We start from the raw sequence: 72,089 nt of genomic DNA, 5'->3' as shown, positions 1-72,089 counted from the left end.
GCTGCAATGAAGTCTTCCCTGGAGCCTTCTCCAGGCTGAGCAACCCCAACTCTCTCAGCCTTTCTTCACAGGGAAGGTGTTCCAGCACTCTGACCATTTTTGTGGCCCATTTTACATCCCCCAGTCTGTACTGATACTGGGGATTGCCTGGACCCGAGTGCAGGACCTTGCACTTGGTCTTGGCGAATCTCACAGAATCACAGAATCACTAAGGTTGGAAAAGACCTGTAAGATCATCAAGTCCAACCATCAACCAACACCACCGTGCCCACTCATGAGGTTCACATGGGCCTGCTCCTCAGGCCTGTCAAGGTCCCTCTGAATGGCATCCCTTCCCTCTAGCGAATGAACTGCTCAGCTTGGTGTCATCTGCAAACTTGCTGAGGGTGCACTCAATCCCACTGTCTGTGTTGTTAATGAAGACACTAAATAATATTGGTGCCAGCACAGACCCTTGAGGGACCCCACTCGTTACTGGTTTCCACTTGGACATTGAGCTATTGACTATAACTCTTTGGACGTGGCCATCCAGCCAATTCCTTATCCATTGAACAGTCCATACATCAAGCCCATCTCTCTCAAATTTAGAGATAAGAATGTTGTGGAGGATCGTATCAAAGGCCTTACAGAAGTCCAGGTATATGACATCTGTAGCTCTTCCCTTGTCCACTCGTGCAGTCACTCCATCACAGAAGGTCACTAGATGAGTCAGGCATGATTTGCCCTTGGTGAACCCATGTTGGCTGTTTCTAATCACCTGCCTGTCTTCCATATGTCTTGACATATCTTCCAGGAGCATCTGTTAGGTGATCTTACTGGGCATGGAGGTGGACTGCATCTGTTTATAGAAATCTACGTAAAAAAACATTTGGGTACTTGCACTGTTAACTTGTGTTGTGGAAAAATAAGGCTATAAAGTGAAGGATGTTTCTTATACATACTTGGTGCTTTCTAATTTGGGGATATGCTTTCTAATTTGGGGATAGTGTTGCATCTTGATGAATGTGTGTGAAGTATGCTTACTAAGTACGTGTATACAGCTGTAGAGCTATGAAATGGGACCTGAAAATCACAATACACTTAAATGAATGTAGGTCATAATGCAAAACCTTTGTGTGCTTTGCTGTCTGAACTGTTGTACTGATCTGACCTGGAGTACTCCCCTCCAGTGTCCTCTCTCTTAAGCCCCTGTCCAGTGGCCACTGTCAGAAGAAATTGGCAGAAATGGTAATTGGCAGAAGTTCCATCTGCGACAGAGTGCGCCTGACAGCCCTTTTGGGGCTAGAAAGGCCCGGCAAGAGCAACTTCTTGTCTGGGTCTCACCCGCAAATGTTTCTGCCTTAGTAAGGCTGCGTGGAAGTACATTCCACAGCTTCATTATGCACTTGTGTCAGAAACACTTTGATGACCCAGGCAGCAGCTGTGAAGCAGTGGATATCTTCTGGAACTTCCTGTTGCAGGAGAAATGGCAAATTGTCCCTCGCTAGTTACCATTTAGGTAATTTCTTTTTGTAATAGATGGTTGTCATAGCCTTTCTTTCCTATTGTGCCCTCCCCTTCATGTTTCCTCTTGCTGGATGGAAGCCATTCTGTACTGGCGAGCATCCTGCTGCCCCTCTCTCTCCTCTTGCCTTCTGAGACTGACTGAAGGAGCCCTCCATACAGACACTCTGTTGTTGTGAAGGATGACAAAATGCTGGGTTTTCCTTCTTTCCATAGTCCTGAAACCGTATTTGCCTTTTTGGTCAATACCGAGTATTAAGCTGACATTTACCAAGTTTCTTCTGCAGTGTTTTCCACACAATCCTGATGGTGAGTTGTAAACAAGCTGTGCACATACAGGGTTTCCCCACCTGGTGTGTTATTTTGCATTTGTTAATACTGAGTTTCATCTGCTCGTTTACCTGGTCACTTAGTCCTGAGGGCCTCCTGCAGCTCTTCAGTCACTTCTAGACTTGAATGTTCCTGAGTAGCTTCATAGGTAACACAAACGTCATCATTCTTTTGTTGGCTTGCTTTTCCAGATCTTGGAGCAACTTCAGTTGTAGTCAGATGCAGCAAATCTCTTTCTGCTGTTAAAATTTATTGTTTCTTCCACTTTTTTTCCCCTCAGTCATTTATTAAACCATGACTAGCAAGTCAAGCACTGAGAACTTCTACATGTTAGTACACTCTGTTGAGTAGATGAGTCATGTTCTTGTGTGTGTGAGCCCAGTAGTCAAACAGACCCGGGAGGCAGGATTCTCTCTGCAGTAGCTGTGACTTCTCCCATTGTATAATCACCATTTGTCTGTTCATCTACCAAACTTAGTATTGGCTTAAAGCTATAGATGATAGGGTTGAACGTTCTCATTTGTTGTTCCCAGACCAAATCTCTTTCCACAGACAAATATATAATTTTTGATTCCTCAGCTTCAGAAACCGGTCTAAATTAAGGGTTTATGTCATGGTTAGCACGCCACAGTTCCACATTTGGATTCTTTAGAAGCATCTGGACCAATACCACCAGGCTTTGGCCTTTCATTCTTTCATGGAAATACTCATAAACTGAACACTATCTTAGATATGACGACAGTCTCTCAGACTCATTTATTTTAAAAAGATTAAATTTTACTGGTTTGACAATATAGAAGTAAAAAATTAAAGATTTAGGGTTTTTTTTTCTGCTATAGCTTTATCTTACATTACTTTAAGATGTGCTCTGCTATGCAATTACTTATTCTCCTGGACAGAGACTGACGCCACTTTAAACATTTACCTACCTTTTGATATGTCTGTTTGTATCTATCTCATTCTGAGTTTAAAAATTGATTTGGCTTTTGGTGTCACCTGAATACTTAGGATGCATTCATTACAGTACTCTATGGTGCTTAGTCCAGCTTATTAAATAAAAACACACACTGTCAGAGGCACTGACAACACACTGTCAGATTTTTTCCGCTACGATGGAAGTGTCACCTTTCAGAAATACAGTTCAACAGTACTTGCCTATCCAGATACTTATTTTTCCAGAACAAGTTTCTTCCTACGAAACAGCACTTTACAATGTAGACTAAGCTAAGAATGGTGTGGTATTGTGTGGATCTTTGTGCAATATAGCTGTTTGGTGACTACTGTGTGATTTGCAAAGCTTCATGCAGGTGTGAATCATGTAGACACTTTTTAGATGTCTAAAGCTTGAACAAAAAGGCCTTGTTTAAACACATTCTGACATTAAAAAGGCAAATTAGGAAAATATGTCAGGAGACAAATTGGCTACTCCATCTAGTGAATTGGCTAAATTACAACGGCCTTTGCAATCTTCCCTATTGGCTTTAGAAACTAACCAGTGGCTGTTGTCAAACATATTACCAAAATGGGAAAAGGTCAATGTGGAAGACCATGAATTTCGTTGTAGATGCACTCGGTGTGGCCCAAGATAACCTGTCTTTGGTTCTCAGTTGTATCCAGGCTCAACTGTGGGCGCAATCAGTGGCCGCTTCAATCATAAGAGAGGGTGAAGAAGGCAATCTCCCCACCGAGATTCGGAAAATAATTTGAGATAGTGCCACTGATTTAGAGAAAAAACTCCAGTCCTGGTGGAATTTGGTAAACTTTACCCATGATCCCATCACAAGTACAGCCACAACTTTTGTATTAACTAGACATAATGCTTCAATATATTCCATCTACCCTGTTATTGCATTAGGATTGAATCACAATGGAACCATACTCTATCCATTTGAGCATAGAGTATGGGCCCAAGAAGTGGGACAGAAATGGCAAACTGTGGATTTGGATTCTTGTATTGTACGAGAACAACAAGGGTTCATCTGTGAAGGTAATGCAATCAGAGGTCAGGATATCTGTTTAGATACTGAACAAAATCATTTTGAGTCATTTTGAAACTCGCCCTGACGAAAACCCTGAAACACTGCTTATATAGATGTATGGGTAAGGGCTGTGTATGTTTGAGAACAGCTTGTGATTTTATATCCGTAGATGATGTAGTTATACATACTAGGAATCACTCCAATTTTTGTGTTTGTAATTTCACTGAAATCACGGGATGTGATTTTTCTTACTTGGCTCCAGTCACATCTCACCAGCTCTTGCAATCGAATTATACATGAACTCAGGAACTGTTGCCTGCACCCATTGGAATGAATCTCACTTTAGTGAAACAATTGCTACAACAACCAGGATTTAATCAAAATTTTGAAAAAGGTCAGGGAAACAGACACAGAACTTTAATAACTGTTCATCACAATGTGGAAGAAATACACTGTGTTTTAGAGAGGGTGGAAAAGGTGCAGAACATAAATGGTGGGACACTCTTTTCGGATGGTCACCTACTGCTACAGGCATCCTAAATAAGTTATGCCACCCCATCGTTATTCTCCTGATACTGATTTTGATCAGTCTTGTTTTCTCAGTAATACTACATATCATAAATTGGAGGATGATGACTCGATTAACTCGTTTGGCATCTATACTTGATGCACATAATCAGCTTAACTGATTAAAATGAAAGTATTGAAATAATTTTCAAAACTTTCACAGGGGGGAACTTTTGTAAATACTCTGATTTTTAAAAAAAATAATCAAGAATTAATCATATAGAAAGGTTAAATTTGATTAATCAATAAAATAATAAAATACAAATGCATATGTTAGGATTGTTCCGTTAGAAACAATAACCATAGGAACCTCACCAGGGAGTCGCTGTTCCATACTAAGGAACTAACAGTAATGAGATGGAACGATGAAGAACTGAATAGAAAAGTCTGGTTTGAGTCCCGTGACAATGTGACCTGATATGCACCAATGATGCTGCTTGGAAAATTCCTTACCTTTCCCATCTTGATTCAAATATCAAGAATGCCAATCAATAGATATTAATAGAAGTAACCATTGATTATTTTAAGGATGGATATTGATAGAATAGTATAATCCAGAGAGCGATCAATAAAAATTAAATTTTATATATTCTGTATGAAGGTAACGAGGTATGACTTATCTGTGATTTCATCATAAACTAACTGCTGAACAATGTAGCACTGTGAATAGGCAGGATTTGCTTGTCAAGAGAATGATAAGTTGTAGACCTGGTCAGGAAACCGAGGAAAACTTAAGAAGATTCCAAGAATGGAATTTTGCAACCAACCTGAGCAAAGATGGCGTTCAACTGAAGGACACCATGAGGAAGACTATGGACGACCACCAGAGGACCTTAGACGACCACCTGTGTACCTGAAGGCCCATGCCTCACGAGCTTTTACATATATTAACGAGTTCTCGGAAATCGTATGAATATGTTAATTGTTTCCTGGAAATATGATGAATATGTATACTTTGATTGTATATAACTTTTGTAGCAGAGAAACTAGGCACGCACACGTGGTGGAGTGATCCCCTGTGCGTCCAGCGCTGCAATAAAGAAGTGCCTGCTCACCCACATGCAGTGTATACATGAGTTTTTATATTACAGATTTGTAACAAACTGGTATTATTTTTCAGCTCACTATGAAAGGGAAGAAAGATTTTTTGCCACAATACTTCCTTGCAGATAAGGATAACCTGAATGAAAATATTTTTATTTGCTCAACATGACCTTTTGTTTTGAATCAGAACAACAATAAGCTCTGTTGCTCAGAAATGGGGCTTCTGGGGCTAGAAGCCAAATTCTCGTACAGATTCCCCTGGGCTGACCCCACCACTGCTGAGTACAACACGTCACCTCTGGGAGGTGGATGCACTTACACATACAGCAACAGCTCTGCAGAAGCTGGGTTTAAGAGCCCTTACTCCCGCCTTCTCTCTACCCCACGCACCTCCCTCCACCACACTGACACAGCCATTGCAACGCCACACAGGGAACCCGAACGGGGAACCGACCTGGTGGAAACAAGAACCTGAAAGAAGCTGCACGTTCTTCCTCAGCATGTCACGTACTTGAGACTGCTTCTGAACATAGGCTTAATTACAGCAAAAACATTTCAACTGACAGAAATTGGGTCCTACCACACCAGCTCAGGTAGGTTCCCGAGACTGTCATCGTGGTGGCTGCCGCAATACAAGATGAACACTCATACATGTCGTTAGCCATTGGATTTTCAGGTGCTTCTCCCAGGATCAATAGCATAAAACTCAAAAATTGTTCCAGAGCAAAGGTGCACATATTTTTTGAGAAGATTACTTTGATCTAAACCATTTACTGAGCTCACTGCAAATGCAATGCTCAGCGCTCCCACTTATTTGAGTCTGTATCCAAACAAATGCTTTTAAAGTACACAGAAAGATAGGGAAAAATATGGGAGAAGCATTTGTTTGAGGTCTACCCTACGTGAAGTCTAATGTGCAAGGAAGGTAAGACTGTTTTTGTTTTTTTTTTTTAAAGACCGGCATACCTCTGCTGCTCCTGAGGCAAAGGAGATTGTCAGAAAACAGCTGCCAAAACACAGTGCAATGACCGGAATAGGAACAGGAGGAACTCAAAATGACAGGAAGCAGAATGTGCAAGACAATCTGAAACGGCGGAAGGTGCCCAAGTTAGTAAGTTCCTCAGAAACTTGTTGTCTAGGTGCAGAAAAACTAAAAAAGATCTATCCTGAGAAAGAGATATGTAGAGATATGAATCAAAGGGGTATATTTGTAGAAGATCAAAGAGGAGTACTATCTTGTTCTTGTCTGTTTGCCATTTGCATGAAGGGATACTGGGGTTTGGACACGGAATTTTCCCTGCAAACAAGACCTTGACTGAATTTCTCCGTCCTTCTGGCAGATCCAGGTAGCTGTTTCAGGAGCACAGCGGCAGAGGGAGGGGGAAGAGGAAAAGGAGAGGAATGCTTTTTAAGGGTAACCACATCGTAGCTGTCAAGTTTTTAAAAGGTAATGTGCATGGTGACTGCATAAACTGCCATATGATCCATCCAGCTGTGCCAAATGCGAGGTAATAGGTAAAAAAACTCTCACGCACTCCCCAGATTTGCTGCCAACCTTGACCAACCTTGACTGTATACCTTTTATGACTCATGATGCCCCAAATATGTCTCAATTTCTGATGATTTTTTGGGGGCAGGATCTTAGAGACACGATGCTGAGCAAAAGAGTTGCTGCTCATAAGGTATTTTATAAACCCAGTAGAATAGCATGGGAAAGACCCCAACAGTAGTAGGTGATATATTATGCTTCTGAAAAAGTAGTTTTTTCCTCTTGATGATGTTTGAAAAATCCACATATCACTTTTCTCACTGAACGTAGCCGAAGCCAATACTGTCAGAGCAGGAGCGGGGAGTGGGGGAAGGACAGAGACAGAGAGAGAAAGTCTGATCAGTGTGTGCTGGTCCACAACAGAAGAAGGAACCAACTACTAAATAGTTCTCCTAGTTTCAAGAAGGATTAGGTCTTACTGGAAAAACCTCACAAATGGGTGAAGCATTGCCACCAAACCAGAATTCTCCTCTTTGATTCACAATGAGCACAGGAGGTTGTGAAGAAAGCAGTGAAACACAGAAAGTGCTGTCGATTGACTTTAAAAACCCTCCCACGAATGGGACAATAATAGTACTTTATAAGCTTGGTCATAGTAATAATTTTTGAAGAGGGTACTGAACAGCATGGGGCAAAAGAAGGATGGGAAAGGACAGTCCAGTTAGGAGACATGTTCTCAGCTGTCTCTCAGACCCCCAGATAGATACGAGGCTAGCAAGACATGCGACAAACACTGAAAGTATCCTGAAAAAGGCAGGTTTTAAAAAGCGTTAAACTGAAAAGATGAAACCAAAAGAAAACCAAACCGAAAAACCAAAACCACACTCCCCAAACCAGAGCAATTGCACACGATGGAGGTGCTCCCACCGCATACAGAGAAATCTAAGCTACTCATCTCAACACAATTTATGAAACATTCTCATAATCAAGCAATACAGGAAATTCTTTCCACGAACGGGGAAGACAGTCTAAGCTCTCAGTAACTATGGTATTGGCAGATTCACGTCCCACCAAGCCAACTCATGCCAAAACAAACAAACAAATCCAAAACAAAAAACACCACATGGAAAACAAACCAAGACATTCCCAAGCACCCCAGTCTTCCATGTTCCCCTCACTGCACTTCTATGAAACATCTCACAAATCAAAGAAAGTTAGCAGAATAATGCTCTTCATCTAGTACAGAATATTTCTTTAACTTTTTTAACAGTATATGAAGATGTCCAAGACTTAAAAGCATTACATTTTGAACTACACAGTGCCTAAAGAGCACAGAAATAAGAAAACTCTCTTTCTAGAGTAATTTCTACGCTGCAAAGCTAGGAACCAATTTTTTTAGCAGTGCAGTAAATGTCGAGAATGTATCAGACTGTAAACGTTGCCAAATGCCACTGAAAACACTTAGGACACCACTTTCTGTTATTGCTATTCAGTGTATATTCATTCTGTCACATAATTACCATCTGGAGAATTCAGAGACTTACATTTATATAATTTCATAGTCTTTCATGCGACTATTTAAAGGAACCACCAGACAAAAATACAAAGAGACTGTCTCTTCTATTTTTAATCACTTTCAAAAAAATTAACAAGTTATGCTTTGCAAGGCAGTTAAATAAAGAAATTAGAATGAGTGCCTAATACTGAGCCCCTTCTATACAAATGATTCAACTAAACATGAGTACGGGTGAAATGCTTTCAGTACTGCACATACTAAGAATTCCTTCCTACATTACAGAAACACACATCTAGACTCATCCTTACACTGAATGGCTTTTACACAGATGAAAACACCAGTACAACAACAGGGCACAACATGAGCTTTGAAAAAGGAAAACAAAGACAAAACTAACACTGACAAAGAAAGGTATAAGATGAAAAATACCAGGTTAGATCTTGCAGTGTAGTATTTTTCTTCTGAATTGTCCAAAAATCACTCCTGCCAGGCTGTTTGTTAGACAGAGATCAAGACACTCAAGTTATTTACATTGTGACTGAAAGCCACGTAGACACAAAGGGAAAGTTTCTTGCTAAAACAAAAGTTGTTAGTTGAAACTCAAACCATGTTAAGCCAGTTCTGGGGATGGAGGTAAAACACAGCGAAGGGTACGGTCACATTACCAGACACTACCGAGTCACACCAAAAGAATGGATTATTGTTCACCACCTGAGCTGTGGCAATGAGCGACAAACTGCCTCAGTTAGAGGCAAGTATGTGCCAGTTCCACATCTCCAGGCACCACCACCAGTAACTCCTCATGCTGCAGCGGTCCACTCCTTTGGCTTATAAACATCAAATTTAAGCATGCTTTAGGGAGACAGAAGCAAAAGGGTCAGAAGAACTGCTGTAAGGAAAAGGGATCCACACTGTTAGTGCTGGAGGAACAGACAGGCACCTCTTGCTCCCGCTTGCATTTAAAAGAGCGTGTAGGTTGTTACAAACTTCTCCCTCAGCCTGCTTTGTGCTAAGGCTCTTTGCTGGAGCAGCCATTCTGTGAACAGAGCTCTAGTTCGCATTTGACATGCCACTTTAAATTGTCCATCGGTTCTATATCTAATGACAAAATACAGTTTTTCTTTGGTCTCTAGACCCAACATCATCATTTTCAAAATCATTGCTCTGTTTTATCTGGAAAGGACAGATCAGGACTGCATGCTTCATTCTGATAGGAGCAGTGGACCAGTTAATTGCCCTCTTCAGAAAGATCCAAACAAGCAATCAGGGATCTTCCCTACAGGCAGGGAGATGAGGCAAGTTCTTTGGACAGGTTTCAAATACCCAAACTCCAACAGGAGCAGACCATACTAAGAGATTTCCTTATCAGCAGAATTAATCTGGATCCTTCAAGTCCCTTCTTCGAGCAGCAAGGGCTTCTGCCATTCCAAAGTGCAAAGGCCCTGATTGCTAACCCACAAGGTAGGAAAAGGCTCTTCCTCCCTCCCAACAACACCGGACAAAGAAGTGCTCTCCAAAGTGGTGCTTTAGTCCCTGCAGAAAATCCCTCTCCCCGGTTTAGCAACTCAGGTTCCTAAGGTGCAAGGAAAACACGTCTCTGCCCCATGAAGCTGTCCGCTAACTGGTTTGGTTTGGTCAGTAACTGATAAAGCAAGAAAGAAACAGAAAAAGTATTTTTAAAACTTCAGCTTCTTCCTTAACATCTCTTTGCAATTATGATTCTGTGTCTGTAGAAATAAATGACATTCTTAAGGAGCCAAGCATTATAATTTGAACTATACGATGCTACTAATTGTATTTTCTTTATAATCCAGACAATGCAACAGGGGAGCAAAGCCAGGATAACTTGGAATCAGTTCAAAAATCTTTTGGAGTTAACTGATGAGTTTATGGTGAAACACTGACTTCATTACCATGTTTAAGAAACACTTGTATAACCAGGGCTCCGAAATGATGTTGGTATGCAGTCATGTCAAGGTCTAAATAACATATCTGAAACAACTGCCTAAGTCGTACGTGAGATGTGGTAAGCTATTCTCCTCTGTCTCCAACGGGCACTAGAACCTGCAGACTACCTGTCCAGCCATTGCTGAGGAAGAGCAAGATCACATACAAACTCATACACCCAGAGCCAGCTGACCCACTACCAAAGGACAAGGCACCGGGAAGGAGATTTTAGTACAACGACAGAGCAGTACAAGGAAACCTACACCAGAAATCCCACTCACATGTAGTTTGTAGCCTTCAGAAGAGGAATTACATTCCCAGCTACACACCCTTCCCAAAACCAACTCAGAGCAAAGCCAATGTCCCTCCCACCTATGCACTAAGCCAACTTTTTCACCTCAACACCTGCCTTAGAAAAACAAAGAGAACACAGAAGTCTGCAGTAAGGAAGCAAAGGAGTGTCTTTTTTATCCAGGAATGTGAAGAAACTGCCCAAGTGCACAAGTGTGGAAAGCAACAGTCTCCACAGAAGAGAGGAAGCTGCTGCAATCGTGTGCGTGAGGCAGCACAGACACCTTTTCCCTCACTGCTTGAGTTCTCACACCCCTTGTACTGACAGGTCCGTAGGATGAAAACATTGGCAACACACCTTCACAGAATACATCAACTGCCAGACTCGGCGTGGCTCAAGTGTCAATACAAGCACAAGGGAGAGAAACATTTGAATATGCACATGCATTCTACAATTAAAAAATAACTCTATAATTAAAGGGAATGATATACTTGGCAATGAGGTATAAAGCATAGGGGAAACCCACAAGACCAAGGGCTGTTGCTTAGCACATACATCACACCTGGCAGAGCCCACAAATAAGGGGTCTTGCTGCATATAGTGCAATGGCACCAAAAGATCCAGGACCAATATGTTACTTGTCAGAAAAATCACTACCAACTTCAGTAGCACTAAGGAGGTATGCTACACATCTTGGATTTCTCCTCCTCCACAGACATTTGCAGGGAATAATGTGCAGAGCATAGCCCACGCTGCTTGCAACTCACGAACTCACGATGTGGCTCCGTCTCTTCCCTCAAGGGTGGACCAAATTTTACTTGACCAACTACAGAGGAGAAAAGGAAAACAAGAATCGAAGTTGGACTGTAATTAGACCCAATTCAGCTCCAAAGGCTAACCAAAAAGGCAAATCCAGTTTAATGAGTGCATCACAGCCCCACTGATGGAAACTTCTGACACAGGCACACCCCCAACTTGTGCCTGCTGGAAACTAAGGGGCACAGAAAGTACTCTTCTGTCACAAAGGCAGCAGGATCGCCACTTGCCCCACCCGCTCATTAGGAAGGATGAGGAAAACCATTCAGCAAACAAGGCCGTCAAGTGCCCTCTTTAGAGCACCAATACAGATGTAATTTAGAGAAAACACGTTCTTTGGGGCGATTCAATAGCACTAAAGAGCCATGAATGAAGTTTGGAGAGAGCTTATCGCATCTTCTAGGAAAGCTCTTTGGCAGACGCTCTTTAACACTCCTTCCCACAATTTTAGCTTCAGAAAAGACAACTAAAGCTCCAAGGATTGCTCTGATTTAATTCAAGCAAAAGAATGACCACAGTTTGGGGGATGGAGTCTGCTTTTAATGGCCAGCGATCAACCACCTCCTTTCCTGGTTTCTAAAGGACTGTTTCAGTTCAAAAGCAAAAACCACAACAAGAGACTAATTTAAGGCAGAAAAATCTTCCTCTGCCATTCTGCTACCTAGCACAATCTGGCATCACTCCGAATATCCCTGCTGCAGTGGCGTATGAAGCGATACCAAACAGCTCTCAGAAGAGCTCAGGTTGCGTCCTGTTCAGTTAAGATGAAGCAATAGTGAGATTTGCTGAAGTGCTGACAAAAGGGGCATTCAAATGTTTTACACTAATGTTTCTTTTGCATAGTCATCTAGAAACTATATCCGTAAGTGAAACAGCGTAAGTTTTTCTTTTCCTGAATATCACTAAAACTGTTTCTATATACGTCAGCTATGCAGAATACGAGTTGAAATAAGTGAATATCAATGATTATTTTAAGAATAGTTAATGTTGTCATAGTACACATGCTTACAGTTTATTTCAGAGCGTGTCTTTTCTCCTCTCCCATTTCTAATTGTCAAATGAATCCTCTGAGGCACTAGCAGAGGCTAGAAGTGAACAATAAAATACTTCAATTCCAAAATATATTCACTTTAAAGCCAGTATTGTGTACCTGGTTTTTAGCAGGTTTCTTTAGCATAATAGCAACAAAGACAGACAGAAATCAAGCGGAAGCTAAAAATAAAGATTGCATGTACTTTTTAGTACATGAAAGTTAGAATTATTTGGAGACATTTTATCTGTAGAGTGTCTTTAACTTCAAGACAAGGGTTTTTAAAACACTGGATTTGAGCAAGTAAAGACAATGCTGGCCGGCATTTGTCTTTGCTCAGATAACATTTCCTTTTTGGCCTCTCAGTTTAACGGTATTGATAGTTGGAAAGTCTTCACTAACATACAGTTAAGTATGAAGACAGGATGCAGTAACAGAATATCTGTTTTCTCTTGTTTATGAAACACTTCAGTCCTGCACCGCTTATCACCTTCCATAAGCGTGCTGTTTCTTCCCAGCTGTTAAAGCAGAAAGTCAGAAACTTTGTCTTTGACAAAACCTGTAGGTGAAATGGAGTTTCAGAGTATTCCAAGAGAGAAAATAGAATCTGCAAGAAACACATACCAAACTGCTTGACAAAAACAACTACAGGATCGTTCTCTCCTTCTCATAAGAAAGCAAATGAGGAACAAAAGAACAAGTTCTGCAGAGGTAGAACACGATTTTTATGAATGCTTGCTTTGCAGATGAATGGAAACATAATTCCACAAAGAAACAGAAAGCAGAATGCACGCCAGAACTCGGGACTGGAGAAGCAGTCCACACAAACTGCTGCAAAATTGGTGAAGGACAACCGCAAACAAAATTTTAAAGTGTTTTCATCTCTTTCTCTTTGAGTGTCTCTCCCCCAAATATAATGAGTTTTGCTAAGGGCCTGTACGTGTGACAGAGCAGCACAACCAAAAGTAAAAGCAACCCTTGAGCCTGTTCCCAGATCACAAAACATTCTGTGGCTCAAGAAATCATAAGCATTTAGTTTTGTCGGCAAACGAAAACTTAATCTGAGTCTGTGATTAAAATGTATTCCCACCTCAGGATCATCGTCATCAAAATCACGGTAAGTGGAATGCTCAGAATTATTCATTTTATCCAAAAGTTCAATAGCAAGACTTGGATTTAATGGCTGGGTAACAAAAAGGATGCTGAAAGACAGAAGGAAAAACACAGATTAAAATTCCAACCACTCATATTAAGCATATTTTAATTTTAGAACTTAAAAAAAATCCCATACATAAATTTATACCTGTAGTAACTTTTCAGCTGTCGGTCCTTTTTTAGGATTTTTTCCTAAGTACCATTTTCACAGAATGATGGAAACTATTGGACCTGTAAAAGGAAGTGGTAGTCGTGAGAATCAATTGCCCAGTGAACTACATGATCATTATCTACTGAAACAGAAAAGTACTTGCCATTTCATTTTGTCCTTTAATTCAGGAGGCTGGAAGTTGCTTTCCATCATTAGCAGAAGCGCTCTAAAAAATCCAACAGTATTTCTGTGGGTTACATGGCAGTACATATCTGACATGAATTTTGAAGACATTGTTTAGTTGGCAGGAAGAAGTCCATCCGTTTAAGAGATGCTACCAGGACAACATGATGCATTTATGCAGCAAAAGGAGTTGTCACAATTTCTATCACGTACATCCAGAACACTTACAACCCACTACCCTTGCAGTACCCCCAAACACCACAAGCACCCATGTAGCCACTACTCCAGGTGGATGATTTGGGGAGCTGTACTTACACACCGCGCTTTAACCCCTTGCTAACCTCACTGGATGTAGGTCAAACATTGGATGGAGACTGAAGCTCAGCAAGCTCTATAGCAGTTATTCCAGATGCCCACAGATCACAGAGGTGGTTATAGCCACCTTTTCTTCCTACTGCAGCAACTTCTGGCACCATCCTAAAGGGTAAAAGACATTTTTAGATAAAATTCTCGCCCCAAATCAAACATTCTTCTGTACGCAGCAGTTTACTACTCTTTTTCCTAAAGCTCTCAACCTGTAACCTCACAGCATATACACTTACAGATGTGGATATAGACACATGCGTGCATGTGTGCGCGTGTGTGTGTAAAAAGTTACGTAATGTATCCATGAAGTTCTCCTCAATCACATTCTAGTAACTAACAGGCAGTTTCCAAAACAGCTATTTAGGCTGTGGGACAACAGGAGGAAAATGTGTGCTCTAGGTTTGTCCACGCTAGCAACACCCACCTCTGCTGGCATCTACACCTCTGGCATGAAGTGCAGAATGGTTTGCCTTGCTGTGCCACCAAAGACCAATTTCTTCACACTGTTTCAAAGGTGGCAGCAGAGCCAAAGGGGCTTTGTTCTGGTCTGCGGCTGATAGTTTATTTTGGTCCCAAATAAACCACATCCGATGTCAGCGATGGGTAGTGTGCCAATGTAGACAAGGGCTTAGGAAGAGCTCCATCCTTTAAAGCCTGCCTGTAACATCGGGAAGTTTGGGGATGGCGGAGGTGGTTAAGGGGTAATAGAGTTATTCACAAGCTTGCAAATTATTACTCAAAACATAGTTGGAAGGCTGACAACTCACGTCCTTACCAGTCCATTCTCCCCCCACCTCGGTTAAGTAACATGTTTCAGTTTGAATATACAGACTGTGCATTACTGGCATTATCAGAATCATTTCAAGCACAGTGTTTTGTATTTTTATGAAGGTGGTTTCTAAAGTAGATGTGAAATAACATCTTTACATGTGTTCTCTAGTTCTTTGTAACACCAGGCGTGCAGAAACATCACGGGCGTGGCCGCTGCCGCTGCGGGCGTGGCCGCCCCGGCGCCGCGCCCCTGGTGCCCGGGGGGAGCCTGGGGACGCGGCCGCCGGGTCGGGGTTTGTCGTCCCCTCCGCTGTTGCGCCCTGTGCTGCGGGGGGGCGGGGGGGGCGGTGGATTGGGGGATGTTTGCCCCCCGCGGTGTGCGCCGGCAGCCTCGTCCCTGCCCGGCTGGGAGCGGCACCGGCGGCAGCCCGAGGTGCTGGGGCGGCGGGCAGGGCTGGCCCCTAGATCTTCAGACGGGGCTCGGTGCTGGCGGGGGAACCGCATAAATAAAGTCGGTCTGGTCTGGCGGCGGGCTGGACGGTGAAAACCCACCCGAGAGGGGACGAGCGGGCGCTGGGCAGCCGGTGTCCGCGCCCGCCACTTGATGCTTCGCTGGGTTTCGGTTGCCGTTGGCTCTCCCGGCAGATACTCCGGCCTCGGAGCGCAGTGCCAGATGGCTGTGGGGTCATTAAATTACTGAAGAGCTGCACAGATCCACGGGCGCCTCTTTGTGCAGGAAATAAATAAACAAACAGATAATGTTCCGGACTGGAACTATTAGCCTAACGAAGTCAAGGCAGTTCCAGTGCTTAAATGTGGATTACACGGTGGGAAAGCCTGTTGTTTAACCAGTCTGACACTTAATTTCTTTTTTCTCCCTCCCCCACCCCCCCTTCTTGAAAAGCGAGCGAGGGAGCTGAGTTAAACATATGGATTCCTATTGTTAAGAAGTATGGTTGCTTTCGTTTCACTAGGTCCTTGAGTGGAATTAAGACTACTCCCCTCCTCTCCTTTCCTCCCCTGCAAGGCAGACATGACCTAAAGATGAACCGAGTTTGCCTAGTGGCGGTGTTCATTTCACAGAATCACAGAATCACAGAATCACTACGGTTGGAAAAGACCTGTAAGATCATCAAGTCCAACCTGAAAAAAAAAAAAACCAAAAAAAACAAAAAAAAAAACCAACCAACCCACGCAAGCCAACCACCACACAACAACAACAAGGCACAACACACCAAAAACCAACCCACCCAACACCACATAGCACCATGCCCATCAAGCTACATCCCACAATGCCACATCCACACGCTCCTTGAATACCTCCAGGGAGGGTGACTCTACCACCTCCCTGGGCAGCCTATTCCAATGTTTCACTACTCTCTCAGTAAAGAACTTTTTCCTAATATCTAGCCTGAACCTCCCCTGGCGCAGCTTGAGGCCATTTCCTCTAGTCCTGTCACTAGTCACTTGGGAGAAGAGACCAACACCCACCTCTCTGCAACCCCCTTTCAGGTAGTTGTAGAGAGCGATAAGGTCTCCCCTCAGCCTCCTCTTCTCCAGGCTAAACAACCCCAGCTCCCTCAGCCGCTCCTCATAAGACTTGTGTTCCAGACCCCTCACCAGCTTCGTCGCCCTTCTCTGGACACGCTCCAGCACCTCAATGTCTTTCTTGTAGTGAGGGGCCCAAAACTGAACACAGTATTCGAGGTGCGGCCTCACCAGAGCCGAGTACAGAGGCATGATCACCTCCCTGCTCCTGCTGGCCACACCATTTCTGATACAAGCCAGGATGCCGTTGGCCTTCTTGGCCACCTGGGCACACTGCTGGCTCATATTCAGCCGGCTGTCGATCAACACCCCCAGGTCCTTTTCTGCGGGGGAGCTTTCCAGCCACTCGTCCCCAAGCCTGTAGCGTTGCCTGGGGTTGTTGTGGCCAAAGTGTAGAACCCGGCACTTGGCCTTATTGAACTTCATCCGGTTGGCCTCAGCCCATCGATCCAGCCTGTCCAGATCCCTCTGCAGAGCCTTCCTACCCTCAAGCAGATCAACACTCCCTCCCAACTTGGTGTCGTCTGCAAACTTGCTGAGGGAGCACTCTATCCCCTCATCCAGATCATCAATGAAGACATTAAACAAGACCGGTCCCAAAACTGAGCCCTGGGGGACTCCGCTTGTGACCGTCCGCCAGCTGGATTTCACCCCATTCACTACAACTCTCTGGGCTCGGCCATCCAGCCAGTTTTTTACCCAGCGAAGAGTGTACCTGTCTAAACCAATCAATGTTGTCAGTGCTTTCATAAATGTTAATTGAGATTTGTTTGCAGCATTAACCAGCGGAATGCCTCAAACCAGCTAGAATGTGCGATTCTAGAATAGAACGATTATTCTAGAGAGCTGGGCTTTTGTGACATACAGACATACAGCTGTGCAGTAAGTCTTGCTGGCTCACGTTTTCTGCACTTACACTTGTTTTTCCCTCTTTCTGTCATGAAGGTTACCATTAAGGGTATCGAAAGAGAGCTCATCTGCCCAGCATGCAAGGAATTATTTACCCATCCACTGATCCTTCCTTGCCAGCACAATGTCTGTCACAAATGTGTGAAAGAAATACTCTCTGCATTTGAAGACTCTTTCGCTGATGGAGGCTCTGAATCCTCTAATCAGAGTAGCCCTCAAATTCAAAGCTCTTCTTCCAGCATGGACAGGATTAGTAGATCAGGTACGTATCGGAATTTTTGCGTGTTTTCCTTATTTTATGTGTTCGACTGACTTGAGCCGAATTGCGTCTGCATTGGTAAAATGTCTTCCCGGTACTCCTGATGCAGTTAAAGAGATGACTTAGGGATAGTGTGAGTCTTGTTCATTCTGTGGCAAGAACAATGGGAATATTTTTAAGGACAGTGCACTCTATTTCATATATAATAGATCAGTCTTTGTGGCGTCCTGTAAATCTTTGTAACCATTGTATTTGTTTATTCCTGTATTTCAGTTACACTGAGATGCAGTAGCATCATGTTCAATAGCGTCGATGTTGAGGTGTAGATTTCAGCAGTTTTATTGCCTGTCAGCGGTACTGTTGAGGTGGTTCTCTCAGGTTTCGGCCAGCCTAAATTGAGTAGTTCGACTTCCTTCTGAGCCTCTGCAGACTTTGCAAATGATGGTTTTGTCCTACCCAATTCATTACGCTTACAATAAATCATTTTCCATAGATGATGGTTATTGCACGGTTGCAGAATTGGGAGACAGATGACTGTAAGAAGACTGCGCTAACCGCCTCTTCCAGTGTGGTCTGCTCTGGAAGCTTTAAGGAGCACTCCTCATGCTCTTTGTGATGTCACACTAGAAAGATTCTTACAGCTGTTGTGTAATCCACAGATGAGTTGTTCTTTTACACAGATACTTCGAAAGTACTTCTTGAAAGAAACCTCATCTTGGCTTTTAGGCTTCCTTCTGACGTAACTGTCCACTTTAAAACCGCAGTCCGCAGTGATCTGGAAGAGTCGCCCACAAGACAAACCCTAAAGCTGTGTCTTGTATTTCGTATGTTACTAACGTTCATCATCCCCTTCCCAGTTTTCAAAGCTCAAATATTTTATTTCACCCACTTCTTTTAAACAACTCTTGAGTTGTTAGTACTGGTACTCTTTCAGGATCAGTTTGATAAGCAAATGCTGTGTTTGCTGTAGCTTGGCAGGTTGAGGCTTGCATCATTTGAGGGAATCCCCAAACGAAATAGCTAGTTGTCTTCATTACAGTCCTGTTTTCTGGATATGGGGTGCACAGCCCCACAATCACTGTTTAGCTCTGCATACATTTCAGCTGCTTTCTCAGCTCTCTCTACCTGCAGCGTTATGTGAAGTTTGAACGAAGAGAGCCCACTGGTGACTGCCATCTCCCAAATCCAAGTCTAGTCCCTTTTTTCCTCAGTAAGCATGATGTTCTGTCACGGCATTGTATGCATGGACTGAAGCGGTCACCGGTTTCCGCTGCAGCTGTCCACTACGTGGTTTTACAACGTGGACATCAGGGCACCAGGTTGGGTGCCTAAGGAGTGGTGGGCGCACCGTGGGTGACCTGACCTCCTTGTGAGAACTGTGGCTTGCCAAGTGTGGCAGTATCAGACAGGCTGTGCGTGGGGACCAGGCCCCCCATGCTGCTTTCAGCAGTGTAAGTAAGGAGGTAATCCTTAATCTTCCGTGGAAAGCTGCCCTCCAGCTTGCTCTCTGTCGGGCAGTAGAAATAGTGATCTAGCATGATGGGGTGCGCAGGCAGTGCTGTGGCACCGTCCACGCTGTGCACAGAGGAGGCAGAGCTCCCTTGGGAACCTGACATTTAGATGCTACTAGATGTCACCCATACTGTTCTGTTAATGCAGTCTAGCTGTTCTGCTCAGAACCTACAGAAAAGCATGAGACCAGCCGAGTTTGAGACTGACATTTATTCATGCTCTGGTTGTGGCTTCTTAGCTGATAGTGATGCATAACTACCATGGGGTACATTTTGAAGATTTTTAAAGGAACTAGTTTCTTACAGGAGTGTTGGTTTGTTTTTTTAAAGAGACTGGAAAGGGCGTGAGAGGTAGGGAGGTTTTGGATTGTTGGGTGAAGCACCCACAGAAGAGTGACACAAGGCAAGTGTCTTTTGGATAGCATCAAAGGACACTTCAAAAAGAAATGAAGCATCAACATTTCTGATGGGAAGATCCTCACTAAATACAGATGGGACCAAATTTCACTTTCTGAAGAAGAACCAATTTCAACACTAAGAATTCAGCTTGAAGTCATACCTCTCTCTATTTACAAATTAGTTATACCAACATGCAGTCATCTCAAGGGGATCTTAAAACCATGCTCCAGCTCGAGAGAATGGTTTTTTATTTCTTTGTAAGGGGAGGCTGAGAGGATACATGTTAAGCCTAAACACTGGCTTAACCTGCTTCAGTAATACATAAAGGACTAATTTTGATAGTTGTGCCCTGTGGGTTCATGAGTGAGACATGGGGATGCACTCTCTGTTTGATAGCCTCAAGAATGTTACCCTGTAAATAGTTTTTGGGTCTGTGTGAGCCATCCCCTGGAACAGGCTCCAAAGAATCCCTAGGCTTGCGACTTGACTTGAGCCTTGGATCACTTTATTTTGGAGAAGAGGGGAAATTTGTGCATAGCTGTTTCGTAGGAGTGCAGCTTCTCTACTGTCCCCTTTTGAAATGAAAAGAGATAAGCTGTACCCTTGTGTAACCATGCAGATCTGTGGTTCCCCAGTTCAAGGTAGAGGAATCTCTCAGACATAACCGTCTCAGCATCCCCTTTGGTGTGCGGGGCTTACTTAGCAGCCCTCCTTTATCAAGGCCGTTCAGCAAGGGCCAAGTCAGCCTCTACGTATTTGGACTGAATGATTTGGCTGAGATTTCGTACTGGTGATATCTAGTTCTCTTGTTTTCCTCTTTAGATTTTTATGATGCCTCTTGGGGTAAGCCAGGTAAGTTTGACTCGGCCAAAGCAAACTTCAGGGAGCTCCAAGTTGGCTATATTTGTCTGGGAATAACCAGTCTCACTCTGGGAATAGACATCTTACACTTCAGCGTGTTACGAAGCTGTTGCTCTCTATGTGGGCAGCCAGTTAGCCTAAAACCAACTGGTTTCCGGAAGGTTTTGTGTTTAGTCTTTTGAAAGGCTGCGGCTTGAGTGCATGCAAAACTAGACGAAGAAGATAGGATTGGAATAGCTAAATTAACCTTACCATAGAATTAAGTTTTAGAGCAGTAGTTTGTAATGCCCCCTGAACTCAGACATTACACTACCTTGTCATGGCAAATGTATTCTCTTTGGCTTGGCAGAGTGCATATGAATTGGTATTGTACTGGTTTGGATGATGCGCTACGATAGTTTGAAATTGGTTCATAAATTCCTGTGCTTCTCCCTTTAAAATCTAAACCTCTTCTGTTTACACTCCTCCTAAATCAGGATTTGGTGTCTACACAGGCAGAAAACGTAATTCACTGACTCCTAGATCGAGTCTGTTTCCTTGTCCGGGTTGCCAGCGGGATACTGATCTCGGAGAACGTGGCATCAATGGCTTATTTCGCAACTTTACTTTGGAAACCATTGTGGAAAGATACAGACAGGCAGCCAGGGCAGCCGTTGCTATTATGTGCGATTTCTGCAAACCTCCACCTCAAGAGTCCACAAAGAGCTGCACGGACTGCAGGGCAAGCTATTGCAACGAATGTTTCAAAATACACCATCCTTGGGGAACTGTGAAAGCCCAACATAAACATGTAGGACCAACCACCAACTTCAGACCCAAGGTAAGTATCCCGTATCTTACAGAATTTGGGTTGCAGCATTTGCATATAGCTTCAGACATATCTGTGCAATGGTAGTTGCTTTTTGGGACCGTTGTTCCTTTTTTGACTATTGCTGTTATTCATTGAGTGAACCATAAGCTTTTGTTCTTGCTGACAGCATGACTGCAGTTTTGAACATGTCTGCCTGCACAGATGATTTTCCTGAAAGTTTCCTTCCCTCCTCGCACCTCCCCCCGAATCCAGCAGTCAATGACAATGGGATAACTTATTGCATATTCTGCTGAATGACAGTCTTATGTACCAAGGTGCTAGCGAGACTGGTGTCTTTGGGCTTTTCACCATAGACTAAGATAACATTTGGGGCTTGAGAGTTGGTTTCAGAGATGGTTTGCAATTTTAGCTTAGTGTGTCCATATTTATGCTACTCACTTCTATTTTTGAGCCCTTTCCTGTCCTTTCTTGTATGTGTGTGCGTGTGTTAAAAGATGATGCTTTTAAAGCTTGACTGTTGGCACTGATGTCGTGTTCTCCTCCTTGACATGACACTGAAAAGCTTTCTCAAGAGCTTCTCTTTGGTAACATGGAGTAGATGGACCCAAATGTCTTTCAGTGCTCTGGAACGAGGCAAAGCATTTCTTTTTTTTTAAAACACACACGCACACATGTGCACAAGCACACCCACCCACCCCCACCCACCCCCTTTTAGACGGTTTTATCTGTTGCTTGAGCTTGGAGTTGAGCAGCACTTTTTTTGCCTCTTCGAGCAGTTACTTCAACGTGTTCAATTTTTGAAAGATTACTTTTAGCAAACACCAGCTTTTTCGCAATGCTGTTTAAGCTGGTACTGGAATTAACGCTCAGCATGAACAACTTGTAATTGGAGTCAGACAGAAAAAATGAAACACTGGAGCCTTTTATCTTTAAAATGACTGTGACTGGGGGTGTGGCTGCATTTCATCTGTTGCTCCAAGAGCAATGGCTATGTGGCTGATCAGAGTCTAGCTTAAATTTAAATCATTACAGTATTATGTCAACTCCTGCCTTAAGACAGTTCGTAGTTGTTTCAAGAGATGCTGGCATGGACACAGTTGAATTTGACAGCGTGGCTGTGTTATATATTGCATTTACAGCTCTGAACAGGAGTGTAGGGAGCTTGAGGCACACAAACAACTTCAGGGATTAGCAAAATGGTTGATTGCAGTATGGAGGCTACATGATGTGTACACAGACATCGCTACAGGTTTACTCACTGTGAACCTCGTGAAACTGTGTGTGTTCATCTGCTGGCTTTCACTGGCATAGACAAATATAAAAGGTGGAAGATAAACTGAATATAAAGAATCCACTGATGAAATCAGATGCTGCTGTGGGGTGATTTAGTGTTTTGATGGTTTGTTGGCCACCTCAGTTTTTGGAAGTACACCTGCATTCTCTCTGCTCTCTTTTTTTTTCAGATTGTGATGTGTCCAGAACATGAAATGGAGAGGGTAAACATGTACTGTGAAATCTGCAGAAGGCCTGTTTGTCATCTTTGTAAACTGGGTGGATGTCATGCAAACCACAGAGTAACAACCATGAGAACTGCCTACAAAACCCTTAAGGTAAAAGTAAATATTGTTGGACCTGGCCTTAAGAAGGGGAAAAGTACTGAGCTTCTGGTGTAAGGGCAAACTCCCTGTGGCAGGAAGCCAGGATGTGTGTTTAGAGGACACTGAACCAGTCATGAGGCATGCTGTTGTGCAACATCTGTTAATATCTATATTAGTGTGACATAGCGCACTTCTGAGAAACTGTATTTTCTATGAGGCTTGAAACATAACCTCTTAAAAGTCCTTCCACCTTGTTTTAGCCAACTAAAGTATAGCAGTACTGACCAATGCAAAAGGTTTAAGCAGTTTATACTTTACAATCTAGCTTTTTTAAGGTAAGTGTCCTTGTGGCTTGGATTAGCTGATACTTCAGAAGCACTCCTGAAAAATTTGCATTGGAAGTATCTGTTGGGACCTTGTATGTTTCTGAAGTTGCATAGCTGTTAATTCGCAGTACAACAGGGAAGACTTGCAAACATTGCTTTGTTGTTAAAGAATGATTGCTTCTACCTCCTCTTCTTCCTTCTCTTCCTCTCTTGCTCACAAGAAAAAAAAAAAGGGGGGGGCGGGGGGGGGGGGGAAGACCAGACCAGCCTGCCTTGTGCTCTTTGGCCTCCTTGCCTGTTTGCAAGGCTTTTCCTGTACAGCTGTTAACTCTTGCAAGTCAGGAAATGCAGAGACACTCCTAAGTTCATGCTTTGAACCACTCATTCTTCTAGCAAATCTTACTACAAATGAGTTAATAACTAACGTGGCTTTTCTGTAAGTTTTAGTAACGTCCTGAAGCCTCATGTTCCTAGCCTAAGAGAAGGTGGCACTTGTGGCTGGGGAAGACTGAGCCAGCTGAGGCTGTTACCTCTTGTCCTTAGAGGCTGTTACCTCTTGTCCTTAGAGGCTGTGCCCCCAGTCCTGCCCACATCAGTGGCCTGATGTCCCTGTGCAGTCATTGCGGGTCACTGAGCAATTCTCCGCAGGGGTGCTGCTCATAACTGGTGGCAGGCTGTTGTCCTTGTAACTAGATAAAGCGAGTGCTAGCTGGATGACCTGCCTGTGCTGGTTGTCGGTTTGGGTGGGATACCCTTCTTCTGCTAGCTCGCTGTTTTGTTTTCACAGGAGAAGCTTTCAAAAGATATTGAGTACCTCATCAGTAAGGAGAGCCAGGTGAAAGCTCACATCACACAGCTGGATCTGCTGCTGAAAGAAACAGAGGTAAGAGTGTCTTCCGTGTTGGCTGGGGATAGCCCTTGCAGGGACACAGCAGAGACTCAAACTGTTTTCACTGAAGTGTTTCAAATCCTTTGGCTTTTTTCAGTTAGCCAGTAAAACAATTTCTGAACAGTTTGTGTTAGTCCTGAATCACAAATGGTAAGACCTAATCCTGACAGTGTTGGAAATATGGGCAACATACAGAGGGAAGTTAAGTTTTGGGTGCTGCTGTAAATTTAATTGAAAGAAAGCTTGTTTGATACCTTAATCAAAGAGAGGTGGGTTAGACTTACAGCTCTTGTGTATTAACGGTGCTTCACAATTTACACTGGCTGTTTGCCGCCTTGAGGATGTTGCAATAAAGTCAGAATGAAGAGTCAAATCTCCCTGCAGAAGAGTCAGAGCTGGGAGCTCACGTACAAGCTGAAAAACACAATGGCAGAAATTGCAGGAGCTCCTGGCCCTGCCTGTATCTTGATAAAGATTGTCTCTGTGCTTTGTAGTTCCTTTTATCCAGGGCACTAGTTAGAGGTGACCCTACAGTTCTGAGGGCATATGTGAGAAGCTGGGCTGGACCCCCATCTCAGTGTGGTTGGGGAAGGTGGAGGAGCACCTAGCTCTTGGGCATGAAGACTTCAGAAACTGACCTGTTTTCACAGTGCTTTTCCATGAGCTGTTTAGACACATGCTATGCGTAACTCAAGACATAATCAGAGGAATACTTTCCTGCTCTTCGTTCTCTGTGTTGATCCAGTAAACGCTCACTAGCTTGGGTGCAGTGCTGATCACATTTTCAGTGCTGATGGGCATAACAAAGCTCATTAGTCTTGTCTGTCAAATGGATGACTAGATTGCTGTGATACCTTGAACAACTTGAGGTATGTTTCTGTAGACAGCCACAGTGCTGTGGAATCTGTCTAAAATGTCTTTTGTTCCCTCCTAGTGCAACAGTGAACGAGCTAAAGAAGAAGCATCTCAGAGCTTTGAGAAATTATCTCATGTCCTAGAAGAGAAGAAGTCCGCAGCTCTTAGGGCAATTGAAACTTCTAAGAATTTAAGGCTGGAAAAATTGCAAACGCAAGCAGAGGAATATCAAGGGCTCCTGGAAAATAATGGCCTTGTAGGATATGCTCAAGAGGTGCTTAAAGAAACTGATCCATCTTGTTTTGTTCAAACAGCAAAACAGCTTCATGACAGGTATCTTCATTATCTTCTGTTTGAAGTACAGATACTGTTCCAGGATGTCTGGTCAGTCATATTCTTTTGACACCTGCTAGCAAAGTACTGAATGCAGTACCTTGTATTGCAAAGGCTCAGAGATGGTCCCAGTACCGTTCAGTAGAAATTGCTACATTACAGTGTGCGTTAAGAAACAGCAGTCAGGAGGGGCTCTGTCCTGTGACAACACGTGGCCTTGTTCAGTAGGACTGCACTGGAAGGGTAGCCCATTCAGCTCACTGACACATTCCTTTGCTCAGAGATTGTATCGGGTATTTGCAAGTTAATCTAACAGGTCTCTTCTGGCTTTAAAGTCTTTGATCTTAATAGCTGTTCTCCATTAGCGCTTCACATCTATTTTGTTCTTTGAACATAATGCCCCAAATTGTTAAAATGCTCTACCAGCTGAACGATTACCTCTTCATTATCTTTACACTGATACCTTTACACTGCTGTACAAAAGACTTTAAATTTTGCATTTGAATTCTGTCTAGAGAGACAGAAATTTCTGGGAGACATCAGTAAGTACATGAAAACAGCACTTTTTATAAAGCAAAACCTAGCATTTTTAGTTTAAGGAATGCACACATGTGAATTCCCTTTTCTCTGTTCTGCCATCCCTTTGCTTCTGTGCTTTCAGAATCCAAAAAGCTACTGAATCTCTGAAGAGCTTCAGGCCAGCAGCTGAAACTACTTTTGAAGACTTTGTGGTGGACATAGCTAAGCAAGAAGAGATCCTTGGTGACTTGTCCTTCCATTCCAATGGTAAATTGCGAGAGCATCAGGTCTTTCTCAAGTTACGACTTGAAGGGCTTCTCTGGAAAGAGGCAAAACTTATGCAGGGCTGCAGCTGCAGAACTCAGTCTTGTGACTTGCATTGTCCCTTCTGTCTCTGTGATCCACAAGGCATTACCTGGCAGCAATGCTAGCTTCAGCTTTGAAAAAGAAGCTAAGATGCCGTTGCATTCAGTACCAGTTTACATTGGCTTCCAAAACATTGTAGTTAAGTAATACTAGGTCTTCCTAGAAGCTTTTTGTTAACATGACAGAAAAGAATAGGCTTTTAGATGCTTTTTTAGCTGCCAGCAAAAATAAATAATACAACTTTCGAAGTAAAAACAGAAAGTAAGGGATTTATGTAAGTGCATGAATGGAACCATCCTCATCTGTACTCTTTAACGGATTGAGTCAGATTTCTGCCCCCACCCCCACCCCCCCCAAGTGCTATAGCCACTCAACAAAGGGCTTGTATGGTTAATTCTAAAACAACAGATATCTAAATTTGAGGGTTTTTTTCTCCTGAATCTCTGGCATTCCAGGTCTAGAAATACCAGAAATCAATGAAGAGCAGAGCAGAATGTACAACAAAGCTCTGATCAGCTGGGAATGCCCTGGGAAGACAGACTCAGCTGATATCTATGTTCTTGAGTATCGTAAGCTTAATGGAGAAGAGGAGAGTGCGACGTGGCAGGAGATCAAAGTTTGCAGCAAGAGCAAAGTAATATCTGATCTTGATGATGACAGCTCCTATGCCTTTAGAGTTCGAGGATATAAAGGGTCCATCTGTAGCCCTTGGAGCCGAGAAGTTATTTTGCGTACGCCTCCAGCTCCAGGTATTGGGTTTTCTTCTGTCCACAAGGTGTTGAATCTGTGTCTGTCGGTGTTAAGAGCTGTAGGTGGTTTCCAGTAGTTCCCAGACTTCTACTCTACTGTTACCGGTTGCGTAAATGTTTAGAAGCACTGTTAACAAACAGGTTAAGTAGGTGGCGTGCTGAGACCGTTTTAGCTTGCATGACGTTCCCTTAGCCTTTAAAAGTGAGAAATTCTGATGCCAGCATGACTTAAAATGTAGTTTATAAGCACAGAAGGCCAAATACTTAACTAAGAGGAAATTTTTTTGGATACTGTTTTTCAGTTTTCAGTTTTCTTTTTGATGACAAATGTGGGTACAACAGTGAACATCTCCTGCTGAACCCAGGAAGAACCTCTGTGGAAAGCAGGGCTGGATTTCCTCTACTGCTGGGATCTGAGCGCATGCAGGTCGGATGCTACACAACCCTGGATTACATCATTGGCGACACCGGGATTGCCAAAGGGAAGCACGTCTGGGCTTTTCGTGTGGAAGCCTATTCATACCTGGTGAAAGTGGGAGTTGTTTCTAGCAACCAGATACAGAAATTGTTCCATAATACCCATGATGTGACCAGCCCAAGGTAAATTGCAGACTCTTGCTCAATACATGTTTTATATAAGGAGATGGCTTTTGAAAAAATAAGTTAAGAGTGAGTCTGGTCGCAATTAGTACACAAGGTGAACCTAACTAGTGGAAAGTAGCTTGAAGGATATGCTGTAAGCAGGTTGTCCTGTTCATCCCCTGCTATTAGCAGAAAGGTGTTGTAATTATCCAGAGTCCTATTTTCATTCTTTTTGGGAAAGAAAGGAGGTTCCTATAGATGTCAAGATGTGCCAGTTAAAGCAAGAAGGTAAAAAAAAAGCATCACTTGCAAGATTGAAGCAATGTTTAATTGTCAATAGTAAGACTCTGCCTTAATTTCCTTAGCATACTAGGTTTGGCAGCCATTCAGAGGTACAATGTTCACTGTATATATCTGTGTATCTTTGCTGTAGCTTGCGTCACGGTGGATTCCAAGTCACTGGCTTATCTCAGGCTATGCACTTGCATATGGTACTGGAGTGCTACTGTTCCCAAGCCAAAGTACAGTGGACAAACCAATAAAAAGATTTCAGCTCTGAAGTATGGTTGTAGTAAGCCTGGATGTGTCTAGGAACTGCAGGCTGGGAAGCTATCTCCTGAGGACTCTTAACTTTTTCAGGAATGTAAAAAATGTATCAGCTTCCTCCTGTGTAACATACTGAAAGTGTAAGAACGCCTGTGTCTTGAGCTGCTTAAAGCCAGACGGAGGCTTTTTGCAAAGTGAGAAATTAGATCCTGATTTCCTGATTTCTTTTTCCTTATCCACACAAATACCTGGAAAACTTTGGCTGACACAAATCCAATCTCCCCCCAGACATCCCAAAAATGCAAACCTAGCTAGGGATTGTCGGCACAGAAGAATGTGTGCTTCTCCAGTGTGTCTTCATCTGGTGACAGAAGTAGGGGGCAAAAGCATGTAGACTGAACAAATCTGGCCACAAACTTTCCCCAGTAACCAGCTGGGAAACAGGGGCTCATGGAAACCTCCAGGCAGAGCACTTTAAAAAAAACCAAACCACCAAACCAAAAACTTAAACCACTACTTTTTGTGTTGTGAATTTTAAAGACAACGTAATACGGCAGTGGTGAGGAAAACTCATAGGACAACAGTCATGTTAAATGTATTTACTCGTGTCATTTAACATTATGTAAATGAAGTTAAACATACCTTGTCTGTAATCATTAGTCATAGTCGCTAAATTACTTTTCAAGTTAACTAATTTGCTCTACCTGTAGGTTCATTAATGATTACCTAGCATGAGTACATTTAGATACATCCGCTCCTTAGTAAAGCCTTCTGTGGTCTTGTCCTCGTTAGCGTTTAGCTGTTATTTATTGTCTGAAGTGGCCCAAGTGAGTGTTCTCCACCTACTAAATGCGTCTTCCCTCCTGGCTTAGGTATATTTTTACCCCACAAGGTTTTGCAGGTGACCATGTGGTGTTTCTTGTCTTACAAAAATGTTTTCTCCAGTTCACATCACTGATCCCCCTTCAGAATTTGACAAAAGCAAATGGTTGTTTTTCTGTTCTAGATACGAGCAAGACAGTGGTCGTGACAGTGGGAGTGAAGATGCCTTCTTTGACTCACCACAGCCTTTCACACTGGTCACTTTAGGCATGAAGAAGTTCTTTATCCCCACAACACCTGCTGCCCCCAAGGATCCAGCGAGCAGAATCCTTCCCCTGCCATCGTGCTTGGGCATCTGCCTCGACTGTGACAAAGGCAAGGTGGGGTTCTACGACGCAGGCCGTATGAAATGCCTTTATGAGTGCGAGGTGGACTGCTCTGGCATAATGTACCCAGCATTTGCCTTAATGGGTGGTGCAGCAGTTCATCTTGAGGAACCTGTCACAGCAAAGTACGGGGAGTACCACGACGACATCTAGTGCAGTGATCTCTTCCCATTGCTGTTCTGAGGTGGAAGACGAGAGAGAGCAGAAGAATTCTACCTTAGTTTTCACTCCTGATTAATTACATTCTGTCCACATGTTGCTTACAAGCCTCTGGGTCATGCTTTTTTTAAACAAACGGTTCAGACACGTCCCACACTAGTGGGAAATGTTCTTCCAGGAACTCTCCTGCCTTTCTTGTGATCTGTGCAATGCTTTTCTCCACAGACTTTCTTCCCAGGGGGAAGCAGGGAAGAAGTTTGACTAGCAACCAAAATTACTCTTCGGGGGTAGAAATCTACCTTTTGTGTAACGTAAATCCTTACATAGTCAGTTTTGCATTTAATGAAATCAAAGCTGACAGCGTGTGATTGCCATTCTCCTTTCAAGAAATCTGCCTGAATGCCTCTGAGGGGTCAAATGCTTTCCAATTAACCCCTGAGCACCAGGGGTTGGGCCCTTCAGCACAAAAGAACATTTGCAAAAATACAGTATAAAGCAGGGAGAAATCAGAACTGCAGCTGAACGTTTAGGTTTTATTTGGAAAGAGGAGGGTAAACTAGAATCTGATTGCATGTCATATACCTTTAATGTGACTGTAAGCTAAAACTCTAATTCTGACACCTGGTGTTGTGTAGTTGGTGGCATAATGGTAAGTTTCTTGACTCTTCCAGGCTTTTACTATAGGCTATATAAAAATATATAAAGTGCAATTCTACCTTAAACATCAGACTTACTTTAGAGTCCAAAATCAGAAGTGTTTGCATGTGTGAGTAATTGTACCTGGTATTTAGGCAAAAGCATATGAGTTACTGACATGAGTAATAATATGTGAACTTTTAAAAAAAAATCAGGTATTTCTTTTAATACTTGTTTCTATAAGTTAATTTTTTGATCTAGTAGCAGCTTGGTTTTTTAGTAAGAATGTTAAAAATGCACTGATTAAGTCCTGAGACCCGATTTCTGCCTTAAAGGATGTCTCACCTCAAATTTCTGTTCCTCTCCTTTTAAAAACTGTATCACATAGTAGTTTTGCGTAGAATCATAGAACCACAGAATGGTTTGGTTTGGAAGGGACCTGTAAAGATCATCTAGTCCAATCCCCCTGCCATGGGCAGGGACATCTTTCGCTAGATCAGGTTGCTCAAAGCCCTGTCCAACATAACCTTGAACACTTCCAGGGATGGGACAGCCACAGCTTCTCTGGGCAACCTGTTCCAGGGTCTCACCACCCTCACCATTAGAGATTTCTTCCTTCTATCTAATCTAAATCTCCCTCTTTCTGTTTAAGCCCTCTTTATATATTGAAAGGCTGCAATGAAGTCTTCCCTGGAGCCTTCTCCAGGCTGAGCAACCCCAACTCTCTCAGCCTTTCTTCACAGGGAAGGTGTTCCAGCACTCTGACCATTTTTGTGGCCCATTTTACATCCCCCAGTCTGTACTGATACTGGGGATTGCCTGGACCCGAGTGCAGGACCTTGCACTTGGTCTTGGCGAATCTCACAGAATCACAGAATCACTAAGGTTGGAAAAGACCTGTAAGATCATCAAGTCCAACCATCAACCAACACCACCGTGCCCACTCATGAGGTTCACATGGGCCTGCTCCTCAGGCCTGTCAAGGTCCCTCTGAATGGCATCCCTTCCCTCTAGCGAATGAACTGCTCAGCTTGGTGTCATCTGCAAACTTGCTGAGGGTGCACTCAATCCCACTGTCTGTGTTGTTAATGAAGACACTAAATAATATTGGTGCCAGCACAGACCCTTGAGGGACCCCACTCGTTACTGGTTTCCACTTGGACATTGAGCTATTGACTATAACTCTTTGGACGTGGCCATCCAGCCAATTCCTTATCCATTGAACAGTCCATACATCAAGCCCATCTCTCTCAAATTTAGAGATAAGAATGTTGTGGAGGATCGTATCAAAGGCCTTACAGAAGTCCAGGTATATGACATCTGTAGCTCTTCCCTTGTCCACTCGTGCAGTCACTCCATCACAGAAGGTCACTAGATGAGTCAGGCATGATTTGCCCTTGGTGAACCCATGTTGGCTGTTTCTAATCACCTGCCTGTCTTCCATATGTCTTGACATATCTTCCAGGAGCATCTGTTAGGTGATCTTACTGGGCATGGAGGTGGACTGCATCTGTTTATAGAAATCTACGTAAAAAAACATTTGGGTACTTGCACTGTTCACTTGTGTTGTGGAAAAATAAGGCTATAAAGTGAAGGATGTTTCTTATACATACTTGGTGCTTTCTAATTTGGGGATATGCTTTCTAATTTGGGGATAGTGTTGCATCTTGATGAATGTGTGTGAAGTATGCTTACTAAGTACGTGTATACAGCTGTAGAGCTATGAAATGGGACCTGAAAATCACAATACACTTAAATGAATGTAGGTCATAATGCAAAACCTTTGTGTGCTTTGCTGTCTGAACTGTTGTACTGATCTGACCTGGAGTACTCCCCTCCAGTGTCCTCTCTCTTAAGCCCCTGTCCAGTGGCCACTGTCAGAAGAAATTGGCAGAAATGGTAATTGGCAGAAGTTCCATCTGCGACAGAGTGCGCCTGACAGCCCTTTTGGGGCTAGAAAGGCCCGGCAAGAGCAACTTCTTGTCTGGGTCTCACCCGCAAATGTTTCTGCCTTAGTAAGGCTGCGTGGAAGTACATTCCACAGCTTCATTATGCACTTGTGTCAGAAACACTTTGATGACCCAGGCAGCAGCTGTGAAGCAGTGGATATCTTCTGGAACTTCCTGTTGCAGGAGAAATGGCAAATTGTCCCTCGCTAGTTACCATTTAGGTAATTTCTTTTTGTAATAGATGGTTGTCATAGCCTTTCTTTCCTATTGTGCCCTCCCCTTCATGTTTCCTCTTGCTGGATGGAAGCCATTCTGTACTGGCGAGCATCCTGCTGCCCCTCTCTCTCCTCTTGCCTTCTGAGACTGACTGAAGGAGCCCTCCATACAGACACTCTGTTGTTGTGAAGGATGACAAAATGCTGGGTTTTCCTTCTTTCCGTAGTCCTGAAACCGTATTTGCCTTTTTGGTCAATACCGAGTATTAAGCTGACATTTACCAAGTTTCTTCTGCAGTGTTTTCCACACAATCCTGATGGTGAGTTGTAAACAAGCTGTGCACATACAGGGTTTCCCCACCTGGTGTGTTCTTTTGCATTTGTTAATACTGAGTTTCATCTGCTCGTTTACCTGGTCACTTAGTCCTGAGGGCCTCCTGCAGCTCTTCAGTCACTTCTAGACTTGAATGTTCCTGAGTAGCTTCATAGGTAACACAAACGTCATCATTCTTTTGTTGGCTTGCTTTTCCAGATCTTGGAGCAACTTCAGTTGTAGTCAGATGCAGCAAATCTCTTTCTGCTGTTAAAATTTATTGTTTCTTCCACTTTTTTTCCCCTCAGTCATTTATTAAACCATGACTAGCAAGTCAAGCACTGAGAACTTCTACATGTTAGTACACTCTGTTGAGTAGATGAGTCATGTTCTTGTGTGTGTGAGCCCAGTAGTCAAATAGACCCGGGAGGCAGGATTCTCTCTGCAGTAGCTGTGACTTCTCCCATTGTATAATCACCATTTGTCTGTTCATCTACCAAACTTAGTATTGGCTTAAAGCTATAGATGATAGGGTTGAACTTTCTCATTTGTTGTTCCCAGACCAAATCTCTTTCCACAGACAAATATATAATTTTTGATTCCTCAGCTTCAGAAACCGGTCTAAATTAAGGGTTTATGTCATGGTTAGCACGCCACAGTTCCACATTTGGATTCTTTAGAAGCATCTGGACCAATACCACCAGGCTTTGGCCTTTCATTCTTTCATGGAAATACTCATAAACTGAACACTATCTTAGCTATGACGACAGTCTCTCAGACTCATTTATTTTAAAAAGATTAAATTTTACTGGTTTGACAATATAGAAGTAAAAAATTAAAGATTTAGGGTTTTTTTTTCTGCTATAGCTTTATCTTACATTACTTTAAGATGTGCTCTGCTATGCAATTACTTATTCTCCTGGACAGAGACTGACGCCACTTTAAACATTTACCTACCTTTTGATATGTCTGTTTGTATCTATCTCATTCTGAGTTTAAAAATTGATTTGGCTTTTGGTGTCACCTGAATACTTAGGATGCATTCATTACAGTACTCTATGGTGCTTAGTCCAGCTTATTAAATAAAAACACACACTGTCAGAGGCACTGACAACACACTGTCAGATTTTTTCCGCTACGATGGAAGTGTCACCTTTCAGAAATACAGTTCAACAGTACTTGCCTATCCAGATACTTATTTTTCCAGAACAAGTTTCTTCCTACGAAACAGCACTTTACAATGTAGACTAAGCTAAGAATGGTGTGGTATTGTGTGGATCTTTGTGCAATATAGCTGTTTGGTGACTACTGTGTGATTTGCAAAGCTTCATGCAGGTGTGAATCATGTAGACACTTTTTAGATGTCTAAAGCTTGAACAAAAAGGCCTTGTTTAAACACATTCTGACATTAAAAAGGCAAATTAGGAAAATATGTCAGGAGACAAATTGGCTACTCCATCTAGTGAATTGGCTAAATTACAACGGCCTTTGCAATCTTCCCTATTGGCTTTAGAAACTAACCAGTGGCTGTTGTCAAACATATTACCAAAATGGGAAAAGGTCAATGTGGAAGACCATGAATTTCGTTGTAGATGCACTCGGTGTGGCCCAAGATAACCTGTCTTTGGTTCTCAGTTGTATCCAGGCTCAACTGTGGGCGCAATCAGTGGCCGCTTCAATCATAAGAGAGGGTGAAGAAGGCAATCTCCCCACCGAGATTCGGAAAATAATTTGAGATAGTGCCACTGATTTAGAGAAAAAACTCCAGTCCTGGTGGAATTTGGTAAACTTTACCCACAATCCCATCACAAGTACAGCCACAACTTTTGTATTAACTAGACATAATGCTTCAATATATTCCATCTACCCTGTTATTGCATTAGGATTGAATCACAATGGAACCATACTCTATCCGTTTGAGCATAGAGTATGGGCCCAAGAAGTGGGACAGAAATGGCAAACTGTGGATTTGGATTCTTGTATTGTACGAGAACAACAAGGGTTCATCTGTGAAGGTAATGCAATCAGAGGTCAGGATATCTGTTTAGATACTGAACAAAATCATTTTGAGTCATTTTGAAACTCGCCCTGACGAAAACCCTGAAACACTGCTTATATAGATGTATGGGTAACGGCTGTGTATGTTTGAGAACAGCTTGTGATTTTATATCCGTAGATGATGTAGTTATACATACTAGGAATCACTCCAATTTTTGTGTTTGCAATTTCACTGAAATCACGGGATGTGATTTTTCTTACTTGGCTCCAGTCACATCTCACCAGCTCTTGCAATCGAATTATACATGAACTCAGGAACTGTTGCCTGCACCCATTGGAATGAATCTCACTTTAGTGAAACAATTGCTACAACAACCAGGATTTAATCAAAATTTTGAAAAAGGTCAAGGGAAACAGACACAGAACTTTAATAACTGTTCATCACAATGTGGAAGAAATACACTGTGTTTTAGAGAGGGTGGAAAAGGTGCAGAACATAAATGGTGGGACACTCTTTTCGGATGGTCACCTACTGCTACAGGCATCCTAAATGAGTTATGCCACCCCATCGTTATTCTCCTGATACTGATTTTGATCAGTCTTGTTTTCTCAGTAATACTACATATCATAAATTGGAGGATGATGAATCGATTAACTCGTTTGGCATCTATACTTGATGCACATAATCTGCTTAACTGATTAAAATGAAAGTATTGAAATAATTTTCAAAACTTTCACAGGGGGGAACTTTTGTAAATACTCTGATTTTTAAAAAAAATAATCAAGAATTAATCATATAGAAAGGTTAAATTTGATTAATCAATAAAATAATAAAATACAAATGCATATGTTAGGATTGTTCCGTTAGAAACAATAACCATAGGAACCTCACCAGGGAGTCGCTGTTCCATACTAAGGAACTAACAGTAATGAGATGGAACGATGAAGAACTGAATAGAAAAGTCTGGTTTGAGTCCCGTGACAATGTGACCTGATATGCACCAATGATGCTGCTTGGAAAATTCCTTACCTTTCCCATCTTGATTCAAATATCAAGAATGCCAATCAATAGATATTAATAGAAGTAACCATTGATTATTTTAAGGATGGATATTGATAGAATAGTATAATCCAGAGAGCGATCAATAAAAATTAAATTTTATATATTCTGTATGAAGGTAACGAGGTATGACTTATCTGTGATTTCATCATAAACTAACTGCTGAACAATGTAGCACTGTGAATAGGCAGGATTTGCTTGTCAAGAGAATGATAAGTTGTAGACCTGGTCAGGAAACCGAGGAAAACTTAAGAAGATTCCAAGAATGGAATTTTGCAACCAACCTGAGCAAAGATGGCGTTCAACTGAAGGACACCATGAGGAAGACTATGGACGACCACCAGAGGACCTTAGACGACCACCTGTGTACCTGAAGGCCCATGCCTCACGAGCTTTTACATATATTAACGAGTTCTCGGAAATCGTATGAATATGTTAATTGTTTCCTGGAAATATGATGAATATGTATACTTTGATTGTATATAACTTTTGTAGCAGAGAAACTAGGCACGCACACGTGGTGGAGTGATCCCCTGTGCGTCCAGCGCTGCAATAAAGAAGTGCCTGCTCACCCACATGCAGTGTATACATGAGTTTTTATATTACAGATTTGTAACAAACTGGTATTATTTTTCAGCTCACTATGAAAGGGAAGAAAGATTTTTTGCCACAATACTTCCTTGCAGATAAGGATAACCTGAATGAAAATATTTTTATTTGCTCAACATGACCTTTTGTTTTGAATCAGAACAACAATAAGCTCTGTTGCTCAGAAATGGGGCTTCTGGGGCTAGAAGCCAAATTCTCGTACAGATTCCCCTGGGCTGACCCCACCACTGCTGAGTACAACACGTCACCTCTGGGAGGTGGATGCACTTACACATACAGCAACAGCTCTGCAGAAGCTGGGTTTAAGAGCCCTTACTCCCGCCTTCTCTCTACCCCACGCACCTCCCTCCACCACACTGACACAGCCATTGCAACGCCACACAGGGAACCCGAACGGGGAACCGACCTGGTGGAAACAAGAACCTGAAAGAAGCTGCACGTTCTTCCTCAGCATGTCACGTACTTGAGACTGCTTCTGAACATAGGCTTAATTACAGCAAAAACATTTCAACTGACAGAAATTGGGTCCTACCACACCAGCTCAGGTAGGTTCCCGAGACTGTCATCGTGGTGGCTGCCGCAATACAAGATGAACACTCATACATGTCGTTAGCCATTGGATTTTCAGGTGCTTCTCCCAGGATCAATAGCATAAAACTCAAAAATTGTTCCAGAGCAAAGGTGCACATATTTTTTGAGAAGATTACTTTGATCTAAACCATTTACTGAGCTCACTGCAAATGCAATGCTCAGCGCTCCCACTTATTTGAGTCTGTATCCAAACAAATGCTTTTAAAGTACACAGAAAGATAGGGAAAAATATGGGAGAAGCATTTGTTTGAGGTCTACCCTACGTGAAGTCTAATGTGCAAGGAAGGTAAGACTGTTTTTGTTTTTTTTTTTTAAAGACCGGCATACCTCTGCTGCTCCTGAGGCAAAGGAGATTGTCAGAAAACAGCTGCCAAAACACAGTGCAATGACCGGAATAGGAACAGGAGGAACTCAAAATGACAGGAAGCAGAATGTGCAAGACAATCTGAAACGGCGGAAGGTGCCCAAGTTAGTAAGTTCCTCAGAAACTTGTTGTCTAGGTGCAGAAAAACTAAAAAAGATCTATCCTGAGAAAGAGATATGTAGAGATATGAATCAAAGGGGTATATTTGTAGAAGATCAAAGAGGAGTACTATCTTGTTCTTGTCTGTTTGCCATTTGCATGAAGGGATACTGGGGTTTGGACACGGAATTTTCCCTGCAAACAAGACCTTGACTGAATTTCTCCGTCCTTCTGGCAGATCCAGGTAGCTGTTTCAGGAGCACAGCGGCAGAGGGAGGGGGAAGAGGAAAAGGAGAGGAATGCTTTTTAAGGGTAACCACATCGTAGCTGTCAAGTTTTTAAAAGGTAATGTGCATGGTGACTGCATAAACTGCCATATGATCCATCCAGCTGTGCCAAATGCGAGGTAATAGGTAAAAAAACTCTCACGCACTCCCCAGATTTGCTGCCAACCTTGACCAACCTTGACTGTATACCTTTTATGACTCATGATGCCCCAAATATGTCTCAATTTCTGATGATTTTTTGGGGGCAGGATCTTAGAGACACGATGCTGAGCAAAAGAGTTGCTGCTCATAAGGTATTTTATAAACCCAGTAGAATAGCATGGGAAAGACCCCAACAGTAGTAGGTGATATATTATGCTTCTGAAAAAGTAGTTTTTTCCTCTTGATGATGTTTGAAAAATCCACATATCACTTTTCTCACTGAACGTAGCCGAAGCCAATACTGTCAGAGCAGGAGCGGGGAGTGGGGGAAGGACAGAGACAGAGAGAGAAAGTCTGATCAGTGTGTGCTGGTCCACAACAGAAGAAGGAACCAACTACTAAATAGTTCTCCTAGTTTCAAGAAGGATTAGGTCTTACTGGAAAAACCTCACAAATGGGTGAAGCATTGCCACCAAACCAGAATTCTCCTCTTTGATTCACAATGAGCACAGGAGGTTGTGAAGAAAGCAGTGAAACACAGAAAGTGCTGTCGATTGACTTTAAAAACCCTCCCACGAATGGGACAATAATAGTACTTTATAAGCTTGGTCATAGTAATAATTTTTGAAGAGGGTACTGAACAGCATGGGGCAAAAGAAGGATGGGAAAGGACAGTCCAGTTAGGAGACATGTTCTCAGCTGTCTCTCAGACCCCCAGATAGATACGAGGCTAGCAAGACATGCGACAAACACTGAAAGTATCCTGAAAAAGGCAGGTTTTAAAAAGCGTTAAACTGAAAAGATGAAACCAAAAGAAAACCAAACCGAAAAACCAAAACCACACTCCCCAAACCAGAGCAATTGCACACGATGGAGGTGCTCCCACCGCATACAGAGAAATCTAAGCTACTCATCTCAACACAATTTATGAAACATTCTCATAATCAAGCAATACAGGAAATTCCTTCCACGAACGGGGAAGACAGTCTAAGCTCTCAGTAACTATGGTATTGGCAGATTCACGTCCCACCAAGCCAACTCATGCCAAAACAAACAAACAAATCCAAAACAAAAAACACCACATGGAAAACAAACCAAGACATTCCCAAGCACCCCAGTCTTCCATGTTCCCCTCACTGCACTTCTATGAAACATCTCACAAATCAAAGAAAGTTAGCAGAATAATGCTCTTCATCTAGTACAGAATATTTCTTTAACTTTTTTAACAGTATATGAAGATGTCCAAGACTTAAAAGCATTACATTTTGAACTACACAGTGCCTAAAGAGCACAGAAATAAGAAAACTCTCTTTCTAGAGTAATTTCTACGCTGCAAAGCTAGGAACCAATTTTTTTAGCAGTGCAGTAAATGTCGAGAATGTATCAGACTGTAAACGTTGCCAAATGCCACTGAAAACACTTAGGACACCACTTTCTGTTATTGCTATTCAGTGTATATTCATTCTGTCACATAATTACCATCTGGAGAATTCAGAGACTTACATTTATATAATTTCATAGTCTTTCATGCGACTATTTAAAGGAACCACCAGACAAAAATACAAAGAGACTGTCTCTTCTATTTTTAATCACTTTCAAAAAAATTAACAAGTTATGCTTTGCAAGGCAGTTAAATAAAGAAATTAGAATGAGTGCCTAATACTGAGCCCCTTCTATACAAATGATTCAACTAAACATGAGTACGGGTGAAATGCTTTCAGTACTGCACATACTAAGAATTCCTTCCTACATTACAGAAACACACATCTAGACTCATCCTTATACTGAATGGCTTTTACACAGATGAAAACACCAGTACAACAACAGGGCACAACATGAGCTTTGAAAAAGGAAAACAAAGACAAAACTAACACTGACAAAGAAAGGTATAAGATGAAAAATACCAGGTTAGATCTTGCAGTGTAGTATTTTTCTTCTGAATTGTCCAAAAATCACTCCTGCCAGGCTGTTTGTTAGACAGAGATCAAGACACTCAAGTTATTTACATTGTGACTGAAAGCCACGTAGACACAAAGGGAAAGTTTCTTGCTAAAACAAAAGTTGTTAGTTGAAACTCAAACCATGTTAAGCCAGTTCTGGGGATGGAGGTAAAACACAGCGAAGGGTACGGTCACATTACCAGACACTACCGAGTCACACCAAAAGAATGGATTATTGTTCACCACCTGAGCTGTGGCAATGAGCGACAAACTGCCTCAGTTAGAGGCAAGTATGTGCCAGTTCCACATCTCCAGGCACCACCACCAGTAACTCCTCATGCTGCAGCGGTCCACTCCTTTGCCTTATAAACATCAAATTTAAGCATGCTTTAGGGAGACAGAAGCAAAAGGGTCAGAAGAACTGCTGTAAGGAAAAGGGATCCACACTGTTAGTGCTGGAGGAACAGACAGGCACCTCTTGCTCCCGCTTGCATTTAAAAGAGCGTGTAGGTTGTTACAAACTTCTCCCTCAGCCTGCTTTGTGCTAAGGCTCTTTGCTGGAGCAGCCATTCTGTGAACAGAGCTCCAGTTCGCATTTGACATGCCACTTTAAATTGTCCATTGGTTCTATATCTAATGACAAAATACAGTTTTTCTTTGGTCTCTAGACCCAACATCATCATTTTCAAAATCATTGCTCTGTTTTATCTGGAAAGGACAGATCAGGACTGCATGCTTCATTCTGATAGGAGCAGTGGACCAGTTAATTGCCCTCTTCAGAAAGATCCAAACAAGCAATCAGGGATCTTCCCTACAGGCAGGGAGATGAGGCAAGTTCTTTGGACAGGTTTCAAATACCCAAACTCCAACAGGAGCAGACCATACTAAGAGATTTCCTTATCAGCAGAATTAATCTGCATCCTTCAAGTCCCTTCTTGGAGCAGCAAGGGCTTCTGCCATTCCAAAGTGCAAAGGCCCTGATTGCTAACCCACAAGGTAGGAAAAGGCTCTGCTCCTCCCTCCCAACAACACCGGACAAAGAAGTGCTCTCCAAAGTGGTGCTTTAGTCCCTGCAGAAAATCCCTCTCCCCGGTTTAGCAACTCAGGTTCCTAAGGTGCAAGGAAAACACGTCTCTGCCCCATGAAGCTGTCCGCTAACTGGTTTGGTTTGGTCAGTAACTGATAAAGCAAGAAAGAAACAGAAAAAGTATTTTTAAAACTTCAGCTTCTTCCTTAACATCTCTTTGCAATTATGATTCTGTGTCTGTAGAAATAAATGACATTCTTAAGGAGCCAAGCATTATAATTTGAACTATACGATGCTACTAATTGTATTTTCTTTATAATCCAGACAATGCAACAGGGGAGCAAAGCCAGGATAACTTGGAATCAGTTCAAAAATCTTTTGGAGTTAACTGATGAGTTTATGGTGAAACACTGACTTCATTACCATGTTTAAGAAACACTTGTATAACCAGGGCTCCGAAATGATGTTGGTATGCAGTCATGTCAAGGTCTAAATAACATATCTGAAACAACTGCCTAAGTCGTACGTGAGATGTGGTAAGCTATTCTCCTCTGTCTCCAACGGGCACTAGAACCTGCAGACTACCTGTCCAGCCATTGCTGAGGAAGAGCAAGATCACATACAAACTCATACACCCAGAGCCAGCTGACCCACTACCAAAGGACAAGGCACCGGGAAGGAGATTTTAGTACAACGACAGAGCAGTACAAGGAAACCTACACCAGAAATCCCACTCACATGTAGTTTGTAGCCTTCAGAAGAGGAATTACATTCCCAGCTACACACCCTTCCCAAAACCAACTCAGAGCAAAGCCAATGTCCCTCCCACCTATGCACTAAGCCAACTTTTTCACCTCAACACCTGCCTTAGAAAAACAAAGAGAACACAGAAGTCTGCAGTAAGGAAGCAAAGGAGTGTCTTTTTTATCCAGGAATGTGAAGAAACTGCCCAAGTGCACAAGTGTGGAAAGCAACAGTCTCCACAGAAGAGAGGAAGCTGCTGCAATCGTGTGCGTGAGGCAGCACAGACACCTTTTCCCTCACTGCTTGAGTTCTCACACCCCTTGTACTGACAGGTCCGTAGGATGAAAACATTGGCAACACACCTTCACAGAATACATCAACTGCCAGACTCGGCGTGGCTCAAGTGTCAATACAAGCACAAGGGAGAGAAACATTTGAATATGCACATGCATTCTACAATTAAAAAAATAACTCTATAATTAAAGGGAATGATATACTTGGCAATGAGGTATAAAGCATAGGGGAAACCCACAAGACCAAGGGCTGTTGCTTAGCACATACATCACACCTGGCAGAGCCCACAAATAAGGGGTCTTGCTGCATATAGTGCAATGGCACCAAAAGATCCAGGACCAATATGTTACTTGTCAGAAAAATCACTACCAACTTCAGTAGCACTAAGGAGGTATGCTACACATCTTGGATTTCTCCTCCTCCACAGACATTTGCAGGGAATAATGTGCAGAGCATAGCCCACGCTGCTTGCAACTCACGAACTCACGATGTGGCTCCGTCTCTTCCCTCAAGGGTGGACCAAATTTTACTTGACCAACTACAGAGGAGAAAAGGAAAACAAGAATCGAAGTTGGACTGTAATTAGACCCAATTCAGCTCCAAAGGCTAACCAAAAAGGCAAATCCAGTTTAATGAGTGCATCACAGCCCCACTGATGGAAACTTCTGACACAGGCACACCCCCAACTTGTGCCTGCTGGAAACTAAGGGGCACAGAAAGTACTCTTCTGTCACAAAGGCAGCAGGATCGCCACTTGCCCCACCCGCTCATTAGGAAGGATGAGGAAAACCATTCAGCAAACAAGGCCGTCAAGTGCCCTCTTTAGAGCACCAATACAGATGTAATTTAGAGAAAACACGTTCTTTGGGGCGATTCAATAGCACTAAAGAGCCGTGAATGAAGTTTGGAGAGAGCTTATCGCATCTTCTAGGAAAGCTCTTTGGCAGACGCTCTTTAACACTCCTTCCCACAATTTTAGCTTCAGAAAAGACAACTAAAGCTCCAAGGATTGCTCTGATTTAATTCAAGCAAAAGAATGACCACAGTTTGGGGGATGGAGTCTGCTTTTAATGGCCAGCGATCAACCACCTCCTTTCCTGGTTTCTAAAGGACTGTTTCAGTTCAAAAGCAAAAACCACAACAAGAGACTAATTTAAGGCAGAAAAATCTTCCTCTGCCATTCTGCTACCTAGCACAATCTGGCATCACTCCGAATATCCCTGCTGCAGTGGCGTATGAAGCGATACCAAACAGCTCTCAGAAGAGCTCAGGTTGCGTCCTGTTCAGTTAAGATGAAGCAATAGTGAGATTTGCTGAAGTGCTGACAAAAGGGGCATTCAAATGTTTTACACTAATGTTTCTTTTGCATAGTCATCTAGAAACTATATCCGTAAGTGAAACAGCGTAAGTTTTTCTTTTCCTGAATATCACTAAAACTGTTTCTATATACGTCAGCTATGCAGAATACGAGTTGAAATAAGTGAATATCAATGATTATTTTAAGAATAGTTAATGTTGTCATAGTACACATGCTTACAGTTTATTTCAGAGCGTGTCTTTTCTCCTCTCCCATTTCTAATTGTCAAATGAATCCTCTGAGGCACTAGCAGAGGCTAGAAGTGAACAATAAAATACTTCAATTCCAAAATATATTCACTTTAAAGCCAGTATTGTGTACCTGGTTTTTAGCAGGTTTCTTTAGCATAATAGCAACAAAGACAGACAGAAATCAAGCGGAAGCTAAAAATAAAGATTGCATGTACTTTTTAGTACATGAAAGTTAGAATTATTTGGAGACATTTTATCTGTAGAGTGTCTTTAACTTCAAGACAAGGGTTTTTAAAACACTGGATTTGAGCAAGTAAAGACAATGCTGGCCGGCATTTGTCTTTGCTCAGATAACATTTCCTTTTTGGCCTCTCAGTTTAACGGTATTGATAGTTGGAAAGTCTTCACTAACATACAGTTAAGTATGAAGACAGGATGCAGTAACAGAATATCTGTTTTCTCTTGTTTATGAAACACTTCAGTCCTGCACCGCTTATCACCTTCCATAAGCGTGCTGTTTCTTCCCAGCTGTTAAAGCAGAAAGTCAGAAACTTTGTCTTTGACAAAACCTGTAGGTGAAATGGAGTTTCAGAGTATTCCAAGAGAGAAAATAGAATCTGCAAGAAACACATACCAAACTGCTTGACAAAAACAACTACAGGATCGTTCTCTCCTTCTCATAAGAAAGCAAATGAGGAACAAAAGAACAAGTTCTGCAGAGGTAGAACACGATTTTTATGAATGCTTGCTTTGCAGATGAATGGAAACATAATTCCACAAAGAAACAGAAAGCAGAATGCACGCCAGAACTCGGGACTGGAGAAGCAGTCCACACAACTGCTGCAAAATTGTTGAAGGACAACCGCAAACAAAATTTTAAAGTGTTTTCATCTCTTTCTCTTTGAGTGTCTCTCCCCCAAATATAATGAGTTTTGCTAAGGGCCTGGACGTGTGACAGAGCAGCACAACCAAAAGTAAAAGCAACCCTTGAGCCTGTTCCCAGATCACAAAACATTCTGTGGCTCAAGAAATCATAAGCATTTAGTTTTGTCGGCAAACGAAAACTTAATCTGAGCCTGTGATTAAAATGTATTCCCACCTCAGGATCATCGTCATCAAAATCACGGTAAGTGGAATGCTCAGAATTATTCATTTTATCCAAAAGTTCAATAGCAAGACTTGGATTTAATGGCTGGGTAACAAAAAGGATGCTGAAAGACAGAAGGAAAAACACAGATTAAAATTCCAACCACTCATATTAAGCATATTTTAATTTTAGAACTTAAAAAAAATCCCATACATAAATTTATACCTGTAGTAACTTTTCAGCTGTCGGTCCTTTTTTAGGATTTTTTCCTAAGTACCATTTTCACAGAATGATGGAAACTATTGGACCTGTAAAAGGAAGTGGTAGTCGTGAGAATCAATTGCCCAGTGAACTACATGATCATTATCTACTGAAACAGAAAAGTACTTGCCATTTCATTTTGTCCTTTAATTCAGGAGGCTGGAAGTTGCTTTCCATCATTAGCAGAAGCGCTCTAAAAAATCCAACAGTATTTCTGTGGGTTACATGGCAGTACACATCTGACATGAATTTTGAATACATTGTTTAGTTGGCAGGAAGAAGTCCATCCGTTTAAGAGATGCTACCAGGACAACATGATGCATTTATGCAGCAAAAGGAGTTGTCACAATTTCTATCACGTACATCCAGAACACTTACAACCCACTACCCTTGCAGTACCCCCAAACACCACAAGCACCCATGTAGCCACTACTCCAGGTGGATGATTTGGGGAGCTGTACTTACACACCGCGCTTTAACCCCTTGCTAACCTCACTGGATGTAGGTCAAACATTGGATGGAGACTGAAGCTCAGCAAGCTCTATAGCAGTTATTCCAGATGCCCACAGATCACAGAGGTGGTTATAGCCACCTTTTCTTCCTACTGCAGCAACTTCTGGCACCATCCTAAAGGGTAAAAGACATTTTTAGATAAAATTCTCGCCCCAAATCAAACATTCTTCTGTACGCAGCAGTTTACTACTCTTTTTCCTAAAGCTCTCAACCTGTAAGCTCACAGCATATACACTTACAGATGTGGATATAGACACATGCGTGCACGTGTGCGCGTGTGTGTGTAAAAAGTTACGTAATGTATCCATGAAGTTCTCCTCAATCACATTCTAGTAACTAACAGGCAGTTTCCAAAACAGCTATTTAGGCTGTGGGACAACAGGAGGAAAATGTGTGCTCTAGGTTTGTCCACGCTAGCAACACCCACCTCTGCTGGCATCTACACCTCTGGCATGAAGTGCAGAATGGTTTGCCTTGCTGTGCCACCAAAGACCAATTTCTTCACACTGTTTCAAAGGTGGCAGCAGAGCCAAAGGGGCTTTGTTCTGGTCTGCGGCTGATAGTTTATTTTGGTCCCAAATAAACCACATCCGATGTCAGCGATGGGTAGTGTGCCAATGTAGACAAGGGCTTAGGAAGAGCTCCATCCTTTAAAGCCTGCCTGTAACATCGGGAAGTTTGGGGATGGCGGAGGTGGTTAAGGGGTAATAGAGTTATTCACAAGCTTGCAAATTATTACTCAAAACATAGTTGGAAGGCTGACAACTCACGTCCTTACCAGTCCATTCTCCCCCCACCTCGGTTAAGTAACATGTTTCAGTTTGAATATACAGACTGTGCATTACTGGCATTATCAGAATCATTTCAAGCACAGTGTTTTGTATTTTTATGAAGGTGGTTTCTAAAGTAGATGTGAAATAACATCTTTACATGTGTTCTCTAGTTCTTTGCAACACCAGGCGTGCAGAAACATCACGGGCGTGGCCGCTGCCGCTGCGGGCGTGGCCGCCCCGGCGCCGCGCCCCTGGTGCCCGGGGGGAGCCTGGGGACGCGGCCGCCGGGTCGGGGTTTGTCGTCCCCTCCGCTGTTGCGCCCTGTGCTGCGGGGGGGCGGAGGGGGCGGTGGATTGGGGGGTGTTTGCCCCCCGCGGTGTGCGCCGGCAGCCTCGTCCCTGCCCGGCTGGGAGCGGCACCGGCGGCAGCCCGAGGTGCTGGGGCGGCGGGCAGGGCTGGCCCCTAGATCTTCAGACGGGGCTCGGTGCTGGCGGGGGAACCGCATAAATAAAGTCGGTCTGGTCTGGCGGCGGGCTGGACGGTGAAAACCCACCCGAGAGGGGACGAGCGGGCGCTGGGCAGCCGGTGTCCGCGCCCGCCACTTGATGCTTCGCTGGGTTTCGGTTGCCGTTGGCTCTCCCGGCAGATACTCCGGCCTCGGAGCGCAGTGCCAGATGGCTGTGGGGTCCTTAAATTACTGAAGAGCTGCACAGATCCACGGGCGGCTCTTTGTGCAGGAAATAAATAAACAAACAGATAATGTTCCGGACTGGAACTATTAGCCTAACGAAGTCAAGGCAGTTCCAGTGCTTAAATGTGGATTACACGGCGGGAAAGCCTGTTGTTTAACCAGTCTGACACTTAATTTCTTTTTTCTCCCTCCCCCACCCCCCCTTCTTGAAAAGCGAGCGAGCGAGCTGAGTTAAACATATGGATTCCTATTGTTAAGAAGTATGGTTGCTTTCGTTTCACTAGGTCCTTGAGTGGAATTAAGACTACTCCCCTCCTCTCCTTTCCTCCCCTGCAAGGCAGACATGACCTAAAGATGAACCGAGTTTGCCTAGTGGCGGTGTTCATTTCAGTTGAAAGGAATGTTGTCAGTGCTTTCATAAATGTTAATTGAGATTTGTTTGCAGCGTTAACCAGCGGAATGCCTCAAACCAGCTAGAATGTGCGATTCTAGAATAGAACGATTATTCTAGAGAGCTGGGCTTTTGTGACATACAGACATACAGCTGTGCAGTAAGTCTTGCTGGCTCACGTTTTCTGCACTTACACTTGTTTTTCCCTCTTTCTGTCATGAAGGTTACCATTAAGGGTATCGAAAGAGAGCTCATCTGCCCAGCATGCAAGGAATTATTTACCCATCCACTGATCCTTCCTTGCCAGCACAATGTCTGTCACAAATGTGTGAAAGAAATACTCTCTGCATTTGAAGACTCTTTTGCTGATGGAGGCTCTGAATCCTCTAATCAGAGTAGCCCTCAAATTCAAAGCTCTTCTTCCAGCATGGACAGGATTAGTAGATCAGGTACGTATCGGAATTTTTGCGTGTTTTCCTTATTTTATGTGTTCGACTGACTTGAGCCGAATTGCGTCTGCATTGGTAAAATGTCTTCCCGGTACTCCTGATGCAGTTAAAGAGATGACTTAGGGATAGTGCGAGTCTTGTTCATTCTGTGGCGAGAACAATGGGAATATTTTTAAGGACAGTGCACTCTATTTCATATATAATAGATCAGTCTTTGTGGCGTCCTGTAAATCTTTGTAACCATTGTATTTGTTTATTCCTGTATTTCAGTTACATTGAGATGCAGTAGCATCACGTTCAATAGCGTCGCTGTTGAGGTGTAGATTTCAGCAGTTTTATTGCCTGTCAGTGGTACTGTTGAGGTGGTTCTCTCAGGTTTCGGCCAGCCTAAATTGAGTAGTTCGACTTCCTTCTGAGCCTCTGCAGACTTTGCAAATGATGGTTTTGTCCTACCCAATTCATTACGCTTACAATAAATCATTTTCCATAGATGATGGTTATTGCACGGTTGCAGAATTGGGAGACAGATGACTGTAAGAAGACTGCGCTAACCGCCTCTTCCAGTGTGGTCTGCTCTGGAAGCTTTAAGGAGCACTCCTCATGCTCTTTGTGATGTCACACTAGAAAGATTCTTACAGCTGTTGTGTAATCCACAGATGAGTTGTTCTTTTACACAGATACATCGAAAGTACTTCTTGAAAGAAACCTCATCTTGGCTTTTAGGCTTCCTTCTGACGTAACTGTCCACTTTAAAACCGCAGTCCGCAGTGATCTGGAAGAGTCGCCCACAAGACAAACCCTAAAGCTGTGTCTTGTATTTCGTATGTTACTAACGTTCATCATCCCCTTCCCAGTTTTCAAAGCTCAAATATTTTATTTCACCCACTTCTTTTAAACAACTCTTGAGTTGTTAGTACTGGTACTCTTTCAGGATCAGTTTGATAAGCAAATGCTGTGTTTGCTGTAGCTTGGCAGGTTGAGGCTTGCATCATTTGAGGGAATCCCCAAACGAAATAACTAGTTGTCTTCATTACAGTCCTGTTTTCTGGATATGGGGTGCACAGCCCCACAATCACTGTTTAGCTCTGCATACATTTCAGCTGCTTTCTCAGCTCTCTCTACCTGCAGCGTTATGTGAAGTTTGAACGAAGAGAGCCCACTGGTGACTGCCATCTCCCAAATCCAAGTCTAGTCCCTTTTTTCCTCAGTAAGCATGATGTTCTGTCACGGCATTGTATGCATGGACTGAAGCGGTCACCGGTTTCCGCTGCAGCTGTCCACTACGTGGTTTTACAACGTGGACATCAGGGCACCAGGTTGGGTGCCTAAGGAGTAGTGGGCGCACCGTGGGTGACCTGGCCTCCTTGTGAGAACTGTGGCTTGCCAAGTGTGGGAGTATCAGACAGGCTGTGCGTGGGGACCAGGCCCCCCATGCTGCTTTCAGCAGTGTAAGTAAGGAGGTAATCCTTAATCTTCCGTGGAAAGCTGCCCTCCAGCTTGCTCTCTGTCGGGCAGTAGAAACAGTGATCTAGCATGATGGGGTGCGCAGGCAGTGCTGTGGCACCGTCCACGCTGTGCACAGAGGAGGCAGAGCTCCCTTGGGAACCTGACATTTAGATGCTACTAGATGTCACCCATACTGTTCTGTTAATGCAGTCTAGCTGTTCTGCTCAGAACCTACAGAAAAGCATAAGACCAGCCGAGTTTGAGACTGACATTTATTCATGCTCTGGTTGTGGCTTCTTAGCTGATAGTGATGCATAACTACCATGGGGTACTTTTTGAAGATTTTTAAAGGAACTAGTTTCTTACAGGAGTGTTGGTTTGTTTTTTTAAAGAGACTGGAAAGGGCGTGAGAGGTAGGGAGGTTTTGGATTGTTGGGTGAAGCACCCACAGAAGAGTGACACAAGGCAAGTGTCTTTTGGATAGCATCAAAGGACACTTCAAAAAGAAATGAAGCATCAACATTTCTGATGGGAAGATCCTCACTAAATACAGATGGGACCAAATTTCACTTTCTGAAGAAGAACCAATTTCAACACTAAGAATTCAGCTTGAAGTCATACCTCTCTCTATTTACAAATTAGTTATACCAACATGCAGTCATCTCAAGGGGATCTTAAAACCATGCTCCAGCTCGAGAGAATGGTTTTTTATTTCTTTGTAAGGGGAGGCTGGGAGGATACATGTTAAGCCTAAACACTGGCTTAACCTGCTTCAGTAATACATAAAGGACTAATTTTGATAGTTGTGCCCTGTGGGTTCATGAGTGAGACATGGGGATGCACTCTCTGTTTGATAGCCTCAAGAATGTTACCCTGTAAATAGTTTTTGGGTCTGTGTGAGCCATCCCCTGGAACAGGCTCCAAAGAATCCCTAGGCTTGCGACTTGACTTGAGCCTTGGATCACTTTATTTTGGAGAAGAGGGGAAATTTGTGCATAGCTGTTTCGTAGGAGTGCAGCTTCTCTACTGTCCCCTTTTGAAATGAAAAGAGATAAGCTGTACCCTTGTGTAACCATGCAGATCTGGGGTTCCCCAGTTCAAGGTAGAGGAATCTCTCAGACATAACCGTCTCAGCATCCCCTTTGGTGTGCGGGGCTTACTTAGCAGCCCTCCTTTATCAAGGCTGTTCAGCGAGGGCCAAGTCAGCCTCTACGTATTTTGACTGAATGATTTGGCTGAGATTTCGTACTGGTGATATCTAGTTCTCTTGTTTTCCTCTTTATATTTTTATGATGCCTCTTGGGGTAAGCCAGATAAGTTTGACTCGGCCAAAGCAAACTTCAGGGAGCTCCAAGTTGGCTATATTTGTCTGGGAATAACCAGTCTCACTCTGGGAATAGACATCTTACACTTCAGCGTGTTACGAAGCTGTTGCTCTCTATGTGGGCAGCCAGTTAGCCTAAAACCAACTGGTTTCCGGAAGGTTTTGTGTTTAGTCTTTTGAAAGGCTGCGGCTTGAGTGCATGCAAAACTAGACGAAGAAGATAGGATTGGAATAGCTAAATTAACCTTACCGTAGAATTAAGTTTTAGAGTAGTAGTTTGTAATGCCCCCTGAACTCAGACATTACACTACCTTGTCATGGCAAATGTATTCTCTTTGGCTTGGCAGAGTGCATATGAATTGGTATTGTACTGGTTTGGATGATGTGCTAGGATAGTTTGAAATTGGTTCATAAATTCCTGTGCTTCTCCCTTTAAAATCTAAACCTCTTCTGTTTACACTCCTCCTAAATCAGGATTTGGTGTCTACACAGGCAGAAAACGTAATTCACTGACTCCTAGATCGAGTCTGTTTCCTTGTCCGGGTTGCCAGCGGGATACTGATCTCGGAGAACGTGGCATCAATGGCTTATTTCGCAACTTTACTTTGGAAACCATTGTGGAAAGATACAGACAGGCAGCCAGGGCAGCCATTGCTATTATGTGCGATTTCTGCAAACCTCCACCTCAAGAGTCCACAAAGAGCTGCATGGACTGCAGGGCAAGCTATTGCAACGAATGTTTCAAAATACACCATCCTTGGGGAACTGTGAAAGCCCAACATAAACATGTAGGACCAACCACCAACTTCAGACCCAAGGTAAGTATCCCGTATCTTACAGAATTTGGGTTGCAGCATTTGCATATAGCTTCAGACATATCTGTGCAATGGTAGTTGCTTTTTGGGACCGTTGTTCCTTTTTTGACTATTGCTGTTATTCATTGAGTGAACCATAAGCTTTTGTTCTTGCTGACAGCATGACTGCAGTTTTGAACATGTCTGCCTGCACAGATGATTCTCCTGGAAGTTTCCTTCCCTCCTCGCACCTCCCCCCGAATCCAGCAGTCAATGACAATGGGATAGCTTATTGCATATTCTGCTGAATGACAGTCTTATGTACCAAGGTGCTAGCGAGACTGGTGTCTTTGGGCTTTTCACCATAGACTAAGATAACATTTGGGGCTTGAGAGTTGGTTTCAGAGATGGTTTGCAATTTTAGCTTAGTGTGTCCATATTTATGCTACTCACTTCTATTTTTGAGCCCTTTCCTGTCCTTTCTTGTATGTGTGTGCGTGTGTTAAAAGATGATGCTTTTAAAGCTTGACTGTTGGCACTGATGTCGTGTTCTCCTCCTTGACGTGACACTGAAAAGCTTTCTCAAGAGCTTCTCTTTGGTAACATGGAGTAGATGGACCCAAATGTCTTTCAGTGCTCTGGAATGAGGCAAAGCATTTCTTTTTTTTTAAAACACACACGCACACATGTGCACAAGCACACCCACCCACACCCACCCACCCCCTTTTAGACGGTTTTATCTGTTGCTTGAGCTTGGAGTTGAGCAGCACTTTTTTTGCCTCTTCGAGCAGTTACTTCAACGTGTTCAATTTTTGAAAGATTACTTTTAGCAAACACCAGCTTTTTCGCAATGCTGTTTAAGCTGGTACTGGAATTAACGCTCAGCATGAACAACTTGTAATTGGAGTCAGACAGAAAAAATGAAACACTGGAGCCTTTTATCTTTAAAATGACTGTGACTGGGGGTGTGGCTGCATTTCATCTGTTGCTCCAAGAGCAATGGCTATGTGGCTGATCAGAGTCTAGCTTAAATTTAAATCATTACAGTATTATGTCAACTCCTGCTTTAAGACAGTTCGTAGTTGTTTCAAGAGATGCTGGCATGGACACAGTTGAATTTGACAGCGTGGCTGTGTTATATATTGCATTTACAGCTCTGAACAGGAGTGTAGGGAGCTTGAGGCACGCAAACAACTTCAGGGATTAGCAAAATGGTTGATTGCAGTATGGAGGCTACATGATGTGTACACAGACATCGCTACAGGTTTACTCACTGTGAACCTCGTGAAACTGTGTGTGTTCATCTGCTGGCTTTCACTGGCATAGACAAATATAAAAGGTGGAAGATAAACTGAATATAAAAAATCCACTGATGAAATCAGATGCTGCTGTGGGGTGATTTAGTGTTTTGATGGTTTGTTGAGCACCTCAGTTTTTGGAAGTACACCTGCATTCTCTCTGCTCTCTTTTTTTTTCAGATTTTGATGTGTCCAGAACATGAAATGGAGAGGGTAAACATGTACTGTGAAATCTGCAGAAGGCCTGTTTGTCATCTTTGTAAACTGGGTGGATGTCATGCAAACCATAGAGTAACAACCATGAGCACTGCCTACAAAACCCTTAAGGTAAAAGTAAATATTGTTGGACCTGGCCTTAAGAAGGGGAAAAGTACTGAGCTTCTGGTGTAAGGGCAAACTCCCTGTGGCAGGAAGCCAGGATGTGTGTTTAGAGGACACTGAACCAGTCATGAGGCATGCTGTTGTGCAACATCTGTTAATATCTATATTAGTGCGACATAGCGCACTTCTGAGAAACTGTATTTTCTATGAGGCTTGAAACATAACCTCTTAAAAGTCCTTCCACCTTGTTTTAGCCAACTAAAGTATAGCAGTACTGACCAATGCAAAAGGTTTAAGCAGTTTATACTTTACAATCTAGCTTTTTTCAGGTAAGTGTCCTTGTGGCTTGGATTAGCTGATACTTCAGAAGCACTCCTGAAAAATTTGCATTGGAAGTATCTGTTGGGACCTTGTATGTTTCTGAAGTTGCATAGCTGTTAATTCGCAGTACAACAGGGAAGACTTGCAAACATTGCTTTGTTGTTAAAGAATGATTGCTTCTACCTCCTCTTCTTCCTTTTCTTCCTCTCTTGCTCACAAGAAAAAAAAAAAAGGGGGGGGGGGGGGCGGAGGGGGGGAAGACCAGACCAGCCTGCCTTGTGCTCTTTGGCCTCCTTGCCTGTTTGCAAGGCTTTTCCTGTACAGCTGTTAACTCTTGCAAGTCAGGAAATGCAGAGACACTCCTAAGTTCATGCTTTGAACCACTCATTCTTCTAGCAAATCTTACTACAAACGAGTTAATAACTAACGTGGCTTTTCTGTAAGTTTTAGTAACGTCCTGAAGCCTCATGTTCCTAGCCTAAGAGAAGGTGGCACTTGTGGCTGGGGAAGACTGAGCCAGCTGAGGCTGTTACCTCTTGTCCTTAGAGGCTGTTACCTCTTGTCCTTAGAGGCTGTGCCCCCAGTCCTGCCCACATCAGTGGCCTGATGTCCCTGTGCAGTCATTGCGGGTCACTGAGCAATTCTCCGCAGGGTTGCTGCTCATAACTGGTGGCAGGCTGTTGTCCTTGTAACTAGATAAAGCGAGTGCTAGCTGGATGACCTGCCTGTGCTGGTTGTCGGTTTGGGTGGGATACCCTTCTTCTGCTAGCTCGCTGTTTTGTTTTAACAGGAGAAGCTTTCAAAAGATATTGAGTACCTCATCAGTAAGGAGAGCCAGGTGAAAGCTCACATCACACAGCTGGATCTGCTGCTGAAAGAAACAGAGGTAAGAGTGTCTTCCGTGTTGGCTGGGGATAGCCCTTGCAGGGACACAGCAGAGACTCAAACTGTTTTCACTGAAGTGTTTCAAATCCTTTGGCTTTTTTCAGTTAGCCAGTAAAACAATTTCTGAACAGTTTGTGTTAGTCCTGAATCACAAATGGTAAGACCTAATCCTGACAGTGTTGGAAATATGGGCAACATACAGAGGGAAGTTAAGTTTTGGGTGCTGCTGTAAATTTAATTGAAAGAAAGCTTGTTTGATACCTTAATCAAAGAGAGGTGGGTTAGACTTACAGCTCTTGTGTATTAACGGTGCTTCACAATTTACACTGGCTGTTTGCCGCCTTGAGGATGTTGCAATAAAGTCAGAATGAAGAGTCAAATCTCCCTGCAGAAGAGTCAGAGCTGGGAGCTCACGTACAAGCTGAAAAACACAATGGCAGAAATTGCAGGAGCTCCTGGCCCTGCCTGTATCTTGATAAAGATTGTCTCTGTGCTTTGTAGTTCCTTTTATCCAGGGCACTAGTTAGAGGTGACCCTACAGTTCTGAGGGCATATGTGAGAAGCTGGGCTGGACCCCCATCTCAGTGTGGTTGGGGAAGGTGGAGGAGCACCTAGCTCTTGGGCATGAAGACTTCAGAAACTGACCTGTTTTCACAGTGCTTTTCCATGAGCTGTTTAGACACATGCTATGCGTAACTCAAGACATAATCAGAGGAATACTTTCCTGCTCTTCGTTCTCTGTGTTGATCCAGTAAACGCTCACTAGCTTGGGTGCAGTGCTGATCACATTTTCAGTGCTGATGGGCATAACAAAGCTCATTAGTCTTGTCTGTCAAATGGATGACTAGATTGCTGTGATACCTTGAACAACTTGAGGTATGTTTCTGTAGACAGCCACAGTGCTGTGGAATCTGTCTAAAATGTCTTTCGTTCCCTCCTAGTGCAACAGTGAACGAGCTAAAGAAGAAGCATCTCAGAGCTTTGAGAAATTATCTCATGTCCTAGAAGAGAAGAAGTCCGCAGCTCTTAGGGCAATTGAAACTTCTAAGAATTTAAGGCTGGAAAAATTGCAAACGCAAGCAGAGGAATATCAAGGGCTCCTGGAAAATAATGGCCTTGTAGGATATGCTCAAGAGGTGCTTAAAGAAACTGATCCATCTTGTTTTGTTCAAACAGCAAAACAGCTTCATGACAGGTATCTTAATTATCTTCTGTTTGAAGTACAGATACTGTTCCAGGATGTCTGGTCAGTCATATTCTTTTGACACCTGCTAGCAAAGTACTGAATGCAGTACCTTGTATTGCAAAGGCTCAGAGATGGTCCCAGTACCGTTCAGTAGAAATTGCTACATTACAGTGTGCGTTAAGAAACAGCAGTCAGGAGGGGCTCTGTCCTGTGACAACACGTGGCCTTGTTCAGTAGGACTGCACTGGAAGGGTAGCCCATTCAGCTCACTGACACATTCCTTTGCTCAGAGATTGTATCGGGTATTTGCAAGTTAATCTAACAGGTCTCTTCTGGCTTTAAAGTCTTTGATCTTAATAGCTGTTCTCCATTAGCGCTTCACATCTATTTTGTTCTTTGAACATAATGCCCCAAATTGTTAAAATGCTCTACCAGCTGAACGATTACCTCTTCATTATCTTTACACTGATACCTTTACACTGCTGTACAAAAGACCTTAAATTTTGCATTTGAATTCTGTCTAGAGAGACAGAAATTTCTGGGAGACATCAGTAAGTACATGAAAACAGCACTTTTTATAAAGCAAAACCTAGCATTTTTAGTTTAAGGAATGCACACATGTGAATTCCCTTTTCTCTGTTCTGCCATCCCTTTGCTTCTGTGCTTTCAGAATCCAAAAAGCTACTGAATCTCTGAAGAGCTTCAGGCCAGCAGCTGAAACTACTTTTGAAGACTTTGTGGTGGACATAGCTAAGCAAGAAGAGATCCTTGGTGACTTGTCCTTCCATTCCAATGGTAAATTGCGAGAGCATCAGGTCTTTCTCAAGTTACGACTTGAAGGGCTTCTCTGGAAAGAGGCAAAACTTATGCAGGGCTGCAGCTGCAGAACTCAGTCTTGTGACTTGCATTGTCCCTTCTGTCTCTGTGATCCACAAGGCATTACCTGGCAGCAATGCTAGCTTCAGCTTTGAAAAAGAAGCTAAGATGCCGTTGCATTCAGTACCAGTTTACATTGGCTTCCAAAACATTGTAGTTAAGTAATACTAGGTCTTCCTAGAAGCTTTTTGTTAACATGACAGAAAAGAATAGGCTTTTAGATGCTTTTTTAGCTGCCAGCAAAAATAAATAATACAACTTTCGAAGTAAAAACAGAAAGTAAGGGATTTATGTAAGTGCATGAATGGAACCATCCTCATCTGTACTCTTTAACGGATTGAGTCAGATTTCTGCCCCCACCCCCACCCCCCCCAAGTGCTATAGCCACTCAACAAAGGGCTTGTATGGTTAATTCTAAAACAACATATATCTAAATTTGAGGGTTTTTTTCTCCTGAATCTCTGGCATTCCAGGTCTAGAAATACCAGAAATCAATGAAGAGCAGAGCAGAATGTACAACAAAGCTCTGATCAGCTGGGAATGCCCTGGGAAGACAGACTCAGCTGATATCTATGTTCTTGAGTATCATAAGCTTAATGGAGAAGAGGAGAGTGCGACGTGGCAGGAGATCAAAGTTTGCAGCAAGAGCAAAGTAATATCTGATCTTGATGATGACAGCTCCTATGCCTTTAGAGTTCGAGGATATAAAGGGTCCATCTGTAGCCCTTGGAGCCGAGAAGTTATTTTGCGTACGCCTCCAGCTCCAGGTATTGGGTTTTCTTCTGTCCACAAGGTGTTGAATCTGTGTCTGTCGGTGTTAAGAGCTGTAGGTGGTTTCCAGTAGTTCCCAGACTTCTACTCTACTGTTACCGGTTGCGTAAATGTTTAGAAGCACTGTTAACAAACAGGTTAAGTAGGTGGCGTGCTGAGACCGTTTTAGCTTGCATGACGTTCCCGGTAGCCTTATAAAGTGAGAAATTCTGATGCCAGCATGACTTAAAATGTAGTTTATAAGCACAGAAGGCCAAATACTTAACTAAGAGGAAATTTTTTTGGATACTGTTTTTCAGTTTTCAGTTTTCTTTTTGATGACAAATGTGGGTACAACAGTGAACATCTCCTGCTGAACCCAGGAAGAACCTCTGTGGAAAGCAGGGCTGGATTTCCTCTACTGCTGGGATCTGAGCGCATGCAGGTCGGATGCTACACAACCCTGGATTACATCATTGGCGACACCGGGATTGCCAAAGGGAAGCACGTCTGGGCTTTTCGTGTGGAAGCCTATTCATACCTGGTGAAAGTGGGAGTTGTTTCTAGCAACCAGATACAGAAATTGTTCCATAATACCCATGATGTGACCAGCCCAAGGTAAATTGCAGACTCTTGCTCAATACATGTTTTATATAAGGAGATGGCTTTTTAAAAAATAAGTTAAGAGTGAGTCTGGTCGCAATTAGTACACAAGGTGAACCTAACTAGTGGAAAGTAGCTTGAAGGATATGCTGTAAGCAGGTTGTCCTGTTCATCCCCTGCTATTAGCAGAAAGGTGTTGTAATTATCCAGAGTCCTATTTTCATTCTTTTTGGGAAAGAAAGGAGGTTCCTATAGATGTCAAGATGTGCCAGTTAAAGCAAGAAGGTAAAAAAAAAGCATCACTTGCAAGATTGAAGCAATGTTTAATTGTCAATAGTAAGACTCTGCCTTAATTTCCTTAGCATACTAGGTTTGGCAGCCATTCAGAGGTACAATGTTCACTGTGTGTATCTGTGTATCTTTGCTGTAGCTTGCGTCACGGTGGATTCCAAGTCACTGGCTTATCCCAGGCTATACACTTGCATATGGTACTGGAGTGCTACTGATCCCAAGCCAAAGTACAGTGGACAAACCAATAAAAAGATTTCAGCTCTGAAGTATGGTTGTAGTAAGCCTGGATGTGTCTAGGAACTGCAGGCTGGGAAGCTATCTCCTGAGGACTCTTAACTTTTTCAGGAATGTAAAAAATGTATCAGCTTCCTCCTGTGTAACATACTGAAAGTGTAAGAACGCCTGTGTCTTGAGCTGCTTAAAGCCAGACGGAGGCTTTTTGCAAAGTGAGAAATTAGATCCTGATTTCCTGATTTCTTTTTCCTTATCCACACAAATACCTGGAAAACTTTGGCTGACACAAATCCAATCTCCCCCCAGACATCCCAAAAATGCAAACCTAGCTAGGGATTGTCGGCACAGAAGAATGTGTGCTTCTCCAGTGTGTCTTCATCTGGTGACAGAAGTAGGGGGCAAAAGCATGTAGACTGAACAAATCTGGCCACAAACTTTCCCCAGTAACCAGCTGGGAAACAGGGGCTCATGGAAACCTCCAGGCAGAGCACTTTAAAAAAAACCAAACCACCAAACCAAAAACTTAAACCACTACTTTTTGTGTTGTGAATTTTAAAGACAATGTAATACGGCAGTGGTGAGGAAAACTCATAGGACAACAGTAATGTTAAATGTATTTACTCGTGTCATTTAACATTATGTAAATGAAGTTAAACATAGCTTGTCTGTAATCATTAGTCATAGTCGCTAAATTACTTTTCAAGTTAACTAATTTGCTCTACCTGTAGGTTCATTAATGATTACCTAGCATGAGTACATTTAGATACATCCGCTCCTTAGTAAAGCCTTCTGTGGTCTTGTCCTCGTTAGCGTTTAGCTGTTATTTATTGTCTGAAGTGGCCCAAGTGAGTGTTCTCCACCTACTAAATGCGTCTTCCCTCCTGGCTTAGGTATATTTTTACCCCACAAGGTTTTGCAGGTGACCATGTGGTGTTTCTTGTCTTACAAAAATGTTTTCTCCAGTTCACATCACTGATCCCCCTTCAGAATTTGACAAAAGCAAATGGTTGTTTTTCTGTTCTAGGTACGAGCAAGACAGTGGTCATGACAGTGGGAGTGAAGATGCCTTCTTTGACTCACCACAGCCTTTCACACTGGTCACTTTAGGCATGAAGAAGTTCTTTATCCCCACAACACCTGCTGCCCCCAAGGATCCAGCGAGCAGAATCCTTCCCCTGCCATCGTGCTTGGGCATCTGCCTCGACTGTGACAAAGGCAAGGTGGGGTTCTACGACGCAGGCCGTATGAAATGCCTTTATGAGTGCGAGGTGGACTGCTCTGGCATAATGTACCCAGCATTTGCCTTAATGGGTGGTGCAGCAGTTCATCTTGAGGAACCTGTCACAGCAAAGTACGGGGAGTACCACGACGACATCTAGTGCAGTGATCTCTTCCCATTGCTGTTCTGAGGTGGAAGACGAGAGAGAGCAGAAGAATTCTACCTTAGTTTTCACTCCTGATTAATTACATTCTGTCCACATGTTGCTTACAAGCCTCTGGGTCATGCTTTTTTTAAACAAACGGTTCAGACACGTCCCACACTAGTGGGAAATGTTCTTCCAGGAACTCTCCTGCCTTTCTTGTGATCTGTGCAATGCTTTTCTCCACAGACTTTCTTCCCAGGGGGAAGCAGGGAAGAAGTTTGACTAGCAACCAAAATTACTCTTCGGGGGTAGAAATCTACCTTTTGTGTAACGTAAATCCTTACATAGTCAGTTTTGCATTTAATGAAATCAAAGCTGACAGCGTGTGATTGCCATTCTCCTTTCAAGAAATCTGCCTGAATGCCTCTGAGGGGTCAAATGCTTTCCAATTAACCCCTGAGCACCAGGGGTTGGGCCCTTCAGCACGAAATAACATTTGCAAAAATACAGTATAAAGCAGGGAGAAATCAGAACTGCAGCTGAACGTTTAGGTTTTATTTGGAAAGAGGAGGGTAAACTAGAATCTGATTGCATGTCATATACCTTTAATGTGACTGTAAGCTAAAACTCTAATTCTGACACCTGGTGTCGTGTAGTTGGTGGCATAATGGTAAGTTTCTTGACTCTTCCAGGCTTTTACTATAGGCTATATAAAAATATATAAAGTGCAATTCTACCTTAAACATCAGACTTACTTTAGAGTCCAAAATCAGAAGTGTTTGCATGTGTGAGTAATTGTACCTGGTATTTAGGCAAAAGCATATGAGTTACTGACATGAGTAATAATATGTGAACTTTAAAAAAAAAATCAGGTATTTCTTTTAATACTTGTTTCTATAAGTTAATTTTTGGATCTAGTAGCAGCTTGGTTTTTTAGTAAGAATGTTAAAAATGCACTGATTAAGTCCTGAGACCCGATTTCTGCCTTAAAGGATGTCTCACCTCAAATTTCTGTTCCTCTCCTTTTAAAAACTGTATCACATAGTAGTTTTGCGTAGAATCATAGAACCACAGAATGGTTTGGTTTGGAAGGGACCTGTAAAGATCATCTAGTCCAATCCCCCTGCCATGGGCAGGGACATCTTTCGCTAGATCAGGTTGCTCAAAGCCCTGTCCAACATAACCTTGAACACTTCCAGGGTTGGGACAGCCACAGCTTCTCTGGGCAACCTGTTCCAGGGTCTCACCACCCTCACCATTAGAAATTTCTTCCTTCTATCTAATCTAAATCTCCCTCTTTCTGTTTAAGCCCTCTTTATATATTGAAAGGCTGCAATGAAGTCTTCCCTGGAGCCTTCTCCAGGCTGAGCAACCCCAACTCTCTCAGCCTTTCTTCACAGGGAAGGTGTTCCAGCACTCTGACCATTTTTGTGGCCCATTTTACATCCCCCAGTCTGTACTGATACTGGGGATTGCCTGGACCCGAGTGCAGGACCTTGCACTTGGTCTTGGCGAATCTCACAGAATCACAGAATCACTAAGGTTGGAAAAGACCTGTAAGATCATCAAGTCCAACCATCAACCAACACCACCGTGCCCACTCATGAGGTTCACATGGGCCTGCTCCTCAGGCCTGTCAAGGTCCCTCTGAATGGCATCCCTTCCCTCTAGCGAATGAACTGCTCAGCTTGGTGTCATCTGCAAACTTGCTGAGGGTGCACTCAATCCCACTGTCTGTGTTGTTAATGAAGACACTAAATAATATTGGTGCCAGCACAGACCCTTGAGGGACCCCACTCGTTACTGGTTTCCACTTGGACATTGAGCTATTGACTATAACTCTTTGGACGTGGCCATCCAGCCAATTCCTTATCCATTGAACAGTCCATACATCAAGCCCATCTCTCTCAAATTTAGAGATAAGAATGTTGTGGAGGATCGTATCAAAGGCCTTACAGAAGTCCAGGTATATGACATCTGTAGCTCTTCCCTTGTCCACTCGTGCAGTCACTCCATCACAGAAGGTCACTAGATGAGTCAGGCATGATTTGCCCTTGGTGAACCCATGTTGGCTGTTTCTAATCACCTGCCTGTCTTCCATATGTCTTGACATATCTTCCAGGAGCATCTGTTAGGTGATCTTACTGGGCATGGAGGTGGACTGCATCTGTTTATAGAAATCTACGTAAAAAAACATTTGGGTACTTGCACTGTTAACTTGTGTTGTGGAAAAATAAGGCTATAAAGTGAAGGATGTTTCTTATACATACTTGGTGCTTTCTAATTTGGGGATATGCTTTCTAATTTGGGGATAGTGTTGCATCTTGATGAATGTGTGTGAAGTATGCTTACTAAGTACGTGTATACAGCTGTAGAGCTATGAAATGGGACCTGAAAATCACAATACACTTAAATGAATGTAGGTCATAATGCAAAACCTTTGTGTGCTTTGCTGTCTGAACTGTTGTACTGATCTGACCTGGAGTACTCCCCTCCAGTGTCCTCTCTCTTAAGCCCCTGTCCAGTGGCCACTGTCAGAAGAAATTGGCAGAAATGGTAATTGGCAGAAGTTCCATCTGCGACAGAGTGCGCCTGACAGCCCTTTTGGGGCTAGAAAGGCCCGGCAAGAGCAACTTCTTGTCTGGGTCTCACCCGCAAATGTTTCTGCCTTAGTAAGGCTGCGTGGAAGTACATTCCACAGCTTCATTATGCACTTGTGTCAGAAACACTTTGATGACCCAGGCAGCAGCTGTGAAGCAGTGGATATCTTCTGGAACTTCCTGTTGCAGGAGAAATGGCAAATTGTCCCTCGCTAGTTACCATTTAGGTAATTTCTTTTTGTAATAGATGGTTGTCATAGCCTTTCTTTCCTATTGTGCCCTCCCCTTCATGTTTCCTCTTGCTGGATGGAAGCCATTCTGTACTGGCGAGCATCCTGCTGCCCCTCTCTCTCCTCTTGCCTTCTGAGACTGACTGAAGGAGCCCTCCATACAGACACTCTGTTGTTGTGAAGGATGACAAAATGCTGGGTTTTCCTTCTTTCCATAGTCCTGAAACCGTATTTGCCTTTTTGGTCAATACCGAGTATTAAGCTGACATTTACCAAGTTTCTTCTGCAGTGTTTTCCACACAATCCTGATGGTGAGTTGTAAACAAGCTGTGCACATACAGGGTTTCCCCACCTGGTGTGTTATTTGGCATTTGTTAATACTGAGTTTCATCTGCTCGTTTACCTGGTCACTTAGTCCTGAGGGCCTCCTGCAGCTCTTCAGTCACTTCTAGACTTGAATGTTCCTGAGTAGCTTCATAGGTAACACAAACGTCATCATTCTTTTGTTGGCTTGCTTTTCCAGATCTTGGAGCAACTTCAGTTGTAGTCAGATGCAGCAAATCTCTTTCTGCTGTTAAAATTTATTGTTTCTTCCACTTTTTTTCCCCTCAGTCATTTATTAAACCATGACTAGCAAGTCAAGCACTGAGAACTTCTACATGTTAGTACACTCTGTTGAGTAGATGAGTCATGTTCTTGTGTGTGTGAGCCCAGTAGTCAAATAGACCCGGGAGGCAGGATTCTCTCTGCAGTAGCTGTGACTTCTCCCATTGTATAATCACCATTTGTCTGTTCATCTACCAAACTTAGTATTGGCTTAAAGCTATAGATGATAGGGTTGAACTTTCTCATTTGTTGTTCCCAGACCAAATCTCTTTCCACAGACAAATATATAATTTTTGATTCCTCAGCTTCAGAAACCGGTCTAAATTAAGGGTTTATGTCATGGTTAGCACGCCACAGTTCCACATTTGGATTCTTTAGAAGCATCTGGACCAGTACCACCAGGCTTTGGCCTTTCATTCTTTCATGGAAATACTCATAAACTGAACACTATCTTAGCTATGACGACACTCTCTCAGACTCATTTATTTTAAAAAGATTAAATTTTACTGGTTTGACAATATAGAAGTAAAAAATTAAAGATTTAGGGGTTTTTTTTCTGCTATAGCTTTATCTTACATTACTTTAAGATGTGCTCTGCTATGCAATTACTTATTCTCCTGGACAGAGACTGACGCCACTTTAAACATTTACCTACCTTTTGATATGTCTGTTTGTATCTATCTCATTCTGAGTTTAAAAATTGATTTGGCTTTTGGTGTCACCTGAATACTTAGGATGCATTCATTACAGTACTCTATGGTGCTTAGTCCAGCTTATTAAATAAAAACACACACTGTCAGAGGCACTGACAACACACTGTCAGATTTTTTCCGCTACGATGGAAGTGTCACCTTTCAGAAATACAGTTCAACAGTACTTGCCTATCCAGATACTTATTTTTCCAGAACAAGTTTCTTCCTACGAAACAGCACTTTACAATGTAGACTAAGCTAAGAATGGTGTGGTATTGTGTGGATCTTTGTGCAATATAGCTGTTTGGTGACTACTGTGTGATTTGCAAAGCTTCATGCAGGTGTGAATCATGTAGACACTTTTTAGATGTCTAAAGCTTGAACAAAAAGGCCTTGTTTAAACACATTCTGACATTAAAAAGGCAAATTAGGAAAATATGTCAGGAGACAAATTGGCTACTCCATCTAGTGAATTGGCTAAATTACAACGGCCTTTGCAATCTTCCCTATTGGCTTTAGAAACTAACCAGTGGCTGTTGTCAAACATATTACCAAAATGGGAAAAGGTCAATGTGGAAGACCATGAATTTCGTTGTAGATGCACTCGGTGTGGCCCAAGATAACCTGTCTTTGGTTCTCAGTTGTATCCAGGCTCAACTGTGGGCGCAATCAGTGGCCGCTTCAATCATAAGAGAGGGTGAAGAAGGCAATCTCCCCACCGAGATTCGGAAAATAATTTGAGATAGTGCCACTGATTTAGAGAAAAAACTCCAGTCCTGGTGGAATTTGGTAAACTTTACCCACGATCCCATCACAAGTACAGCCACAACTTTTGTATTAACTAGACATAATGCTTCAATATATTCCATCTACCCTGTTATTGCATTAGGATTGAATCACAATGGAACCATACTCTATCCATTTGAGCATAGAGTATGGGCCCAAGAAGTGGGACAGAAATGGCAAACTGTGGATTTGGATTCTTGTATTGTACGAGAACAACAAGGGTTCATCTGTGAAGGTAATGCAATCAGAGGTCAGGATATCTGTTTAGATACTGAACAAAATCATTTTGAGTCATTTTGAAACTCGCCCTGACGAAAACCCTGAAACACTGCTTATATAGATGTATGGGTAAGGGCTGTGTATGTTTGAGAACAGCTTGTGATTTTATATCCGTAGATGATGTAGTTATACATACTAGGAATCACTCCAATTTTTGTGTTTGCAATTTCACTGAAATCACGGGATGTGATTTTTCTTACTTGGCTCCAGTCACATCTCACCAGCTCTTGCAATCGAATTATACATGAACTCAGGAACTGTTGCCTGCACCCATTGGAATGAATCTCACTTTAGTGAAACAATTGCTACAACAACCAGGATTTAATCAAAATTTTGAAAAAGGTCAAGGGAAACAGACACAGAACTTTAATAACTGTTCATCACAATGTGGAAGAAATACACTGTGTTTTAGAGAGGGTGGAAAAGGTGCAGAACATAAATGGTGGGACACTCTTTTCGGATGGTCACCTACTGCTACAGGCATCCTAAATGAGTTATGCCACCCCATCGTTATTCTCCTGATACTGATTTTGATCAGTCTTGTTTTCTCAGTAATACTACATATCATAAATTGGAGGATGATGACTCGATTAACTCGTTTGGCATCTATACTTGATGCACATAATCTGCTTAACTGATTAAAATGAACGTATTGAAATAATTTTCAAAACTTTCACAGGGGGGAACTTTTGTAAATACTCTGATTTTTAAAAAAAATAATCAAGAATTAATCATATAGAAAGGTTAAATTTGATTAATCAATAAAATAATAAAATACAAATGCATATGTTAGGATTGTTCCGTTAGAAACAATAACCATAGGAACCTCACCAGGGAGTCGCTGTTCCATACTAAGGAACTAACAGTAATGAGATGGAACGATGAAGAACTGAATAGAAAAGTCTGGTTTGAGTCCCGTGACAATGTGACCTGATATGCACCAATGATGCTGCTTGGAAAATTCCTTACCTTTCCCATCTTGATTCAAATATCAAGAATGCCAATCAATAGATATTAATAGAAGTAACCATTGATTATTTTAAGGATGGATATTGATAGAATAGTATAATCCAGAGAGCGATCAATAAAAATTAAATTTTATATATTCTGTATGAAGGTAACGAGGTATGACTTATCTGTGATTTCATCATAAACTAACTGCTGAACAATGTAGCACTGTGAATAGGCAGGATTTGCTTGTCAAGAGAATGATAAGTTGTAGACCTGGTCAGGAAACCGAGGAAAACTTAAGAAGATTCCAAGAATGGAATTTTGCAACCAACCTGAGCAAAGATGGCGTTCAACTGAAGGACACCATGAGGAAGACTATGGACGACCACCAGAGGACCTTAGACGACCACCTGTGTACCTGAAGGCCCATGCCTCACGAGCTTTTACATATATTAACGAGTTCTCGGAAATCGTATGAATATGTTAATTGTTTCCTGGAAATATGATGAATATGTATACTTTGATTGTATATAACTTTTGTAGCAGAGAAACTAGGCACGCACACGTGGTGGAGTGATCCCCTGTGCGTCCAGCGCTGCAATAAAGAAGTGCCTGCTCACCCACATGCAGTGTATACATGAGTTTTTATATTACAGATTTGTAACAAACTGGTATTATTTTTCAGCTCACTATGAAAGGGAAGAAAGATTTTTTGCCACAATACTTCCTTGCAGATAAGGATAACCTGAATGAAAATATTTTTATTTGCTCAACATGACCTTTTGTTTTGAATCAGAACAACAATAAGCTCTGTTGCTCAGAAATGGGGCTTCTGGGGCTAGAAGCCAAATTCTCGTACAGATTCCCCTGGGCTGACCCCACCCCTGCTGAGTACAACACGTCACCTCTGGGAGGTGGATGCACTTACACATACAGCAACAGCTCTGCAGAAGCTGGGTTTAAGAGCCCTTACTCCCGCCTTCTCTCTACCCCACGCACCTCCCTCCACCACACTGACACAGCCATTGCAACGCCACACAGGGAACCCGAACGGGGAACCGACCTGGTGGAAACAAGAACCTGAAAGAAGCTGCACGTTCTTCCTCAGCATGTCACGTACTTGAGACTGCTTCTGAACATAGGCTTAATTACAGCAAAAACCTTTCAACTGACAGAAATTGGGTCCTACCACACCAGCTCAGGTAGGTTCCCGAGACTGTCATCGTGGTGGCTGCCGCAATACAAGATGAACACTCATACATGTCGTTAGCCATTGGATTTTCAGGTGCTTCTCCCAGGATCAATAGCATAAAACTCAAAAATTGTTCCAGAGCAAAGGTGCACATATTTTTTGAGAAGATTACTTTGATCTAAACCATTTACTGAGCTCACTGCAAATGCAATGCTCAGCGCTCCCACTTATTTGAGTCTGTATCCAAACAAATGCTTTTAAAGTACACAGAAAGATAGGGAAAAATATGGGAGAAGCATTTGTTTGAGGTCTACCCTACGTGAAGTCTAATGTGCAAGGAAGGTAAGACTGTTTTTGTTTTTTTTTTTTAAAGACCGGCATACCTCTGCTGCTCCTGAGGCAAAGGAGATTGTCAGAAAACAGCTGCCAAAACACAGTGCAATGACCGGAATAGGAACAGGAGGAACTCAAAATGACAGGAAGCAGAATGTGCAAGACAATCTGAAACGGCGGAAGGTGCCCAAGTTAGTAAGTTCCTCAGAAACTTGTTGTCTAGGTGCAGAAAAACTAAAAAAGATCTATCCTGAGAAAGAGATATGTAGAGATATGAATCAAAGGGGTATATTTGTAGAAGATCAAAGAGGAGTACTATCTTGTTCTTGTCTGTTTGCCATTTGCATGAAGGGATACTGGGGTTTGGACACGGAATTTTCCCTGCAAACAAGACCTTGACTGAATTTCTCCGTCCTTCTGGCAGATCCAGGTAGCTGTTTCAGGAGCACAGCGGCAGAGGGAGGGGGAAGAGGAAAAGGAGAGGAATGCTTTTTAAGGGTAACCACATCGTAGCTGTCAAGTTTTTAAAAGGTAATGTGCATGGTGACTGCATAAACTGCCATATGATCCATCCAGCTGTGCCAAATGCGAGGTAATAGGTAAAAAAACTCTCACGCACTCCCCAGATTTGCTGCCAACCTTGACCAACCTTGACTGTATACCTTTTATGACTCATGATGCCCCAAATATGTCTCAATTTCTGATGATTTTTTGGGGGCAGGATCTTAGAGACACGATGCTGAGCAAAAGAGTTGCTGCTCATAAGGTATTTTATAAACCCAGTAGAATAGCATGGGAAAGACCCCAACAGTAGTAGGTGATATATTATGCTTCTGAAAAAGTAGTTTTTTCCTCTTGATGATGTTTGAAAAATCCACATATCACTTTTCTCACTGAACGTAGCCGAAGCCAATACTGTCAGAGCAGGAGCGGGGAGTGGGGGAAGGACAGAGACAGAGAGAGAAAGTCTGATCAGTGTGTGCTGGTCCACAACAGAAGAAGGAACCAACTACTAAATAGTTCTCCTAGTTTCAAGAAGGATTAGGTCTTACTGGAAAAACCTCACAAATGGGTGAAGCATTGCCACCAAACCAGAATTCTCCTCTTTGATTCACAATGAGCACAGGAGGTTGTGAAGAAAGCAGTGAAACACAGAAAGTGCTGTCGATTGACTTTAAAAACCCTCCCACGAATGGGACAATAATAGTACTTTATAAGCTTGGTCATAGTAATAATTTTTGAAGAGGGTACTGAACAGCATGGGGCAAAAGAAGGATGGGAAAGGACAGTCCAGTTAGGAGACATGTTCTCAGCTGTCTCTCAGACCCCCAGATAGATACGAGGCTAGCAAGACATGCGACAAACACTGAAAGTATCCTGAAAAAGGCAGGTTTTAAAAAGCGTTAAACTGAAAAGATGAAACCAAAAGAAAACCAAACCGAAAAACCAAAACCACACTCCCCAAACCAGAGCAATTGCACACGATGGAGGTGCTCCCACCGCATACAGAGAAATCTAAGCTACTCATCTCAACACAATTTATGAAACATTCTCATAATCAAGCAATACAGGAAATTCCTTCCACGAACGGGGAAGACAGTCTAAGCTCTCAGTAACTATGGTATTGGCAGATTCACGTCCCACCAAGCCAACTCATGCCAAAACAAACAAACAAATCCAAAACAAAAAACACCACATGGAAAACAAACCAAGACATTCCCAAGCACCCCAGTCTTCCATGTTCCCCTCACTGCACTTCTATGAAACATCTCACAAATCAAAGAAAGTTAGCAGAATAATGCTCTTCATCTAGTACAGAATATTTCTTTAACTTTTTTAACAGTATATGAAGATGTCCAAGACTTAAAAGCATTACATTTTGAACTACACAGTGCCTAAAGAGCACAGAAATAAGAAAACTCTCTTTCTAGAGTAATTTCTACGCTGCAAAGCTAGGAACCAATTTTTTTAGCAGTGCAGTAAATGTCGAGAATGTATCAGACTGTAAATGTTGCCAAATGCCACTGAAAACACTTAGGACACCACTTTCTGTTATTGCTATTCAGTGTATATTCATTCTGTCACATAATTACCATCTGGAGAATTCAGAGACTTACATTTATATAATTTCATAGTCTTTCATGCGACTATTTAAAGGAACCACCAGACAAAAATACAAAGAGACTGTCTCTTCTATTTTTAATCACTTTCAAAAAAATTAACAAGTTATGCTTTGCAAGGCAGTTAAATAAAGAAATTAGAATGAGTGCCTAATACTGAGCCCCTTCTATACAAATGATTCAACTAAACATGAGTACGGGTGAAATGCTTTCAGTACTGCACATACTAAGAATTCCTTCCTACATTACAGAAACACACATCTAGACTCATCCTTACACTGAATGGCTTTTACACAGATGAAAACACCAGTACAACAACAGGGCACAACATGAGCTTTGAAAAAGGAAAACAAAGACAAAACTAACACTGACAAAGAAAGGTATAAGATGAAAAATACCAGGTTAGATCTTGCAGTGTAGTATTTTTCTTCTGAATTGTCCAAAAATCACTCCTGCCAGGCTGTTTGTTAGACAGAGATCAAGACACTCAAGTTATTTACATTGTGACTGAAAGCCACGTAGACACAAAGGGAAAGTTTCTTGCTAAAACAAAAGTTGTTAGTTGAAACTCAAACCATGTTAAGCCAGTTCTGGGGATGGAGGTAAAACACAGCGAAGGGTACGGTCACATTACCAGACACTACCGAGTCACACCAAAAGAATGGATTATTGTTCACCCCCTGAGCTGTGGCAATGAGCGACAAACTGCCTCAGTTAGAGGCAAGTATGTGCCAGTTCCACATCTCCAGGCACCACCACCAGTAACTCCTCATGCTGCAGCGGTCCACTCCTTTGGCTTATAAACATCAAATTTAAGCATGCTTTAGGGAGACAGAAGCAAAAGGGTCAGAAGAACTGCTGTAAGGAAAAGGGATCCACACTGTTAGTGCTGGAGGAACAGACAGGCACCTCTTGCTCCCGCTTGCATTTAAAAGAGCGTGTAGGTTGTTACAAACTTCTCCCTCAGCCTGCTTTGTGCTAAGGCTCTTTGCTGGAGCAGCCATTCTGTGAACAGAGCTCTAGTTCGCATTTGACATGCCACTTTAAATTGTCCATCGGTTCTATATCTAATGACAAAATACAGTTTTTCTTTGGTCTCTAGACCCAACATCATCATTTTCAAAATCATTGCTCTGTTTTATCTGGAAAGGACAGATCAGGACTGCATGCTTCATTCTGATAGGAGCAGTGGACCAGTTAATTGCCCTCTTCAGAAAGATCCAAACAAGCAATCAGGGATCTTCCCTACAGGCAGGGAGATGAGGCAAGTTCTTTGGACAGGTTTCAAATACCCAAACTCCAACAGGAGCAGACCATACTAAGAGATTTCCTTATCAGCAGAATTAATCTGGATCCTTCAAGTCCCTTCTTGGAGCAGCAAGGGCTTCTGCCATTCCAAAGTGCAAAGGCCCTGATTGCTAACCCACAAGGTAGGAAAAGGCTCTGCTCCTCCCTCCCAACAACACCGGACAAAGAAGTGCTCTCCAAAGTGGTGCTTTAGTCCCTGCAGAAAATCCCTCTCCCCGGTTTAGCAACTCAGGTTCCTAAGGTGCAAGGAAAACACGTCTCTGCCCCATGAAGCTGTCCGCTAACTGGTTTGGTTTGGTCAGTAACTGATAAAGCAAGAAAGAAACAGAAAAAGTATTTTTAAAACTTCAGCTTCTTCCTTAACATCTCTTTGCAATTATGATTCTGTGTCTGTAGAAATAAATGACATTCTTAAGGAGCCAAGCATTATAATTTGAACTATACGATGCTACTAATTGTATTTTCTTTATAATCCAGACAATGCAACAGGGGAGCAAAGCCAGGATAACTTGGAATCAGTTCAAAAATCTTTTGGAGTTAACTGATGAGTTTATGGTGAAACACTGACTTCATTACCATGTTTAAGAAACACTTGTATAACCAGGGCTCCGAAATGATGTTGGTATGCAGTCATGTCAAGGTCTAAATAACATATCTGAAACAACTGCCTAAGTCCTACGTGAGATGTGGTAAGCTATTCTTCTCTGTCTCCAACGGGCACTAGAACCTGCAGACTACCTGTCCAGCCATTGCTGAGGAAGAGCAAGATCACATACAAACTCATACACCCAGAGCCAGCTGACCCACTACCGAAGGACAAGGCACCGGGAAGGAGATTTTAGTACAACGACAGAGCAGTACAAGGAAACCTACACCAGAAATCCCACTCACATGTAGTTTGTAGCCTTCAGAAGAGGAATTACATTCCCAGCTACACACCCTTCCCAAAACCAACTCAGAGCAAAGCCAATGTCCCTCCCACCTATGCACTAAGCCAACTTTTTCACCTCAACACCTGCCTTAGAAAAACAAAGAGAACACAGAAGTCTGCAGTAAGGAAGCAAAGGAGTGTCTTTTTTATCCAGGAATGTGAAGAAACTGCCCAAGTGCACAAGTGTGGAAAGCAACAGTCTCCACAGAAGAGAGGAAGCTGCTGCAATCGTGTGCGTGAGGCAGCACAGACACCTTTTCCCTCACTGCTTGAGTTCTCACACCCCTTGTACTGACAGGTCCGTAGGATGAAAACATTGGCAACACACCTTCACAGAATACATCAACTGCCAGACTCGGCGTGGCTCAAGTGTCAATACAAGCACAAGGGAGAGAAACATTCGAATATGCACAGTAATTCTACAATTAAAAAAATAACTCTATAATTAAAGGGAATGATATACTTGGCAATGAGGTATAAAGCATAGGGGAAACCCACAAGACCAAGGGCTGTTGCTTAGCACATACATCACACCTGGCAGAGCCCACAAATAAGGGGTCTTGCTGCATATAGTGCAATGGCACCAAAAGATCCAGGACCAATATGTTACTTGTCAGAAAAATCACTACCAACTTCAGTAGCACTAAGGAGGTATGCTACACATCTTGGATTTCTCCTCCTCCACAGACATTTGCAGGGAATAATGTGCAGAGCATAGCCCACGCTGCTTGTAACTCACGAACTCACGATGTGGCTCCGTCTCTTCCCTCAACGGTGGACCAAATTTTACTTGACCAACTACAGAGGAGAAAAGGAAAACA

The 72,089-nt window shown here is 42.7% G+C and overlaps 1 protein-coding gene across 1 annotated transcript; it reads left to right on the top strand.

The window, feature by feature from the left end:
- The first annotated feature begins 27,493 nt into the window (after positions 1 to 27,493).
- Positions 27,494 to 59,255, top strand: LOC132320869 (E3 ubiquitin-protein ligase TRIM36-like). Its single transcript, XM_059834494.1, has 11 exons — positions 27,494 to 27,604; positions 47,334 to 47,567; positions 49,397 to 49,406; positions 50,810 to 51,135; positions 52,590 to 52,736; positions 53,842 to 53,937; positions 54,878 to 55,131; positions 55,793 to 55,917; positions 56,472 to 56,765; positions 57,069 to 57,366; positions 58,901 to 59,255. The coding sequence occupies exons 1-11, from the start codon at positions 27,494 to 27,496 to the stop codon at positions 59,253 to 59,255; spliced, it is 2,250 nt and encodes a 749-aa protein (XP_059690477.1).
- Positions 59,256 to 72,089: the final 12,834 nt, after the last annotated feature.

Source organism: Gavia stellata, unplaced genomic scaffold (genome assembly GCF_030936135.1).
Source record: "Gavia stellata isolate bGavSte3 unplaced genomic scaffold, bGavSte3.hap2 HAP2_SCAFFOLD_34, whole genome shotgun sequence".
Lineage (NCBI taxonomy): Eukaryota > Metazoa > Chordata > Aves > Gaviiformes > Gaviidae > Gavia > Gavia stellata.
This window is presented reverse-complemented; position numbering and strand designations above follow the sequence as displayed.

Excerpts from the sequence above, each read along its gene's own strand:
- LOC132320869 (XM_059834494.1), top strand. The coding sequence starts at position 27,494 with ATGCAGGTCGGATGCTACACAACCCTGGATTACATCATTGGCGACACC. Across the intron at positions 27,605-47,333 it reads CCTATTCATACCTGGTGAAA|GGTATCGAAAGAGAGCTCAT; the intron begins GTGGGAGTTGTT and ends GTTACCATTAAG. Across the intron at positions 55,918-56,471 it reads CTTGTCCTTCCATTCCAATG|GTCTAGAAATACCAGAAATC; the intron begins GTAAATTGCGAG and ends CTGGCATTCCAG.